Source organism: Eretmochelys imbricata, chromosome 13 (genome assembly GCF_965152235.1).
Source record: "Eretmochelys imbricata isolate rEreImb1 chromosome 13, rEreImb1.hap1, whole genome shotgun sequence".
Classification (NCBI taxonomy): domain Eukaryota; kingdom Metazoa; phylum Chordata; order Testudines; family Cheloniidae; genus Eretmochelys; species Eretmochelys imbricata.
Genome location: NC_135584.1, coordinates 19,580,301 through 19,637,634, shown reverse-complemented (window position 1 = coordinate 19,637,634; position 57,334 = coordinate 19,580,301). Strand labels below are relative to the sequence as shown.

Genomic DNA, 57,334 nt, shown 5'->3' with positions numbered 1-57,334 from the left:
TTAGTCTTTCCCAACACTCCAGCACCCTGGAATGAAAGCAAAGCTAGCTGCACGGTTTTGTGGATCCTTTGGAAGATTAGTCATCTTGGGGGCAGTGACTAGGCTGTTCAGGAATCTGTGCCTCTTGCCAGTACCTTGATGGCAGCCTCAGCAAAGAGGCCCAGGATATTATAGAAACAGAGTTTGCTCTGTTTTGACTCTTAGAGGAGAGCGTTCCAGTAAGAGGGGCAGAGTAAGGGGAAGCTTGCCCTGCTGATGCCCATACAGTAGCTGCTGGTTTGAAAAAGAGAGGCTTGAGGCTGTCAATCTGGCAGCTTTCACCAGCCCAAATTTCACTGGAAAGGAAAGGAGCAGCAGAGCCCTGCGAGAAACTTGCTGGGCTCTTTGTCATCTCAGCTAATTAATATCCCGGCCTGTTGCCTCTGCTCGGCAAACGGTCCGTGTTTCTCAGCGCCAAGAGAGAAGCCAACACTGGAATGAAGATCTCCCCTCTCACATGGCCTCAGGATTGCGGAATGCTCTGCCTGTGGGCTCCGCAGTACTGAGAGCATTGGGGCAAAGAGCTGCATTTCATACAGGAAATAATCACACTCGAATGCAAACCTGTAACCAGGTGCCCGGCCCTCCTCCAGGCCTGGAGCCTCTGGGAGTGCAGTGGACTACAACCCCAAGGGACTAAGAGTAACAGACTCACATACATCTGACTCCAGGGGTAATTCCTAAGTGACAGCTGAGGGTGATTTTTGTGGAGTGATGAGAACAGTATGGAACTGAGGGGCTCAAATAGGATGACCAGTTGTCCCAATTTTATAGGGACAGTCCTGATATTTGGGACTTTTTCTTATATAGGCACCTATTATCCCCCAGCCCCATGCCCCGATTTTTCACACTTACTCTCTGGTCACCCTAGGCTCAAATGCCCCTATTTATGTCTTGACACTCTCCAGAGAGAGCACATTATCTAATGGTTTAGAGCAGGGCGTGGTGTCCTGACTCTGCTGCCAACTTGCAGCAGTACCCTTAGGGCAAAGCCTCAGATCGTGCATCTGTGATGGCAGCCATTTTAGACAACACCCCAGGGAGTGAACCCAGGAGCTCCAGAAGGAAAAGCAGGAGCTGCTGCAGCTTGAACTAAAGAGTAACAGAGTGGGCAGGCAAACCCTGGAAGTTCAGTTCCCAACTTGCCTTCATTTCCAAGCTCAGAAGAGGCTTCTTTCAGAGCCAGATCCTCAGCTGGTGTAAAGTGACTTCAATGGGCCTGTAGTGCTTTACCCCAGCTGAGGAGCTGGCCTTGCTGAGTTAAAGGAAGTGAATGTGAAGCCTGACAGCACGGTGCTCGTCTGTTTATTCTGTACCTGCCAAGGCTGACAGAGTAGTGGTGTTTTATTGGTGATTTGCAGCTCTCTCACTGTGTTTACTACTGACAGGGTCCCACCTTTGCAGGCAGTTTATCATTAGGAACTGGGAGGCGGATTTGGAATGTCCGCGCACTAGCCTCCGGCCACAAGTGCCATCTCTTTGAATGGAAAGGGTCTTCGTGATGCAGAACAGAGGAGCTCGAAATCGAGCTGCAATTCTTGCCATCAGCCTTGAAGGGACTGTACAGCCTGGCACAAGGAAATGCCTGTCTCAGCAGTGCCACGTTGTCCCTGCAGGCTTCTGCTTTTATGGCTACCAGTGCTGTGTGTGTACTTGAGGGTTTAATAGCAGCAATAGTTACTTTTGTCAGGTGTGATCTATGGGCTGTAAAACTCAAGTTACCATTCCTATGTTCCACTGAGAGATGAAAGCATTTGGAAAAGGGAAAAGTTCCGAGGCCCATTAGCTATTTTGGAGCCGGCTGACATAACGAATGAATGAGATCCCATTTTACAGCACAACTAAAAATCCCACTTTCTCACAACGTGGCTTGACTGTCAGGGTAAACCCTCACTGCTGGAGATAATGCTGCTACTGTCCAGAAAATGCTTAAAATCCAAGGGCCAGTAAAGGGGAACAAAGCACACTCCTGGTCAGAGATAGTGTAAGAAAATGATCTTAGAGAGAACAAAATGAACCACGGCCATGGGAGCCATTTAGTGGCAAGAGCCTTAGAAAGGGTAAAACATTGTTCTGCTGGGCCTGGGACAGCCTGAAGCTTCCCTGGTTGTGTCTTGTCAGGGGTGAAAGAGGAGGGAGTGTTGTAACAGTGGAGTTGACTTGAGGCCAGAGTTGTTTCTGAGAGAGGTTGTGGTTTTTTCCAGCACAAACTGAAGGTAGCAAGGTAGGGACTACGCTGATTTAAAATAGATTAACTAGGCAAAGGGTAACCTCAGTGGAGCAATTTGTGGGCAGCAGTCCAGGAGAATTTATTGCTTCACAGATTTGATGTTGTCTATGGATTTACTGAACACATACCAAGGTAAAACAACGGCACCATTACACATTTGCTGGGCCAGATTGAGCGAGGCCTGGGCTTAGCTGCACATTATTAGAGGCAAGAAGCTGACCCCATTTGCTTGGACCAAAGCAGGCTAACCGCACAGGTGCCTGACGGGGAGATGGGAACTTGCCCTGCTACTTCCTTTGCTGAACCTGTTCTGTAACTGAACAGTGGAGTTCAGGTTCCAGGACTGTCTATTTTCCAGCTAAAGAAAAGCTTTGAAGATGTGACATGAACAACCCTAAAGTATGGGGAAGCTAGCTCTGAATTTGGGTCCTGGACTCATTCCTGCTGTCAACTTTCCACCTAAAACAGAATCAGGTTTGCAGGTGGCCTTACAACAGAAGCAGCTCCAGAGGTGAGGTGAGTGCCTGTCCCCATTGGGAAATAGACTGAGAACCCCCCAACTCATTTCACATAGGCCATTGAGCAGCCCTTTGTTGGGAATGGCTTGTGGTGACTATCTGAGGAAGCCTACAACTGAAAGCCTCAGTCACCCCTCACCAATGCATGATTGTCTTTCCTTTGGCAAAGTCTCAGTTATTACAGAAATCTAGGCCTCAATCTTTCAACCTCTATTATCTTGCCAAAACTCCCAACAGGGGCTTGCCAGACCTCCCGGATTTGGCCTCAATCTCCTGGTTGCTATTGAAAGCAATCTGGGAGATTTTAATAGGCCAAAAGTCTGGTTGAAGAGGAGGGCAGTGCAGCGGGCCTAAGGCAGGCTCCCTACCTGCCCTGGCTCCTCACAGCTCCTGGAAGCGGCAGCATGTCCCTGCGGCTCCTAGGTGCAGGCAGGAACGGCCACCTCTGTGCGCTGCCTCCACCCTGAGCGCCGACACTGCAGCTCCCATTGGCTGGGAACTGTGGGGGCGTTGCCTTCGGCACCCTAACCCCCTGTCCTAGCCCTGAGCCCCCTCCTGTAGCCAAACTCCCTCGCAGAGCCCGCACCCCCATCTCCACTCCAAATCCCTGCCCCAGACTGGTGAAAGTGAGTGAGGGTGGGGGAGAGTGAGCGACGGAGGGAGGGGGATGGAGTGAGTGGGGGCACAGCCTCAGAGAAGGGGCAGGGCCTTGGGGCAGGGCAAGGGTGTTTGGGTTTGTGCAATTAGACAGATGGCAACCCTAGCCCTGGGTTTCAAAGGACTGCTCCACTTTGCTCCCCCAAACCGCCTGGTCTGGTTGAGTGGCTCCTGTTCTGTGGGGCTGGTTGGGCTCAGCTCCCCACGTTAAGCATTGTGAGCTGGCCCCAGGAGCATGGGGTTGCAGTACCACGCAGGTTTGGCTCAGCCCCTCTGATGTTGCGACTTGGGGCATGCGGTTGCAGTGCCACTCACTCAAATTTGACCCAGTCACACCCCATCAGAGGGGCCAGGCCAACCTGAGCATTGCTGCAACCCCATGAGTCTGGGCCCAAGTCACACAGCTCGAACCAGGGAGCTGAGCCCAGCCTGCTCCATGGGACTGGAGCTGCAGGAGCTGCTGTTGCAGGGTGAGTGCAGAGGGGGCTCACTCTACAACTTCCCCCACCTCCAAGGGGCAGCATCTGATCCCCCCCAACCCCACGAACTGGGAGCAGGACTCATCCTACTTTAGCCATCGGAAATGTTGGGATGTATGTCTTACGGTGCACACTATAGCTTAGATTAAACTCATCTGATCAGAAGGGCAGGTCATTAACTGCCTTCCCTAATTGTCAGTGTATTTCTTCACCTTCACAACTATAGAATCATAGAATCGTAGGATTGGAAGGGACCTCGAGAGGTCATCTAGTCCAGTCCCCTGCATGCATGACAGGACTAAGTATTATCTAGACCATCCCTGACAGGTGTTTGTCCAACCTCCAATGATGGAGATTCCACAACCTCCCTAGGCAGTTTATTGCAGTGCTCAACCACCCTGACACTTAGGAAGTTTTTCCTTATGTCCAGCCTAAACCTCCCTTGCTGCAATTTAAGTCCATTGCTTCTTGTCCTATCCTCAGTGGTTAAGAAGAACAGTTTTTCTCCCCCATCCTTGTAACAGCCTTTTATGTACTTGAAAACTGTGATCATGTCCCCTCTCAGTCTTCTCTTCTCCAGACTAAACAAATCCAATTTTTTCAATCTTCCTTCATAGGTCATGTTTTCTAAACATGTGGCAGATTAATTCACTTTGTCGTCCTTTTGGGCATTGTAGGCCCAATTCTGCCTTCATTTACACCCCCCTGGAACTAGTGGGCGTGGGGTGTAGAACTAAAGCAGCATTCCCATCTCGAAACAGTCAAAAATCATGAGTCAACCCCCCCCAAGAATCATGTGATTTCCTTTAAAAAATCCTGGGATTTAAGAGAAATAGCTTTAGGCTTCTTTTCCTGTACTCTCTGGTTTCTGAGCCTTCACTGCGTAATTTTTAACTTACATGTGTTCAAGCTTTTCTCTACAACCACGATGTCTAGAAAGTTACTTTTTCAAATGAAATTCTCATGCAATCGTATGCTTCCAGCACCTGGGGCTTTAAGAAAAATACCAAATATTGAGAGACTTGTGATAAAATGAGAGTTGGCAACATTGTTGAAGACCCATTTGGTTTATGGGTCAAATTCAGCCCTGGTGTAATTGGGAAAACAAAGGTATGCACACTCCCTTTTGCCAGAATTAACTAGGGCCTGGGGGTTTAGAACTATGCTCCCAGAAGAAGAAAAAAATCCATCTGTCCAGGAAAAGTTAGAAAATATTTTTGCATTTATTTCTTTTCTTATTAATACAAACTCTAGTGAAGAAATATTCCTCTATTTCCATTGGAAGGCAGTAACCAGCAAAAAATTAGTGTACTGTACTGGGGATGTCTGATGCGAATGAAATGTGCACTGAGACATATTCCCCACACACTATCTCTACATACAGTTGGAAAAAGATGGTCTTGTTATTAAGTTGTTTGCATTTAATTTCCTGATCATAAATAATCAATGTGATTTACAAAATAATGTATAGAAAATGATTAGATTCATCATTGCAATAAATTACTCAGCAAAATGCTATCGGGTCTGACAGACAATACAATACTTTGATACCCGCAAAGAGGGGCGGGGTGTTGGTTTTTGCATTTGAAATCCAGGGGCCATATCCGCAGCAGGCGTAAATCAGAGGAGCTTTCATTTACACTAGCTGGGGATTTGTCCCAAGAGCTTCTGGCAGTTGTGACTCCACCACTTCTTGATGTTCCCACAAGGCCAAGACCTCGCAGAAATACAGTGTGTGATAAGGAAAAGCTAGTATTTCCCCAGGAGGTGATTTCAGTTCTTAGGGAGAGAGAAATCGCTAGCTTCATGGCCTTCTTTCCCTGTGGTGGGGGGAGCTGCAGGGAATAGCACCAATAGGCTTCAGTGAGCAAAAAAAAGACACAAGCAAAGTAAAACCCAGGAGCTTCTATGGCGAGGGTACAGGCCATGGGCTAGATGGGACATAATAAAACGTCTCTCCCTGACCCCTTGAGAACTTCACAGCAGAGTTTGAGGTTCCCTGGTTTTCTAATCGTCTTCATGCTTTGACAGTCTGTATCTTTTGGACTGTCACGACTAATCTCTGTCATGATATAAAACCCTATAAATCTGTGATCAACCAGTTGTACTGTTCTGTAGGAGAAGTCCACATGGCACCAGCCATGGCTCTAATTCATCATTTGGGATTAAAGATGGGCCTGGACCAAGCCGCTGGGTCCAGCTACTCCCAAGCCTTGAGGAACATGAGGTTCTGGTCTAACCTTTGTGTCTTGGGTCCATCTCTCATCTGTCTACCTCTGAATCCTCCCCACTCCCCTTCATGCCTCCTCCCACAATAATCTCCCATGAACAGGCTGCAGATAAGCTTTTGCTTATAGTTCACCTGTGTGAGTACCACTAGGAGGCACAGACATGCACAGGATCCCAGCAATCATCCTAGTGAGATCTGTGCAGTATTTCAGGGTGCTGAGCAAATATCGTCCCGCCCCTCCCCCCATCTCTGTACTTCCCAAGCCCATTAGCTGAATTCCACAACTCCACCATCATTCCATTGCAATTAGCAAAGATGCCGTGGTAGCGTAGTAGAAGAATTTGCTGTCTTTGCCTCCTTCAGTTTCTGCCATGGGGAGGGAATAATGGTGCTGGGATAAGGAACCCCAGCAGCACCCCAACATATGGAAAGTCTGAAATGGCAGGGAATCCAGAAGCACCAGTGATTTCCCAGCCCAACTCACTCACCATGTGGACCAGACTTTGGCTAAATATTATCCCAAGGGTTATGATACCCCCACCCCCGGAATGATGCTTTCCAGAGAATTTAACATCGGCTGAAACTTGGGACTATTCTGAGAAGCGTTAAAGACAGTAGCAGACATCTCCGCCCTTCCTTCAAATGCAACGTCTGTATTGGACAAGTCCTTTCTTTTCAGTAGTGTCTGGTTTGCTTTGAACCCACTCCGAGGCAGTAAAGAAATGGCCAGGCGCAACCTCACAGCCAGTCCATGCAAATCTCAAAAGAGTCACCAGCCGGCATGAGTTTCGGTTCTGGCCCTTCATATTAGGACTAATGATTTCACTATGTTTAACTCCCAGATATGTAACTCTCAGCTGGACCATGGCATGTGCTCTCCCTAGCTGCACAAAGACAGCCTTTGGTTTTATTCCAATAAACAAGCCGATGCGTTTGTGCCTGTGAATCCACCGATAGCGTCCGTCTTCACTGGGACAGTCTGTTTTCCTCTATACAGTCTTTCTAAAACAGGCTGGTTTCCTTCTGGGAGATGCTAGATGACTTCTTGTTTTGTGATGGTGGGTTGTGGGATTGAGGCTGGCTGTTTTGCTACAGTAGCGATGGCCCCAGGGAGTAGTTTGTATTGCTCAGATCCTGAGCCTGCAGGGGGGGAAGGCTGAGGTGTTTCCGGAGTGGCTGCAGAAAGAAACACTATGTTACAAAGGCAGAAGGAGCAGATGCTACCGTGCTATGAGGATTCAAGATGCAACATTCAGATCTGGATCCCAATTCCATATACCCCAGAGTTTGGGGGAGGGCTAAGGATCTGGGTATGGTTGGATCCTTCTAGTCCTGGCACAAGGGTTACAGATGCAAAAGAGAGGCCAGCTGCTCTTAAATGAAAACACGGTTTCCAGTGGGCTATACACATGCTGCTGTTTAGGCTGCACTACAGTCTCCAGTGCAGACAGCCGCAAGAAGCACAGGATCAGGGGTTCTGTGCCTGCCTTTTATTCTGTACTGAAGATTCATCTGGTAGGTAGGGTTGCTAACCCTCCTGGTTTCACTGGGAGTCTCCCGGAATAACGCTCTATCTCCTGGAGTCTACTGCAGCCAAACCGGGAGATTTTAGCTGTTAAAGGTCCAGCGCGGCAGTGGGGCTAAGGCAGGTTCCCTGCCTACTGTGGCCCTGGCCCTGTGCCACTCCCGGAAGTGGTTGGCACTGTCCCTGTGGCTCCTGGGGGAGGCAGGTGGGGCTCCGCACGCTGCCCCTGCCCTGAGCAGTGATTCCACAGCTCCCATTGGCTGGGAACTGCGGCCAACGGGCGCTGTGGGGGCGGTGCCTGTGGGCAGGGGCAGCGTGCAGGGACCCCCTGCCCACCCCCCACCTAGAAGCCGCTGTTGGAAGGATGTGCCAGTCGCTTTCGGGAGTCGCCCGAGGTAAGTGCCGAGCCCCTGACCACCTCCTGCACCCCAACCCTCTGCCCCAGCCCAGAGTCCGCACCCAAACTGCCTCCTAGAGCCCGACCCCTCACCCTCTCCTGCACCCAAGCGCCCTCCCAGAGCCCACACCCCCTCCTGCACCCAAACTCTCTTCCAGAGCCCCTGCACCCCAACCCCCTGCCCCAGGCTCAGTCCAGGGTCCCCTCCCGCACCCAAACTCCCTCCCAGAGCCCGCACCCCCTCCTGCACCCCAACCCCCTGCCTGAGGCTCAGCCTGTAGCCACCTCCTACACTCTTAACCCCTTGGCCCCACCCTCCCAGCCCAGAGGCTGCACCCCCTCCCGCATCTCAACCCCCTGCCCCACCCCGGTGAAAGTGAGTGAGGGTGAGGGAGGGATGGGGAATGGAGTGAGTGGGGGCGGGGCCTCGGAGAAGGGGCAGGGCAGGGGTGGGGCCTTGGGGAAGGGGTGGGGAATAGGGCAGGGCAAGGATGTTTGGGTTTGTGCCATTCGACAGCTGGCAACCCGACTGGTAGGTTGCGTTTGAATGTCATCTCCGAGATCTAGCTTTGTGCTGTGGCCAAGCATGATACCCTAGTGATCAACCCCCTCATGCTGGGTTCTTTGGACAGAAAGACAATGGGGAGGCCAAGACAGGGAAAACATTAACAGAAGTTTTACTGGTTTTCCCCCAGACATACCAGGCTAGTCTTTCAGGGCCTGATCTAATCAGCACTCAGGAGTCATGCATTGGATTGGAGCATTTGTCCCCAAATTAGAGCTACTGTAAAAACTACAATCTGCTAGGGAGTGTTCAGTTGAATCAAGCATTCAATCTAATCTCCTCTAACGTCCCCGCCCCCCTGTGTGTCTTTCTGCAGAGGAGTTTCTAGCACCATAATACCCATCTTGCATCACTGTGGCTTTGCAGTATAGAATATGCTGGGGTGGCCCTTGAGGCTCAGGGATGTCACTGGAATGCCAGCCTGATTCTTACACTTCTTACTCATTTCATTTAGCTTTATTCCAAACAAACAAGGTCTGTTTTGGCAGCTGTCAGTCCTGCTAGGGATACTTACACATCTGCCCATTGTGCATCTGAGCGGGCATCGTGTTCGCTACTATGACGTTCGTCCCCAGATTCTCCTGGATCAGATGCGGGTGCAGAGGGTGGTGAGCATGAGGCGTTTCACTTGACGAGCCTAGAACCATTTCAGTGTCAGTCATCATGAGCAGGACGGAAGGGGAAAGCACTCGACAGTCCAAAAGAGTATAGCCCAGGAGGGCCAAATGTTCACAGCCAGGCCAGGAGTTCCAGGTGCACTATTGTGCAAATGATCAGGACACGCTCCCTCCCTGTCTTCCACTGAGACCACACCTCTGCCACAGCAACACCGGCTGCAGTGTCACTCTCCTCTCCTCTTGGGCTTCAGGGGAAGAGCTAAGTGCAGGAGCAGCACAGGGGCAAACTGCTGCTCCACTGCATACATCACAGGAGGTTATCTGAGCTTTCAGCAGCTAGTGGTAAAGCTGGGCCATGCTTTACCAAACCTTTCCATTGCCCTTTAGTGCACGTATTGCTCCCATGACTCTCTTAGGGGGAAACAGGACATGGGTAAGTAGCTGACTCTGTCTTTTGGGAGATGCATCCTCTCAATGTGCATGGGGGTGATGTAAGGACAGAGGGGCAGCTTGTCATCCCTACAGCAGCTGCTTCTGTTGGGAAGCAGCACCTTTGCACCATGTAGCAACCTGCATGGAACCTGGGAGGAGCACAGGTTGCAGGAGGAAAGGGTTTGGAGGAGGCACAAGGAAGTCAGTCTGTGTGCTCATGGCTAGGAATACTAACCTGAAGCTCTGTAAATAGTTGCATAAACCAGAGGCGTCAACTTCCTGGTTTCCCCGGGAATGCTTGATCCCCACTCCGCCCCAGGCCCCGCCCCCACTCCACCCTTTCCCCCAAGGCTCCACCCCACCCTGCCTCTTCCCACCCTATTCTGCCCCCTCCCCTGAGCGTGCCCCACCCTTGCTCTGCCTCTTCCTGCCCCCCGCTCCTCCTGCACGCTGCTAAACAGCTGATCACCGGTGGGTGGGAGGCACTGGGGCAAGGGAGAAGAGCTGGTCAGTGGGGCCGCCGGGGGGTGCTGAGCACCCACTACTTTTTTCCCATGGATTCTCCAGCCCTGGAGTACCCACGGAATCGGCGCCTACAGCAGAAACAGCCAGTTTTGTGTAATAAGAGCACAGTGCTCTCCTGTTATTACCCAGCACATGGTACACGAAACACAATGCAAGCTGCAGGGGGAGGGAATTAATTACATCTCTCACAAGCTGCAGCTTCTGAATGAAGATAGATGATCTCCTTGGGTTGATGTGCTCAGCTCCCTGCATCAGGAGGTCTGAGCACAGGACTGGGAATCAAGGACACTCCCCATTCTGATCCCAGCTCTTTCCCTCCCAGTGACGAGAGGGTGATGAGGTTGTGCTGAGGATTAGGGTTACAGAGGCTGAGCACAGATACTCACCCCCTAGCAGCATCTCCTGCAGCAGGTTGTCAATCTTGGCCATGCCAAAGAGTTTGACAAACTGAATCTGCTCAATCATCTGCCAGGTGATGCTCTGCAGGGTGGGCAGCAGGAGCAGCAGCTCACCAAAGCGGCCCCGCGAGTCATACTGCCGGTCATTGATGTAATCCTCCAGGCTGACCTGCACCTGGTACCGCATCCGCTTGATCTTGGTGGGGTCGCTCAGCCCTTTGGCATCTGAAACAAACCATGGAACAAAAAATGGAGGGCTGTTTCCCCAAGGGAGAGCCCCTCTCCAGTGCCACTAGTCGTGGGCTCAGCCTGGCCTGGGTTGTCTTTCTGGCTCCCTGCAATCTGGTTTTATAGACATTCGTGGTTCTTTTTCTAGGGCTGAGTTCTCCCCTGCATCCAAACTTGGCTTGCCACAGAGGCGGGAGCCATCCATAAGCCAGTTATGCCTCCGTTGTTCTGCACCAACCTTGCCCCAGCATCCATAGGCGCTGCCTAAGGACTGTGCTAACTAACACCACCAGTGTAAGGACCCTAATGCACGTATCACCAACAGAGGTTCAGTGTAGCACAACTCTACTCTGTCACCTCCAGGCCTGCCTTGACATGTCCCCTTCCTTACCTGGCAGGCCCCTGCCATGAATGAGGAGGGGGTGAGCTGGCATAGGAGCCCCATTCTCCAGGTTTAGATGAGAAGAGAGGTCCCTTCCACAAGGGGAATTCTCTGCTGACTATTTAAGGCCTGGATCTAGTCTCTTTGTGCCACCTGAGGAGCACAAAGTGACAATACCATCCTGGAGAATCATAGAATCATAGGCCTGGAAGGGACCTCCAGAGGTCATCTAGTCCAGTCCTCTGCATTCATGGCAGGACTAAGTATTATCTAGACCAGGGGTCTCAAACACAAAGCACACGGGCTGCATAGGCGCCAACTCCACCATTAGCCAGGAATTAGCTTCACCAGTATATGTTGCATTTTGCACCAAGAAGCCCTGTATAGTAAAAGTCTACAAATGAAGGAAGCTAGGGATGTAGTCTGGCCATTGACCCCACAGGAACACTGTGGAACCAGCACCTTCCCAGAGCTCCCAGCTCTGCTAGTAACAATCCCATTGTCTTGACCGCCAGGGCCGCTGCCTTTTTAACTGTATTCAGGGGGTCAAATTCCTCTGTCATAATAGGCCCAGCACTATCTCACTGTATCCAAATGCCAGCACCCTGCAAGGAAACACAGGGTCCCAGAAGGGATTTGGGGATCTGTAGGGGCTCTGAAATCACTGAGGAAACCACCTTGAGAAAACCAGGTCCATCCCACCAACACTGTACCAAATTGCTGGGGCACTGGCTAATGTGAGAGCAGGGCGAAGCTCTTGTGTGGTTGCTACTCTGGGTTTTGTAAGAAGAGATCTTTTCCGGTGATTAATTGTTGAAGGTTTGGGCCTACCTGGGTCAAAAAAGATGATGGCTTTCAAGCAGGCATATTCATTGTCATCGATCTGCAGCTCCTGGAATGGCAGGACCAGCTCATCGAGGATTCGGACGGCCACACGGATCACCTCCACCAGCTCAGGGCAGTTCCGGGGGATTATGTGGTCATTTCCTTTAGGAACACAATAGAACTATATCACCAGCTGCTCATGATCAAACCAGGAACAAAGAGGCACCTGAGCGCCTCAGACTTTACTACATCCACCAAGACTTACAATGCTGACCAGGGGTTCACACATTCACTCCTCACCTCACATGACCAAGACTGGAATTAAGTGTGGTATGTGGGTGTGAGTGTAAGTGGAGACACATGACTCTGGCCTCCTGAATCAACAAGCACGCAGGATCGTTTGTAGACTTCAAGGACATCACAAAGCTGCTCCCCATGGGTAGGCCATGCATGGGACAGGTATCATTACTTTGGGACAGGATGCTGCAACATGCTAGTGGTTTCCTAATGAACACAACAGGCCTGGGCTTTAGCAACTGGGCTTTTTTCTATCTCAGAACAGGAGTAAACCTACCTGGGACAAGTGAAGTTTCCTCTTCCACTCATCCCCGAGCAGCAAATGGGCCTGACTCTATATACATCCACTGCCTTCCTCTCCTGTAGCAGAAGGGATGTGCTGGCCATAAATGCTGACCTATGTTATTCAAGCAGCCCCTTCTCACTCTATTACTGGGCAAAGGAAGATCATTGCAACAAGGAAAAGCTGAATGAAGATGGAGGCTTTGCTTCTCACTTACGCTAAGGCCTCTTTTCACCTCTCTGGCAGCGTGATGGGATCTTAATGGGGGGGTCAATGACCTGTAGACCCCTCTACCCTGCTGGAGCACTGTAATGGAGCTTTATGGTGGAAATGTGAACCGAGCCCTTAGATCTGACACACCAACCAAACCCCAGGGCAATGCTGGGCTCCCTGGATACATGAGAATTCCGACCCAACGCGCCATTCAGCAAAAATGACACAGGACAAAACAAAATGCCCATCCCCTTCCAATCCACAAATAGGATGCTCCTGTGTGAGTGTATCTGCTTTACTAGAGGAAGCAGCAGCATCCTGGCATAGAGGAGAAGTGGTTTACCTAATAGCAAGATGTCTTTGAACACCATGGACCTCTTAGCAGCTCCCAGGAGCAGGTGTTCTCCTGCATGTGCCCTCAGCAGTGCCACCTGCAAGGACAGAGACGTATTATCCGGGTGACTGGGAAAAGGGGGGCAAGTGCTTTGATTCCACATAAGTAGAATGTAGAGGAAGTGCCCACTCCTGCATTGCGCACATCAGGGCAGAGGAGTGGGGTCCTCACTCCTGTTATATGTGAGGGTTCAAACACAATGTACTCCTCCATCTCACTGCTCCTCAGGTGCAGCACCTCCAACCCCTTGGCCAGGGAGCCAACAATCTAAACCAAAAGATGCTCAAGATACTAGCCCAGCACCTGAAACACCCAATTACGAGCCACTGGGAAGAACAAATCAAAGCGAGCAGCAAGCTGGACTGGTCCAGATCCCTGCACAGAATTCTCACCCACCTCACTGTGCAGCACTAAGGCCGACTCTCACAACTGCTGATCACACACAAGAGGTGGAAATCGGGAGGCACAAAGCCCAGTCTGAGAAGCAACTGTGCACCCAGAATGGCAGCAGAGACTGAGAGAGACACACACACTTCCTGCTCCAGTGTCCCAAGTATAAGGAAGGGCAAGAAGTGATTAGGAGAAACTGTGACTGACCCTGGGAGAAAAGAGAGAGATGGCATCATCCCACAGAGCAGCCAGCCACTGGCTCAGGAACGGATAGTCGTGAAAAGCAGGGATCAAACCCCAAAGAGTCTGTGACCCAGCCTGGTGGGGGGCTTCCTGCCTCTGACAGACACCTGAGATGTTTGTCTTTTTCTCACAGAACCTGTCACACCAATAATATCACATTGACTGGAAAAGAATTGGACACTCACACCAGAGAGGCAGAGTGACTCCTGCATGATACGTGCCATGCTAGAGAGCTGGGGGAGCAGGGGTCACTCCTGCATAATGCATTCATGCCAGGGGAGAGGGCGGTCTCCATTTCACATTCTACATCATGACACTGAGTAGGATCATTTCCATGTCCCCCGTTTGTCCCACCACTGAGAGGGGTCACAATCTCACACGCTACATCCCACCAGGAGTGGGGTCACCATCTCATGCCTTACATCCCACCAAGAGGGCGGTCACCGTGTCACGCACTACATCCCACCAGCGGGTGGGGTCACCATGCCATGTGCTATGTCCCACCAGTGGGTGGGGTCATCTTCTGGTCATTTGCTCCCCCAGTGGCAATGGACCGTTTAGACCAATGAAGGCACAGAGATGTTTTTCTGCCCTGATGTTAATAATTGATGTTCTTCATGTTACACCCCTCAGTGGTTCCTGAGAATGTCCCGGATCTTTCGCCCCACTTCTGTTAACAATTTCAAAGCTTTGGTAGAAATAAAGGTTAACTATTGGACAATGTGGCCAAGCTGCTTCTTAATAGCCAGCCAGGGATGTTGGCCGAAGAAAACAACTATTAAACATTAATGGAGAGACTTGGAAAAGTGTGTCCTAATGAGGATGGTCCAGCCTATGTTCTATGTGTTTAACAAACAGAGGGAGAAAAGGAGAATGAAGCAACGGAGCAGGAACATATCAGTTTTCCAGGGTGTTATCTTTCAGTACCAGATGAAGCCAGGGAAAACCTCACTCTACCATAAGTGTCAAGAGAATGCAAATGGGCTAGAACAAAGCTCTGATTAGAAAAGATGCTGACACTTGAGGGGACAAAGGTATTATGCAAATAAATAGAACAGGGACTTCTTCAAAAAGGGTGAATGCTTCAAGGTGTTGTGAAATCCCCATTTGTGCAACACAATGTGAAGTGCATGTGCAGATGGCCAGATGTGTGCAGTCACCCAGTTTGTTGTGTAACTACAGCTATCTGTGTGTACTGGAGCTGGTCAAAACTGGAACCTGTCATTCCTCAGGGAATTCTGAACTTAAAAAATAAATAGTTCTGAATCAGAACGAAAAGCTGAAGTTTCACAATTTCCTGTGAAATGAAAATGCCAAAATGTTTTGATTCACAACTATCGAAACATTTTGTTTCAATAACTTTGAATTATGTTGTTAATGTTGAAATGTTTGGTTTTGATATTGTTGATTCATTGTGACTTTATATTTGATTAAAATATTATATATAACATATACCAATGTAATATTAAGATAAATATTTTAATTGAATATAAAAGTCTAAACAAAATGAATCAAAAATGAGAAAGCTGAAATGAAGTATTTTATCTTATCAGAACAAAGTGTTTCAACATTCATTTGTTTTGACATCTTTCTGTGGCAAGTTTCACTGAAACTGACGTTTTCACAATACATTTTGATTTCCACAAAACTGCATTTTCTGATGGAAAACTTCTCTATTGTCTCCCATGCAGCTGGCTCAGGGACTCACACACATTTTTGCTGCCATGTTTTTGTAGTTGTGGCTCCCACACTGTCATGTGGTTCATCTTCCTTTGAAAATGTGGGTCTAGTTATGGGTTTGTTTTTTAATGTGCATTTCAGAAAAAAAAATCTAATGTTTTCCTCCTGGATTCTTCCCTGACATATTGGGCCAGACTGTGAGCCCCTTACTCACACTGACGAGCAATTACTCAGACCAGGAGTAACACTGGGGCAGGGGGCATGTGAAAAACCTCTCTTCAGTGTGGCAGGCAATCTGCTCCTTGGTTATTTCCTTTCTAAAAAATTCCCGTGACTGAGCCAAAGACACTTGGTGAGGACGGTCCATGTGCAAACTGCTGTAGATCCTACAAAGCATTAACTGGGTTTTACAACATCCATTCCAAGTGGCAGTGAAAGACTTCATAGAACAATAGCTGCATCTAGTCCTCTATATGCTGCAGCCTGTTTGCTAGGTAAATATAATTTGCCGTTGGACACCATTTTTTTTTTTGTGATTTCTAAGTGTATTTGCTTTAGGAATTTAGCATGCTGTTTATCACTGTAAATAATTCAAAGCTAGCACCCAAATGGACAGAGATGGGAGCATTCCTAAAGGCTGTAAAATATGCAGACTTCCCAGTGATCTGCATTGTGAGATGACTGTGGATTTTCTTGACTAGCTGGGCACTCTCACTTTCTAAATATCCTAATCTTCTTATTCGGTAAAAACTACCTCCCGATCCGGAGGTCATTGGACTGGTCCCTGATCCTGAATGAAAATGATCCTTTTTAAGTTTGTGAACAAAAAACAATTAACTTGGAAACATCCTCCTGCCCCATCACAGGCACTGTGAGCCCTCCTCAGAAATGGACTCTCACTAGTTTTCCCTGCATACCCCCACTTTCATGTGTGTGAATTTTGAGGAAGAGTACCTATACATAGGTATTTGTGCATTTTCACCACTTCAGCAGTTGCACGCAACTTTGAAATGTAGCCCTTAACACTGAGCATTTCCTTGTGCCACTGTGGCTGCTTTAGGGCATGTCTAAAGTATGATTGCAGCTTGTGTAGACATGCCAAAGATAGCTTCAATCTAGCTAGTGGGGGACCAATAGCAGTATGCAAGTCTTCTTGGAACCCTGCGTTCTTACTTGAGTGGCCGGCCTGTGCTGAAGCCCGGGCTGCCACGGACCTGAGCTAGCTAGATTAAAACTAGCGAGGGTATGTCTGAAATCATACTCTGCTGGCAGGGTAGACATACCCTTAGATCTTATGGTTCAGTTCTTACAAAGGGAATGCAGAGCCCTCTATCCTGGTCTTGGTAAGTAAGCTACTTTAATATCTTGCTTTAAATACAAATATATTTGCAACTTTTTCAGTCTGCAGAGATGCTGCTGTTGGTTTGGGAGCTTAGACGCATTTTTATTATAATTTATAAATCACTATCAATAACAGTTACCACTGACACCATGAAACCACAGGCCCGGTGAATGAATTAAAGATAGATTTTTTTAATCTTAGGCAACAGAAAGGCCTTCAAAAGTTAGACCAATATACAGTACCTAATCAGTCTAATTATCCTGAGCATTTGTATAGTGCTTTAGGTTTTCAAAGTGCTGCAGTAGCATTAACCAATGATTCACCAACCATCTGCCATGCAAAATTTTGTTTGCAAAATGTGTGCATGATTATTTGTCTAGCTGAGCACATTGTTACAGCCATTGTGCAAACAGTCTGCTTAACTGCACGTGCAAATGGCCAGTGCTAATATTGTATGCGTGCAGTTATCTGAGCTGCTTGTGCAGTCATGATAATTGCATAAACAATGTACAACTTCTTTGCAGATCGGGCCATTCCTCTTGGCCACAGATTAATTTCCACTGGAAAGAGCCAGGAGAAGTCAAATGGCAGCACTAACCTGATCATCTAAGGGAAGCTCACAGAAGGCCGGGATGTACTTGGCCCACTCCACCAGCACCAGCAACTGCTGCTTCATGGATTCACACACATCTGTTATGTTCGCAATCTTCTTCCCTCGGATGTCTCCGTTGATCACAGAAATTGGGGATGATATCTGCAAGGATGAGAAGGGACCCATGTAGGATCTTCCTATTTCAGAGCTGCAAGAGCCAGAGATATGAAAGTCCCAGAAGCTGGGAAGACCCATGAAAGGTGGGGGCAGCATCTTTTCTGCCTTCTCTCATACTCCATGTAGGTTTGTGGCTCTACAGAGATTAATCAAAGAACAGATCAAAAGGCAGGCAGATATCAATGGAGTCAGGAGCTTTTTCCTCTTATGTATGGCTGAGACGTCAGGAATGATGCTCCGTACTAGCAACTGATCTATCTCTAAGATAGGCCTGAACGGGGAGCCTGGATCAGTACATATGCCCCCCTGAAACTTAGGAGTTGGATCGAGATTCGCTTTCTTTCTTTATCGCAGGAGGAAGGGAATGACAAACAGAGGCAAAGCCAAGATACCCCCATTATCAAAATGTCGTTCCCTGACCAGACTTGAGTGGTCTGTAAAGCATTTGAGAAACACGTCCAGTGTCAAGAGTTCTTCCTCCCATTGAGTAAGTCAGGTTTTGATGGATTTACACCAGAGCCCAATGTGGCCTATACACGAAGCTGTCATTCCTTCTTTCTCTGGCACGGTCACTGATATAAACCCAGTTTCCCTTCAGCAGAGGCTCATCAAGGCTAGTGCTGGTGCTAGAGAAAAAACTTCTCCTCACCAGCGAGGGTTCAGAGAACTACCCTACCTGCCACGCCAGCCATACCCTGCTCCCAACCAAACAGAGCCATCACTGCCTTTGCAGAGGTTTTTTCATTAATGTATTGAACATAGCACCTGATTCTCCTCTTACTCATGCTGAAATAAATCAGGAGTCTCTCCACTGAGGTCAGTTACCCAGCGGTAAAGCTGGCTTAAGTGAGATCAGAACATTTAAATTTAAAATCCCCATTTGAAATGCTGAAGCCCCAGTTTAAAGTCAGAAACATTTTGCCAAACTGTACATGTGCAAATATGCCCACGAAAATACACTGTGTGTCCAATTTGCATGCAGAATTACTGTTAATGCAAAGGCAAATGGTGCCATTTCACTTGCAAATGTCTGATCTGGCACTCCTTCATGTGCAGGGACCCTATTTGCATGCAAAGGTGCAGCAAACTTCCATGCCAATCAGATGCGCAAGTGCGTGCACATGTTGCATGCACAGTTGCACACTCGGCTTGTTTCAAAATCTGGCTTTAATCACCAGTTTTCCCTTATGACTTTGTGAGTGATTAACCAGACCCACCACTCTCTTCCTTCTGCCCTCTGGAATCCCGGACAGCACCAGCGCTTCCTGTCCTGTGCATTCCAGCACTTTCACCTCAGACCTGGTTCCCTCTTTCACGGCCTCACTGGTTTGAAAGGCACCAGCATTTTCCCCAGGTTGCATTTCTTGGAACCTCTCCAGCTCTAGAGCTGTTATTGAATAAATAAGATTGTAAAAATCTCACCAAGTATTACCCTAATCAGGGAGCTGGGAAGGCTTAGCAAATAAACACAGACCTCTGGGTGAGTGACCTGAGATCCCAGAGAAAGCGGCTCCTCAGCAGTATCTTGTTCTAATTAGCCAGGCATATATAAGTTACCGATTAGCATGCTAGGGTCCCCAGTGTTTAATGAGTCTGCGCGTGCTCTGCTGGAATGGAACAGCCTCGATGAGTTTCTTCAGGGCTGCTGGCTTTATCGGCAGACCTGACTCAACAGAGGATCATGCTGCTTCAGAACATCCAGTCTCATTGTAAAATGCTCTTCCCTTGCAAGCCTCGTGGCAAGAGGACCCTTATCTCACCTTGCAGCACAGTGCGATGTTATCTTTACAGGGCCCATAAATGTGCTAGGAGCCTCGCAGAATGAGCTAAGACGTGGGCCAAGATTTTCAGAAATGACTCATGATTTGGAGAGCGTTGGTTTTATGCTGAGAAAAATCAACTGGGCACCCGACTCTGAAAATCGTCTCCTGTTGGGCACCCGGAAGCTGAGACAGAGACACCCCAAATCACTAGTGGCTTTAGAAAATCTTGGCCAGACATTCTACCCAATGCATCGCTGAGAGTAGCACCAGACAGGAGGTGGTGGAAGGGGAAAGGAAGGACAAGGGGGACAATTAAAAAGATCACATGGTTACCCACTAGGCCTCGATCCTGTAGGCTACTGAGCACTCCTTTGGGATCCTGAATGCCCTCAACTCCCTTTGAAGACAGGAATGCTCAGCACTTCTCAGGATCAAGCCCTAGAGCTTGGACATGGAGCTGTGTAAATTAATGTGATTTTTCCGGTTTGCTGGCCGTTCCGAAAAGCAAAACAAAACACTGTTTCAAACTGTCCTGAAACAAAAAGTTTTCAAAATTTGTGGTAACCCAAAAAGTAAGGAAAAAAATAGTTTCAGGTCAAATTAAACATTTTGTTCATTTTAAAGCTTTTACAAAGTTTTTATATGTGTTTTAAATGAAATTGAAATACATTTCAAAACAAAAAGTCATTTCAAATTTTAAAAATTGAAATAAAATTTCAATTTTTTCAGAATTTTTTTTCTTTTTGGCAGGATTGGTTTTGTTTGTTGGTTTGACTGAAACCATATGGCAAATTTGACACAAATGTATGAAATATTTCAATACCCCAAATCTGCATTTATCAGCAAAAAAAGCTTTGGACAAAAATTGTCACCCTGCTGTGCTTGGAAATGCCTTAATGCTTCTGTTAACTTCCCTCTTTCTCCTTTCTTACCTATCCTCCCTCCGGCCCTTCTTAGGAGAGATTTGAATGAGGTGAGGGAGGTGGTTTGGCTTGGAGATTTGGGAAGATCATTTCAAGTATAAGCAGCAACATGGCACAAGACGTGGTGATGCCTATCAAAGGAGATAAAGACCCTGGATGGATTGAGGTTGGCATCATTGGCAGAGCAGAGAGGGCAGGAAGTGTGCTTAAGGCAAACAGGTCTGAGATGGGCTGGGTGATGCATGGTCTTGCAAGATGACCTTTCTTGCATTGTAGTGGTCATGGTTTGAATGACTTTTTTGCATTATGTCACTGGATTTAAGGCTGCACAGCTGGATATTGCCAGTGCTTTAGATTCAGGTTGTCTGATGGCGAGGAGATTGTTTGAAATGCTTTCTGACCTGGAGGCCTGATAAGAACATCCCTAGTGTTTGCCTTTCTTGGAATTCTGGGGCTCAGTTCTTCCCAGACAAAGTCAATTTTTTTAAGCCTGTGGCTATTCATTCAAATTCTTAAACAAATTTGCTTCCTCTTCCTGGGCCCCTTTCTGTGAATATTCTAGCAAATGAGTGTCCTGGCAGGAATGTTTACAGAAACAGAGAATTTTAAGCAAACATTGGCAAAAATATTTGCATAAAGCAAACCTTGAATTCATAAATCACAACTATTTGCACCGGAAGCCTGATTCCAAGATTTATTCTTGTCTAAACAGGGAATAGAAACATACCATATGACCTACAGGCCAGATGGTGTAAGAATATACGAATGGCCATACTGGGTCAGACCATCTAACCCAGTAGTCTGTGTCTGACAGTGGCCAGATACTTCAGAGGGCATGAACAGAATAGGGCAGTTTTGAATGATCCTTCCCCTTTTGTCCAGTCCTAGCTTCTCGCAGTTAGAGGTATGGACAGTTGAGCATGGGGTTGCGTCCCTGACAATCTTGACTAATAGCCACTGATGGAGCTATCTTCCATGAACTTCTCTAATTGTTTTTTGAACTCAGTTATATTTTTGGCTTGCACAACATCCCCTGGCAACGAGTTCCACAGGTTGACGGTGCCTTGTGTGAAGTGCTTCCTTCTATTTATTTTAAATCTGCTGCCTATTAATCTGATTGAGTGTAAGTCAGCATGGTTCCATTGACTTCAGTGACGCTACACCAGCTCACATCAGCTGAAGATGTGGCCTTTTGTGTCCGGTCAAAATAGCTGAAATGTCAAGTAGTTGCAGCAGCCTGTTCACAAATCAGCTTCAGACCAACCATTATACCGCGAATGGTTTCAAATAACAACCGCATCTGAGAACAATGGTGTTCAGTCTGCAGTTAAGTAACAACCTCCCACCCCGCCCCCGGTGGTAACCCTAGAAAGAGTGATGGGTTATTCACCTGGCGCTGCGGAATGTTTGGCACTGATGCTTTAGCAGTAGGCTAACAGGAAGGAAGGGGTACCTGTTGTGCAAGGACTTCTGCCTGCAGTAAGACGTTGATGGAAGGCAAGCTGCTGTCTTCATAACTGGATCGCCGGGTGCTGATTCGATCACGTTCGTTTTGTACAGCTGCAAGGAAGTATTTTTGCTCAGCCAAAGCTCAGTCAGGAATGTGTTTACCAAACGCCCTCACACTCTGTTGGTGTTACCTTTACACACTAAATCCTCAGCTTTCTTTAGCCAAGGTTTCACAGCTATTCAGTGTGGGAGGCAGGTCAGTGTGAGGCTGAATCAAGTTTTAAACACAGGGAGCCTGATTTTCACACATTGGTGACCAAAATGTAGTGCAAAATTCAACATTTGGGCTCTCCTTGGTGCCTAAAACATCTTGGTATTGAGCTATATCAGAGTGCAAGGGCTTGCTTGAACCAATGCTCATTGAGGTCAATGGAAAGCCCCCCCATGACCTCAGTGGGTAGTGGACCTGCTCCCAAGTGCAGAAATGGGTGTCTTCACTTGGCCCCATGCTACAGTGCCAGTTTTTTAAAGGAACCTCTTAAACCATGCATGAAAAATGTCCATGTACCTCATTAACACTCACAGCCCCCGCTCCCAGTGACTTGTGACAACAGGCTGTCATACACACAGCTATTCACTCTGTACACACAAAAGCTGGTGCAAATAGATTTTGTGGACATAATTTTGGAAGCCCGGAAAAATGTGGCCAGTACGGCTTTGCCTTGATGCAGCATAGAGATGTACAATAGTGCTGTGGGGAACCACCTGTATGCGTGAATGATAAAGGAAACAATGACGGTGTTACTGCAAATAGTTACTGTGCAGCTGAGCAGTGTATCTAAGCTCTCGGTTAGGTATGACACAGAATATCTGAGACTAAAGAGAGTCACAGTGACAGGAATGTTTCTCTCTCCTATATCCCCCCCGGTTGGTTTGTTCCTCTGAAGGGCTTAGGCTGTGAGTCTAAGGGGTGTCGGCAGGCTGCTGTTGGAGCAATAATGCTGAAGGGGTTAATTCCAGTATCTGTTGAAAGGCACTTGTGCCGATTGTGACCCATGGTAGGCAAACTACTCTGGAAGAGATACAGTCATCCGAGCAATATGCTGGAAGAGGCTATCGATCTACTGTATCATGAAAATCTCTGCACAATGCTTGTGGCTCCCTGGATTTATATTTTCTGAATGTATAATTCAGCCTGATAAAAAGCAATAACTAGGCTCGGCTGAAATAAAAGCCCTGCAGTCAGCAGCTGTAAATAGGAGCTCTCAAGGTTACGCTGCTCATTATCAGCGCCCGGGCCCTGGGTTCAGTCACACCAAGATGTTTTCTAAATGTTTGCTCAGTATTAGCTGGTCATGGACCTAATGTAACTTCTATTGAATATTAACAGACACAAGCAGAGCTTTGAGCACAAGATGAGTAGGCTCTGAAAAGAGAGGATTCCTCTGTCCTTCAGGCAAACTTAAGGCAAGCTCTTAGCAATGCCTAGTCCCTATTAGTGCTGAGGAAGTGTTCCTCATGGAAGGCAGGGTTAGGGTGTTCTCAAAGCCATGTTTTGGCTGCAGGAGCTTGAAGAGTCTGTGATCCTGGAAGGTCGTTTTATTCTACGGGCTGAGGGCAGAGAGGACACAAGCTGGAATCAGGAGAACTCTGGGTTTTAAGTTGTGCATTTGCAGAACCAAATTCATCTCTGATGTTACGCCACTGACCGGCCCATCGTGTCTGTGTTACAGATGCAGGAAACACTGCAGAGGTCCCAAAGATAGCTGTGCAGGGAGTGTGTGGAGCGAATTAAGGCCGTGGTGAGTAGCCACACCTGACAGTGGATATTTTGATGACCATTCACACATTTTACTGACGGTGAATTATAGGCACTTTCCACCAGGGTCTTTCTTGAAGGTGGAAATGCACCATTTTGAAGTGGACATTTTGCCATTGCCTGTGTATAGGGCAACACTGATCTCTGTGCAGAAGGCCAGCATGAGGTCTATGCACCATTTGGGATTAAGTGCGAGTTAAGTGGTACATGGGCCTTTTGCTGGGTCCCTCAGAATGCCCCACACTGTGGATAATTCTCTGGATACTAATGAAAATTTTGAGCAAAAATGAATAAAGTTTTGCTTTTTGGTAAACTTGTGAAAAGGCATTTCTTTGTGTGTGTAAAATGTCCCTGGTTATTTGTTCCTTATATAAAAGCCACGAGCACTTCCTCAGGATAAAAAAATATAGCAGGCAATTCATTCAAAAATGCTCTTTATTGAAAATAGCCCTTTGCACCAATCCCTATACAGGGAAGGAGGATCAAGAATTTTCTAACTTTGCCACGACATACAAATTGTTGGCCAGTGTTTTGAAACACAAAAATGTTCCCTCATCAGCCGAAAAGTTCAATGCCACAGAGCAAGGCCTAGTGACTCATCCCAGAAAGAAGCAGATACAAAACACTACTGAGGTCTTGTCTACACGGGAAAGTTTTACTGATTATACAGCTACACAAGTCTAACTCCCTTTGTGGATACTTTTATTCCACTACAGACGTACCCTTTTTCGGTTTAGCTTCCCAAGTGACATAAGCTAAACCAAAGACGACCCCTTTACACTGGAATAAGAGTGTCCACACAGGGATTTAGAGTAGTATAACTATATTGATTTATTTCAGGTTTCAGAGTAACAGCCGTGTTAGTCTGTATTCGCAAAAAGAAAAGGAGGACTTGTGGCACCTTAGAGACTAACCAATTTATTTGAGCATAAGCTTTCGTGAGCTACAGCTCACTTCAAGTCACACCTTAGGTTTGGTTTAAACTTAAAACTTATATTGGCATAACTGTCAGTCAGGGGTGTGAAAAAACCACACCCCCAAGCAACAAAACTCCTTCTGTTGGTGTACACTGTGTCTACACTAGGTGGTTATGCTGGTATAGGCTCTGTAGTGTTCTACTGAAACAATTCTCCATTGCAGAGAAGGCCTTAAGTAGTTGGAAATCAACTAGGTAACCTATCCTCTAGTTTAGGGCACAGGCCAAATGAGGAAAGGCCAAAAGTCTGCTGGGCCCTGTGGGACACACTGGTGGCTACTCAATTCCCAGTGACTAATCACCGGACTCCAGAATGATCAGATACTCCAGGGGGAGAGAACTTGCAGCCAACCCCAACCCCCTCAAAAATAATTAATATAAAGTGAGAGACACCTCATTTCACACTGAACAGACCTGATGTGCTTCATGCACTCAGGGTCTTAATTATGTGACGATCTTCTTGATATCCAAAGTAACTGGGGCTCTGAAGCTTGGCGCTTTTGCCAACATTATGAAGCTTTAAATGGTTCAGCGATATTGGTCCTATACATGTATATACAGCTACACTGGGTGTGCAAGTGCAAGGTATGTGTGTGTGTCAGAGGGAGGGAGGGAGGGAGGGAGTGCCTGCCTGTAAATATTTTGTATGTCTGTGAGTGTAAGTAGATGTTGGTGCGCAGGTGGGAGTCTGTAGCATCTTGGCGTATCTCTGGAAGTGTACATAATTGGGCTGGTATGTATTTGTGTGAAGTTGTATGTAGGTGTATGTAGGTGTCTGGTTGGCAGGGTAGAGGCAACCAAACCAGCTGTGTAATTGGTGTCACACCCAACCAGTGGCTGGCATTAGAACAGACAGAGCACGTGGTGACCTACCTTCTTTCTTCATCCCTGCTCGAAAGCACTTCTTTAGCCTGCAGTATCGACACTGGTTTCTTTTGTCCTTATCTACAACACACTGCCTGTTAAACCTGGGGAGGAGAAAGGGGGATGAGCAGCAGCAACAGCCTAGAGCCTAAGGAGAGATCCTTGTGGTCTGAGAGACAAAACCGGAGCAGAGTCCCTGATCCTGAGGAAAGAACACTGACACTTGGCCTTTCCAGGGCTGCTTTAATATGAGGCTCTCAATTAACCTACAGTTCCCCCAGGAATGGAGGAAGAATTATCGCAGGTAAGGCAGTGCAGGGAAATTCAGGAATTCGGACACACAACTCCCATTCATTTCTGTGGGAGCCAAGAAACCTGCCTAAGGTTGCAGAGCAAGGTAATGGCAGAGGTGGGAATAAGAGCCAGGAGTCCTGACTTCTAGCCCTTTGCTCTAACCACTAGACAAAGGTTGATCAAGATGGGGGTCACAACCTCCAGCAGGGTCACACACAGGTGAGTCAGAACCAACCTGCCCCCCTGTACTGCTAAATGAGTGGGAGGTCCCCAGCAGAACACAGCTAGATAGGAGAGAGATCCTGGAGGATGGGTGCTCTGGTATGGAATATGTTGAGAATCACTGCACTACACCACAGTCCCTCCCAGAGCTGGGCTTAGAATCCAGGCATCCTGACCCCCAGGTTCCCGTTCTTTGTCACCACACAACACTGCACTAAAGCCTGAACAGACCCATCTCCCAGTAAAACAACAAGGAGTCCGGTGGCACCTTAAAGACTAACAGACTTATTTGGGCATAAGCTTTTGTGGGTAAAAATCCACTTCTTCAGATGCCTGGAGTGAAAATTACAGATGCAGGCATTATATACTGAAGCAGCTTTGCCTCTCCTGGAATTGACACCTCCTCATCAATTATTGGGAGTGGACTACATCCACCCTGATCGAATTGGCCCTGTCAGCACTGGTTCTCCACTTGTGAGGTAAATCCCTTCTCTTTGTGTGTCAATATATAATGCCTGCATCTGTAATTTTCACTCCATGCATCTGAAGAAGTGGTGTTTTACCCACAAAAGCTTATGCCCAAAGAAATCTGTTAGTCTGTATCCACAAAAACAACGAGTCCAGTGGCACCTTAAAGACTAACACGGCTACCCCCTGATACTTGACATCATCTCCCAGTATAACCCCCAAAATTTACTGATCAGAACCAAAGCAACTTCTTCCTTCCCCACTGCTATATCCAAATCCATGACACTCCCTTGTTTATGGCTCTAGTGTGTAGCACAATGTCAACAGCCATTTGCAGTACAGATTTTATTGTCACGTCTCATGCTTGCTATATAGTTTTCAGCTGGCTGATCACGTCAGGTTACTAAACCTGTGAATATGGCGTGTAGGGACAAAGGGCCCCCGCCATGTCAATTGTTTAGCTTTTGAGAGTGCAGGTTTCGTTGTGTCTATTAAAGTCCATAGCCAATATTTTCCAGGATAGGTGCCTAGCAGTAGCCTTCTAAGTCCATGTTTAGGCACCCAAATAAGTGGCCTTGTTTTCCAAATTACTGAGAGAGTCACTGTGACCACTGGAGTCAGTCACAGCTGCTGGATGCTCATCCCTTTGGAAAATCAGGCCACTTATTCAGGCGTCTAAGTATGGATGCAGGAGTCTAACATTAGGCACGCAGTTTTGAAAAGCTTAGCCCTAGGCTCCAAGCTACACTTCAGATTACATCTCTGTCACACATCTGGGGTTCCTCTCTGGTCCTCGGGTACTGCATTCACACCGCCATGCACATTCCCCAGCCAGCTTCCCCGCGGTCTAGGGTACCATTTTCAAAAGGGACTTTGAGGCCTCACTGTCTTTCAGTGAAACTTAGGCACCCAACGGCCAGATTTGTAAAAGGATTTAGGTGCTTCCGGTCGCCACGGGGGCACCACTGACATTTTCAAAGCTGCCGGTCAGGTGGTACCTAAACCCCCACGGTGTCTACGTTTCTCCCTGTCGGCATTTTCAAGGTAGCCTAGTGCTGCTGCTGCCCCACAGCTAACAAGCTGCTCAGAGCCCCAGCTCAAACGGAAACCCCAGAGGCCCCAAAGCAGGATTCTCAAACTCGGTGCCCCATCCCATAGACATGCTCTGAGCATGCCTAAGACTTGATGCCTGCTACCTCCTAAAGCAGGAGGGCTGGCTGCAGATGGTGAGGGAAGCTCAGCGCCTGCTCACGAGACAGCCAGGGTCACAGATATACGCTGGGCGAGAGTGAGTGAGGTATTGAACGTGAACAGGAGCCAGAGCGAGGTGGTTCTGGCTGCTAGGCCATGGGCTATCTAGGCTTAGGTGCATAACTCCAGGAGAGGGTTCACAGCTGGGATTCCCAGGCGGAAGGAGGTGTTTATCTCTGGCCCATCAGCCAGGTGCACCAGCTCAGCCGCTTAGGCCCCTAAGTCCTGCTCCTCTCTCCAGCATTTCATTTCTGGCGTGGTTAGGCAGCTCCCTGCTCAGCAGGCCAACTTCTGCTTTCTTAGCTGCTCGACTATCCCCACGCACTCCATAGGGAGCCTAGGCGGCATGGAGCTACCTCACTCCAGGCTGAAAATTCCACCAGGAAGAGGGCTGCCGAGAGTTTAAGCGTAGCTCTGCTCAGCTGATGTCCCTTTAAAAATCTGGACTCCCCCCTCCCCAAGTGCCTAAGTCACTTTTGAAAATAGGCTTTAGGCTTCTAAAATTATTTCAGTACTTTTAGAAATTTTACCCCAGACCAGACTGCTGGGATCGATGCAGGAGTAATATCCCAATGGCCTGTTGCACTGCCCCGCATGGAGGGATGGGAGTTCAGCACCACGCCTGCCCCTCAGACTAGGAGTGTGGTGGAGGCAAGGTGCTCAGCCCCCGGCAGTAGGAACCATCCTATCTTGCTTTGCCGTCATTCCCTATTATTCTCAAGTGACCCCTGGCTTGAGGCTGGTGAGGAGCTCTGCTGGGAGATGTGTCCAGCCCTCCTCAGCTGGAGGCACAGGCCAGTACTGTGAGATTTGGGGTAAAGGGAGACAACAGGGAATAGTGACCCCAAATTCTGGGGGATTCTCAGTGCAGTTCCTGGTAGACTCGTTCCCCCTCTTGTCTATGGCACACGCCCTGCTGCAGCTGGAGCCTCGCACAGCACGATGCCCTGGTGCCCTCAGTTCATACCTGCAAGAGTACATGTGGTTCTTCCTGACGCTCCTCCTGAAGAAGCCTTTGCAGCCATCACAGCTGGAGGCCCCATAGTGCTTCCCCGTGGCACGGTCCCCGCAGATGGAGCACAGCGCGCTCACCCCAATGCTATTGGCGGCGTTGAGATTTGTCGCGTCTGATGGAGACGTGTCTACATCGGGAAGAACAAAGAGAAGGAGACAATGAAGAGTCAGAGAAGCCGCTCTTTACCCAAGGAGGCAGGAGGTAACCAGGGGGACCCTGTTGCATGCACGTACATGCACGCAGGGATGCTGGAACAATTTGTATCGTGTGGGTGCTGAGAGCCATTGAACCAAACTGTAAACCCTGTATACGATGGAAACCTCTTCCAGCCAGGGGATGCAGCAGCACCCCTAGTTCCAGTACCTATGCACGCACACACATGCGTGTACTTCAATATCTTGCTATGGATGTACCTAGCTGGGGGTGCTTGGCTCCTTGGAAAATCTGGCCCCGGTGTCAAAATGTTCCAGCTTGGATTCCTAAAGTTAGGCACCCAAATAAGTAGCCTGAGTTTCTGAGGAGCAGGACACTTACAGCTCCCGTGGACTTCAGTTAGGGGGTTGGGTGCTCAGTACCCCTTAAAATCAGGCCACCCAATGGCTCAGTTTAAGGGGGATAGTAAATACTTCATGTTTGCAAAGTGTATCGAGACCCTCTGGTGAGAGTCACTGTACACACACCGGGTGATTAGCATCCGAACAGTCTGGAATCCAGACACAGCCTCAAACTTTGTGGCAGCACGGCTCACAGCTAGCACTGCACAGAGCCGTTATTCATTGGGGATTTTCACATTTCAGTTTCTGTTTTGCGGTGCTGAGCACAACGCCTTGAATGCCCCTGGAAGCAGACAGCTAGTCAGGGCAGTGCTTGGAGCATAGGTGTCACGTGCTCAGTGTAGGCCACCCAATTTAATAGGGAAGCAGCTGCATTCTGCACTAGTTGGAGCCTTCAAAGAGTCCAGACTAGCCCTAAGTAGAATGTATTAGAGGAGTGTGGTGACCAACACAGGGATAGTTATTGTGAGGTTTGCATGACAGTCTTTTGGCCAACTGCTGATGGAAAAATACCTTATGGGTCACTGTTTCCAACCGGCAATCCAGGAGCAGCAATTAATCCAAAAGGTCTCTGAGGGCATCAGCCATCTTGGTGGAAAGTGTGGACAAACTCCCTCAAGTGCAGCCTGAGCCCACTGCTCTAAATGCTTCTTCCTGTCAACAGGCACCACACCTGGGTTGTCAGGATAGGCCGCAGACAGTTCATTTTCATGACGATCCCTAGCACAGTCAGATACAGATTGGGCTGTCCTTACTGAGGTGAGGGAGCCCTTCCCCACATGATGAGCCCCATTGACTTGTGTGAGTCAGTGCTCCCCCCATCTGAGCAAGGGTTGTGCAATCCAGCCCAGAAAGAGAGTGGTGAGACCGTAGAACTTGGGAGACATAGATCTGGGCATCCTCAAGTCTCTGAGAACATTACACTCCAAGCCACCATCTGGGAATAAGGACAACCCAGGGAATTACAGACCAGTCACCTTAGCTTCTGTACCCAGAAAGATAACGGAGCAAATAATCAAACAATCAATTTGTAAGCACCTAGAAGATAATAAGGTGATAAGTAACAGTCAACATGGGTTTGTCAAACCAACCTGATATCCTTCTTTGACAGGGTAACAAGCCCTGTGCACAGGGGGGACCAGCAGTAGATGTGATATATCTCGACTTTCGATATTATCTTACTTGACCTTCTCATAAACAAACTAGGAAGATATAATCTAGACAAACCTACTATAAAGTCAGTGCTTAACTGGTTGGAAAACCGTACTCAGAGTATCTATCACTGGTTCATAGATAAGCTGGAACGGCATATTGAGTGGGGTTCTGCTGGGAACTGTCCTGGATCTGGTTCTATTCAATATCATCCTAAATGGTTTGGATGGTAATATAGAGAGTACACTTAAAAAGTTTGCAGATGATACCAAGCTGGGAGGGTTTGCAAGTGCTTTGGAGGACAGGATTAAAATTCAAAATGATCTTGACAAATTGGGGAAATTGTCTGAAATAAACAGAATGAAATACGATAAGGACAAATGCAAAGTACTCCACTTAGGAAGGAACAATCAATTGCACACATACAAAATAGGAAACGACTGCGTAGGAAAAGGTATTGCAGAAAAGGATCTGGGGCATTATAATGGACACTATATGTGTCAACATTATAATGCCCCAGATCCATACATTATAATGGATACTAAATATGTGTCAACAATGTAACACTGTTGCAAAAAAATCAAACATCATTCTAGGATGTATTAGCAAGAGTGTTGTAAGCAAGACAAAAGAAGTAATTCTTCCACTCTGTTCAGCACTGATAAGACATGAACTGGAGCACTGTGTCCATGTGTACATGGCACATGAAAGCGTCAGTCATAGTTACAGAGTTAGCAGCATTCGATGCCATCAGCCTTAAGGTTTGGTTGGCTCCCATCCTTCCCAGTCAATGTTTATGCAAAGCCCCTGGGGGAGATGATATCATAGAAATGTCGGACTGGAAGGGACCTTGATAGGTCATCTAGTCCAGTCCCTTGCATTGAGGCAGGACTCAGTATTCCCTAGACCAGCCCTGACTAACCTGTTCACAAAAACTTCCAGTGAAGGAGATTCCACAACTAGAGCCCTGCGTGGATAAAAGTTATATCTGTTATCTGCGGATATAAATCGGTATCCATGGAACTGCAGGGCTCTCCCAGGAACCTCAGCAGCGAAAGGTGCAGAATGTGGGGCCACCGCTCCCAGAAGCCAGCTCTGACAGCTCCTCCCTTGTGGCCGTACTGCCCCCATCCCTGCCCCATCCCTGCTATGCAGCTGTCTGCGTGACTGCATCTCTTGTCTGTGGTCCATACAGTCACGCCGCAGGACAGAGCTGGGGGTGGGGTTGGGGGCAGTACAGCCGTGCTGCACAGACACCTTCGCCTTTCCCAATGGAAATTCCAGATTAAAATTATTTACTGATTCCGGATGGCCATAGAAACAGAGAAATGAGTCTGCTGGTCTTCTGATTTCTGCTGGTACCATCACTGTCCTACAGCTGACACTGATAGAGGCCAGTAGGAATTAGGAGAGACCATGAGAAAACCCTAGAAAGCTACCTGAAGGATACCAATGGAGACTGCTGGAATTTCTATTGCGGCTCTAGAAGGCCATCATCAACCATCCATGGTGATGCAGTCTCTGTTCCCTACCCAGGTGTGAAACTCAAAGCAAAAACTCAGGGAGCATAATCTAAAATTGAACTGGAATCCTAAAAAAGGTTTGAATGAACCTCTGCCTTGCACACTGCAGACACTGGATCTCATGGGACTTGGGGGGTCAAACCCATCCTTGGGGTAACTCCACTGGCTTCCTTGGGCTTACACTGTGAATGACTCTCTGCCCTAATCCCCACAAAGACTCTGTCTGCTCTGAGAGGAAGAAATCCATTATTCTACCCACCATCGAGGTCTACCCATGATTTCCTTTCCTGTTGTGAAGGGATGTATAGACCTCCCACAGGCTCTGGCAGGAAGAGGGTTAAGACTCTCTCAGGACAGGCCACAGCTGCCTTAGTGCAGAGATCCATGGGGAAGCAAGGCTGGGCAAATTAGGCCTTTCACCAGTACATGATAAGAGGGCTGTGCACGGAAGGGCTGGGGCTGGCAGCAGGAGCCAAAACCCTGGGGCGGAGAGAAGGGTACGACAATGCTGCTGGCAAGGCTTTGTTGCTGCAGAGTTCATTTAGAGGCCAGGCTGAAGGAGCCTCGTGAGCCCTTTGTCTAAAGCCCTGCTTGTGGGAAGTTTCTTTTGTTTGCCTGTTTGTTTAACCAGGCTCCTGGGAGGCTAGAGAACTGGACTGCTACAGCCGAGGAAACTGTTCCCCTGCCCCACTGCATAGAGATATATGGCACCAAAACTCCCAGCAAAACATCTCCTTGCTTACCTCTGAGTAAGGGCTTGTCTGTGTGGGGAAGTTATATACTGGTATAAGCTGGGGTGTGAATTTAAAGCACTGGAGTTCTACTTCCCAGATGGCCACCCTTATTCTGCTACCAGAGGGCCTTTTTCTGGTTTGCCTTATGTCACTCAAACTCAGCGGAAGTCTATTTCAGAATAAAAGTGTCTGCATGGGGGAGTTATACTGGTATAACCAGAGTGGTTTAGTTATATCACTAATAATTATACTGATATAACTGGGCAAATCTCCCATGCAGAGAAGCCCTAGGCTTTGGGTCTGCTCGATCCATCCCCTGCAGCAGCAGCAGCTGAGGCTGAAATGTTGTCCAGTCCAGCAGGCTGTCTTTGCATCTTGCCAGGAATGAGAGGACCATACTGAATTTACATGGAACATAATAAATTGCAGCCCCCCTCATCTCTAGTAGGGAAAGGTGATCATACGGAGCATGCAATGTCCCCTGCCCCCTGGATCAAGGTATATGCGGGGGGCTGTAGTATCAGCCTGCACTGCCATGTTAAATTTGGAGCTGGTATGATCTCTCCTGTGGTGGGCTAAGGAGGGTTATTTTTTACACTCCCTTCTTGTCCTTCCCTGCAGCCTTTGTCCCCTTTACAGGCTTCCATCTCTGATTCTAATTCCAGATCACCCTCTGGATTTTCGATATCATCCATGAACTTGCTCCTTCTCTGAGCTCATATCTACCTGTCCCCATGCATTCTACCCTTCTGAGGTTTGTTCCCTCTCATTGGTACTCTGGATTTTAGGGGTCGCTTTCACAGTTGTGCTGCCCCATCTGGCACTTGCCCCCTGAGCGAGTGAGTCCCGTCTCGTTAGCTTTCGGCTAGTAGCCTATATGATGCTTTGCAGCAAGGCTGCGGCCTATAAACATGCCTCCTCTTGGTGTGACAGTTCACAGGGTCTCAGACAGTCAGAGAGAAAATCATGTCAGAAAAATTAGTATATGTCAATTTCCTCCAAACACATATGACATAAAACAAAGACATGGCAACAGAGAAGAAAAACATCAGAAAGTGCTGCACACAATCACCTCATTATTTATTACATGAATGACAGTAATCCCCAAAGACCCCAATCAGGGATCAGGGCCCCTTTGTGCTGGGCCTGTACCCACACATTACAAAAAGAAAAGGAGGACTTGTGGCACCTTAGAGACTAAAATTTATTTGAGCATAAGCTTTCGTGAGCTACAGCTCACTTCATCGGATGCATTCAGTGGAAAATACAGTGCGGAGATTTATGTACATAGAGAACATGAAACAATGGGTGTTACCATACACACTGTAACCAGAGTGATCAGTTAAGGTGAGCTATTACCAGCAGGAGAGCGAGGGGGGGGGACACAACCTTTTGTAGTGATAATCAAGGTGGGCCATTTCCAGCAGTTGACAAGAAAGTCTGAGGAACGGGCGGGGGGTCGGGGGGGTGGAATAGTTTTACTTTGTGTAATGACCCATCCACTCCCAGTCTCTATTCAAACCTAAGTTAATTGTATCCAGTTTGCAAATTAATTCCAATTCAGCAGTCTCTGGTTGGAGTCTGTTTTTGAAGTTGGAGAACACTTCAATCTCTCTGGTCACTGGATTACAGACCTAAAAGTGACAATTCTTCAAAAAAAAAAACTTCAAAAACAGACTCCAATGAGAGACTGCTGAATTGGAATTAATTTGCAAACTGGATGCAATTAACTTAGGCTTGAATAGAGACCGGGAGTGGATGGGTCATTACACAAAGTAAAACTATCTCCCCATGTTTACCCCCCCCACACACACACACACGCTGTGCCTCAGACGTTCTTGTCAACTGCTAGAAATGGCCCACCTTGATTGTCACTTTAAAAAAGCCCCCCCACCCGCTCTCCTGCTGATAATAGCTCACCTTAAGTGATCACTCTGGTTACAGTGTGTATGGTAACACCCATTGTTTCATGTTCTCTATGTACATAAATCTCCCCACTGTATTTTCCACTGAATGCATCCGATGAAGTGAGCTGTAGCTCACGAAAGCTTATGCTCAAATAAATTGGTTAGTCTCTAAGGTGCCACAAGTCCTCCTTTTCTTTTTGCGAATACAGACTAACACAGCTGCTACTCTGAAACATAACAAAAAGACAGTCTCTACCCCAAAAAGCTTACAGTCTACCGGTCTCCTATTCTTATTGGCTGGAAACGGAAACAGAATTATTTGCTAATGGATAATTTTCAAACTATTATTATTTGTATAGTGTCAGAAACTTAAATGACTGTCCTCTATCCCTGGCTGTCCCAACAATGCCTGTTTAATGGGAATTAGTCCGAAGTTAGGAAAAACAAGATGAAAAAGTTAATTCCCTTTTAAAGCCAGGGAACTAATCAAACTGAAAGTAATCTAACACTTATGTAGCAATTTTTATCCTGACCAATCCCAAAGCATTTTCCAAAACTAGAAGCATCAAAACTATAAAAGGAGGTATGAACTGCATCCACCATTGAAATGCAGCCACCTCTGGAATAGAACATAATGTCTGTTTAACAGTACACAGCAGCACTTCACAGAGACCCAGTTGTGGTTGCCTGAGTGGGAATTTTGTCAGAATGTGGAGTTAACCCTCATGTCCCCATCCTTTCTAAAGATGTAGACCAGTGGTTCTCAACCAGGGGTACAGGTACTCCTGGGGGTCCACAGAGGTCTGCCAAGAGTACATCAACTCATCTAGATATTTGCCTAGTTTTACAGCAGGCTAGTGAAGTCAGCACTAGTGAAGTCAGTGCAAACTAAAATTTCATACAATGACTTATTTATACTGCTCTATAAACTATACACTGAAATGTAAGTACAGTATTTATATTCCAGGTGATTTATTTAATAATTATATGGTAAAAATGAGAAAGTCAGCAATTTTTCAGTAATAGTGTGCTGTATTTTGTATTTTTATGTCTGATTTCATAAGCAAGTAGTTTTTAAATGAGGTGAAATTTGGGGGTACACAACATAACTCAGACTCCTGAAAGGGGTACAGTAGTCTGGAAAGGTTGAAAGCCACTGATGTAGACTTTTACTAAAATCTTCTCCATTATAGCTCAAAGACCCCGAAGTATCACATATCAAGAAGAGGGAAGCTGTTCAGATGAATTGGCTGGGTTACTAGCAGACTGTTTCTAGGGCATTTTTCCTACTCGGCCTGAACACACAAACTTCTTGGAAGAGAAAAGTTGTAGGAAATGAAGCTGATACCCTCTTCCTCTCCCCACAGGGTCTGTGGCATGGTGATCACCTTTGCTACAGCTTATAAAATCAGGGCTATCCCTGTAGAATTTGTCAGCCATTTCCATTAAAATGTATTTAAGCAAACTCGGTACAGAGAGTGTCTGCTCTGGCCCTACAAAGCTTCAACAGGCTTTCTAGGCCTTAGAGGTTGTGATGACTCCCCACAGATGAGAAGGTTCAATACATTAGATAGATGGTACAAGGGCCACATGGGGGGCCTAAGCTTAGTAGTAAAGCTTAGGCCCAGCTGTAAGAATAAATACTGGCATCTCTGCAAGTCAACTGGTTCCATGCAATTCAAGGTGATGGAGTGTGAAGGCAGCTGCCTCTCTGTGCATCCCGCCACCTTGTATCTCCTGAACTCTCCAAGGCAAATCGCTCAGCCTGCCAAGGTGCAAATGTGGGACCAAGACCCAAAACAAGGGCTGGAGGAGTTACAGCAGATGAGGGATGTTTCAGGGCTGTGGAATTAGTTCCCATAGCATAACCCATTATGTTCTCTCTCTCACCCATTCTGCCCCTAACTAGCCCCTTGGCAGAGGCTGGAGATTTAATAAGTCTTTCCCACCTCTAGCTGTAAGATTTTCTGACAGCATTCTTAGCCAAGCTGCATGAGACAGCACTGGAGAGGGGAGCTCTGCCTGCTGGGGCTTGATGCACTGAACAGCCTTGATGCAGTTAATGGGAGTTACAGTTCATGCCCCACTTCAGGCAGATTATACCCACCGCTCAGGTCTGCTCCCTCTGGATTCCCATGCTCTGGAGATGCTGACCCCATGGAGTACTGAGCAGAGGAACAATATACAGGGGGAGCCCAACTCTGTATAGATGGTTTATGGCAGGAGAAGTTCTCTCTTGCAGCCACAGTGAGACGAGATCAGTGACAGGATTCGGTAAGTAAAAGCTGTTTGTGTCTTCAGAGCAGGCTCGTGTTCAGGGAGCTGACCAGGGAGCGGGACGTCATTCTGGTAGCCCTGAGAGCGAGTTAGTTGCTTTCTGCAGCATACTTAGCTTAGCGATTAACCCAGTATTTAGAGAGGACTTGGGGGGGACTGAGAGAGGAATTTTCATTGACTGTGTCTCTGAGTGTCTAATAAAAAGAAATCCTCACAAGTCCCAAAATATAATCAGTGGGACAATGTTGCAAATCCTGATAGAACTGTGATTCTCTCCAGGGTGTGTGGGTGAAAGTGCCCCTTTATCACCACTATAAGATACGCTGATACTATTTCCAGTTAAAGGACTGAACCTGCTCCTCAGAGCCCCACATGTTTCAATTCATACCAATTATGCCATACAACGGGGTTCAAGCTAGCTGCGGTCAGGCTGTTGTAAAGAGAAATGTCATACCACCTGTGCACATGAGCAGCTTGTCTCTGTGTAGAGGTATTACAATCTGTATGGTGCGATGCACTTTGAAACCTTCTGGGGCTTTCATTCTACTTCACTGCTAGAGGGGCTGCTCTCTGTCCAGGTTCACTATCCCAACTTTGGGCTTCACAGTACCTCTGTCAAGCCATGGCAAGCTCCTTACTCAGAAGCCCTGCCTAGCAGGGAGGTAAAGAATAATAACACACTTCACTCTGCAGTCTCCTTTCCTTTGGGTTAGGGACTTGTGAGAGACAGTCGCTGTCAGCTCGGGCTCGCAGTCCCTCTGCTGTGTCTGCCGGGGCCAGATGTTGAGCAGGAAAATTCTGTTCTATTCAGGTTCTTGTACTACACCCATTGCCTTGGTATCTGAGTTAATGTCATTCGGTCAGTTCACGTGGCGTGTTAGTTAAACAGAAATACTTCTTTACAGGAGCAGGAAAAGTCCCCCTCTGACTTGGTGCTTCAGCTCCCCCGTGCCCTCTGCACCAGCTACATGCCTGTTGCCAGATGACCTGTGCTCCCAAAGGCACTGGCTGGCTCTACCACCGATCCCACCTTTGACTGGCGAAAGCAAACCCGGAGGCAGACTTACCGTTGCCCATGGCCAGCACCTGCATGTTCTCAAACTCCAGAGTGGTGTAAGCTGGGTCCAAAGCTGCGCTATAATCTGCCATCTCCATGTCTATCAGGGCTTTGGAGAGACGCATTATCATCAGCAAACACGGGCCAGATTGCAGCAATTCCCTCGTTGGAGGTTATTGGCCCTTCAGCCTCCCGCTGCCTTCACTGCGTCCCCTATCTGTTGTCTTTTATTTCAAATATTTCTCTGAAAGGATTTGCTGAGCTTCAAGGCCTATACTCCCCAGAGGGGTGGAGGCAAGAGGCGGGGGGGTTAATCTTTAATCATCTCACCCACTGGTGAACGCTAAGCTGGATGGTTGGTTTTTTTTTTTTTGGTGGGGCAGCAGTGATTTTGTTGACTGTTTATTATTGAATCTACATGCACTTTGCTGATTTCAGCTTCTGGGCACATGCCGGGGTGGCAGCACTTAGAGGAGCATTCTCCATGAGTGAAGTACATTTGTTGGGCTATTGATCTTGATGCTTAATTGTTATCATGGGTCTTAATTTTAGCTGAAGTGTAAGAACTTGGAAAAACCCTTCCTGGAGAAAGAAGTTCTTGCCCTGTTCCCTCCCCTTCAATATTCTCCGGCTTTCTCTCTCTCTCGTCCCACACACCCTTTTCTCTCTCTCGCTTTCCTTTCACAGAAGGTCACTTTAACCGGAATTGCCATTTACACATGGTAACAATGGGGACTTTCATTTTACTTCCCTATAAACTGAGTTTTACAGGGCCAGAGCTCACTATAAACACTTCTCACTCACAGCCATTCCCAACAACTTTCAGGGACAGATTTTCAGAAGAGCCTGGCATGCAAAGGTACGTGTCAAATGTGAGCACGAGTGTGACTCTGTGCATTTTGAGCGCACGGTGGATTAGACATAAAATTGCACTGACATTTTTTTTGTGTGTCTAACATTTTTGAAAAATCTCACCCCGGAAGAGCAGCTCATTTTCCTGTAATTGATTTTCAAGGGCCAGTCTGAAAAATCTGCCCTGTGTGTTTGTATTTTAAAAATTCCACCAGGCATTTTACAATCCAACAGAACTTTATTCTGCAGGGTGTCTTTCTTATATACTATAGCACGCAACACATGCTGTAGAGTTAAGTCCTGATCCAAAGCCCATTGAACTCAATGGGAGATTTTCTATTAACTTCCATGGGCTTTGGATCAGACCTTCGAATAATACAGGACAGTAAGAATGTATGTTACAAATGTCAGAAAACAGAGGTGCTCTTTTTCTGAGCTCCTGGCTTCATCTGGGGGTTTTATGGGATGCCAGTTTATCCAGTGTGTGGCAGTGGTTTGCATTGGGAAGGTTTTGTACAATCCACTGTAATTTCCATTGCACAACAACACAAGATCAACAAGTGAAAATCAATTTATCACTTAACAGCATCAGCTGAAATTGCATAGAAGGGCCAGTAATTAACGATTAGTGTCAGCTCTCTGTGTAATCAAAACATCCCAGTTTATTTCTCAATCAATGCAGGGCGATTTAATCTACACACTGCGAGTTAATGGCCCTGAACTAGTTTTAATCACTCTTCACAGGCACACAGGACAGGCTGAGCCACGTTGAGTCAAAAAGACTTGACTGATAGGAATGGCTTCCCTATGACAGCTCAACACTGAAATCCGGGGCCCTCGGATTCCGAAATGGTACATGCCACTGGGCTGTGACATTCGACACATGAACGGAAAATCATGGTGATGTCCTCCGCATGGTGTTTTGCAAAGTCTGTGCCCCAAGACACTGACAGTCTATATCTGAAGGCACAGACACCACCCATAACCTGAGGCTACTGCAGTATGCTCCATAGGGTACCTTGCTTCAGCTTGGTTGCTGGAGGTATGGGAAAGCCCCACATTCCTTTCTTGGGATTGATGTCTAGTGTTTTTCCCTGGGGTGGTTGCAGAAGGATCATTAAAGATACAAAGGACCCCCACTCTGAACTCACATGGCTGGTATATCACTTCCCCTTCAGCAAGGAGGATTCTGAGCCAGGAATTCATTTGTTTGAAACAATGTGTGTGAGGTGAGGGTGGTAGAATACAGCCCCTTAACAGCCTCATTCCTGGGACCTCAGTCCCAATCCAGGCTTGGCCAGAGTGATCCCTTTGATTAGATAAATGGTTCAGACACTAAGTCAAATATGTGCAGGATTTGCCATAGTGTCTAGTAAAATATCATAAAAGCATGGCCCATTTTGCTTAGTTCAGCAAAACAAGTCTTTGTTCAGCTAGGCTGCTGACTAAATAAGACTGAAATACTTGCTCGCTCCCATTAGGTCTGGAGGACATATGGCAGGGAGGGTTCAGAATGCTAGGAATAGAAAACGAAGAGATGTATGCGAAACGGGAACGGGGGAGCTTGAGGAAAATTAGATGGCACAGGAGGCTGGGAACTGTCAACAGGACATAGGAGCCTTTCACCTCTAGGTTGATGGTGACTGCAATTCACCATTACTGGTGTTTTCAGTTCAGTTCCTAGTGTACAAGGCCCAGGTCTTCAAAGATACCTAACTCCCATATCACAAAACCCTTATCTCAGCAGAGAAGTCAAAGACTGACTGGGACAAGGAGACTACACACTTCCTGCATCCTTGAGGATGGTCACACCAAAGCAGGGATGGGGTACACGACTGGCAATGCTTGATTTTGCTCCCATCAACAATAGACCATCCTACTCATTAGTCAAGTTACCCAAGCTCCAGTCTAGTATGAGAGGATTCCCCTCTCCCTGAGAGACTGACAACTTCTCTATTGAGAGTTTAGGAGAGACTCCCTTGATGAATCAGTGGTAAATTGGTCCCTGCATGATGGCATCTTTGAATGACACACCGACCCATCCTGGGCTAAGCACATAGACCAGGACCGGCGAATGGGTGGCCTGAGAGGGGACCCCTTAAAACATTATTTAATGGACAAATCTTCTCTTCCTTTTTAGGCTGATTTGAATTTTTCTGCCCCACTTAGCAGATGTTTCCCTTTTAGTACAGTCAGAGGGAGGGACAAATTCTGATCTCACTAGTAACAATCCAGAGCAAATCCACTGACTTCAGAGGAGTAAACCCACACTGGGGCTGACAAAATGGCCTTTGAAGTCACAGGAAATATTCTCATCAACTTCAGTGGGTCCAAGATCAGGCTCATTGACACCAGTGCAGCTGAGAGGAGAATTTGGCCCAGTTTCAGCAAGTAGCAGCAGCTGGAGGAAAGAAGGCAGAAGCTATGGAGGGTTTAAGGGTGGAATCTGGGCTGGACGATGGGTCTCTCCATGTTCTGTCCTGGCGAAGAGAGTCCCGGTGGATGGCAGCTCCACATGCGCCGAGCAGAGCCCCAGACAGAATCCAGTTGGTTTGGGAAACTTCCTCCTACCACCCCACCAATCTTTCTCCCCACCTGCCTTCCCAGGACTTCATAATACATGAGACAGCTGTAATAGGAAACTGTTAGAATTCCAGGAACCAGAGTACCCGGCATATGGGGCAATCGTTCAGTTTTATCAGAGAGCAGTAAATTCTCCTGTGTTTTTCCTCATACAAGGCTGATATGAGACTAATCCTGGCCCATATACAGACTGACAGGCTTGGCAATTTCACTAAGAGGAAAGGGGATTCCCAGCAAATAAAATACGCGCCTCATTAAATGAGCAGGATACAGGGCAATTAATAAACAGGCATGGGAAGGATATCATCATCCACCACTCCTGTGTGCATAGAGACAGAGAGAGACGCACTCAGAGAGACACAGGAGCGGTCTGTCGGTACTACCTGCACAGAGCCACTGAAGTTATAACGTGCCTCTCTGCTGATCCAGTTACAGTTTATACTGTGAACACGACAAGATTCCAACATAGATGGTGCCTGTCCACGCTGCTGATTGTAACTGGGTCTCTTGGCCTGCTTATATGTGTGGTGTGGCTGAGCCCAAAATCTATAACAGGCATATACTGATAATTTTAGATTGTTAATTCTATTACAAATAAATGTAACAACCCCCTTCTAAATAGCAAGGAAGAATAAATTTGGAAGAAGGGAAAGGGATGCACAACTAGCTTCACAGTCGGTGGAAGTGGCAACCCATTGAATTCGATGGAGCTATACCAGCAGAGAACATGACACCGGCCGCATAACCCCCTCTGCCCTATGACTAAAGTGGGACCCCTTTCTATGTGCAGATATTTAGGGATGTGACCTTTGGCAGCACTTCCATACCTTGTCCTGTCAATGGAGTTATTGAAAGTGGATTGAAAAATCATTGTTGTTCTTTAGGGAGAAAGGAAAACCCCAGTGACTTCTTAAAACACAATCTGTCATGATTCAGAAGCCACAGCAAGATGGGAGGCATGAGAAGCAGTGTTCCTAGTGGTGAGAGCAGCAGACTGGGCGTTAGGATTCCCGTTCTGCTGGCTTACTCTGTGACTTTGAGCAAGTCACTTCGCCTCTGTGCTTTGATTTATCATCTGTAAAACAGACAAAGGCTGAAGTAATTAATGTTTGTAAAGTCCTTGAGACCATTGGCTGATTGAAGGTATTAGCTGATAGACACTCAAGGCATTTTATTATCCAGTAAGTGCTATCTGTGACAGTGAAGGAAGCAGGGGAAGCAATTCTTCAGGCCTCTCCTTCCATTCAGCATGGAGATGGCCTTCCTCACATCCAGGAAGCCTGAGGCCTGTAGTAAGCAGAAGCCATTGGAAGCAGAAAATGATATGGCAGAATAATTTTGTGAGGAGTATTGCCTCAAAAGCACTGCATTGAGGCTCCATAATCTGTTGAAAATAGGATTCCAAAGGTGAGCTTTGATTCCCCCAGAACCAAAGACAGATGCTCTGTCCTGCACTCCCTACGGACCCCAATGGCCATCCCAAGGCCCCCTGTTCACTTGCAAGGTTTCCATGCAGAGTCAGATTAGCAGACCAGAAAAAGTGAAGTTTTGCGCTGCTGCAGGAGAGCTAGCTGAAGAGGCATCAGAAAAGGACTAAGGCAAGAGTTACAGCTCTGGGCTGCTGGAAGGAGTGGGAGATGGCATGATGAGTAGTGAGTGTTTGCATCCCCAGTCCCACAACTGGAGAGGGAGATGGGTGAGCCATGAAAATCAGAATAGGACCAGGGAGCCCTCAGAAAAGTGTGTCCTCAAGTGGTCAGTTGCATTGTTGTCCCTAAAGCAGACCCTGGATCAGAAAGACCTAGAATAAACATTCTTAAGGTCCCTGGTGAACTTTTGCCAAAGCAGCAGTTAGGGCTGCAGCCACATGGTTTGGAGTGAGCAGTACCTGGAGCATGGAATCTCAAACACATACAAGTTTACAGTAACCATCCAGGCTTCACCTTCAAGATCTGTTTTTCAGCTGGGCCTCCCCCTAGCCTCTAGTTTTTCATGCACAAGGTTGTACCCACAACAAATTTCAAGCCCAAATGGCAATAACTGGATATCTAAGATCCTGCATTACACCTTCAGGCCTAGAGCTAGATGTCCAGTTGCTACAATTCGCAGGAATAATCCACAGCTGGTGCAAATGTAGAGGCCATTTCTAAACATTTCGGCCTACATTCTCCAGGCCTCCACTGTGACCAAAGTGGCTTTGCCATGAGTGTATGTAAACCAGAGCTGGGTTCAAACCCAAAATACTAGGTCTGAACCCACCCCAAATTTTGGAAAAGTTTTGTACTGGATTCCCGGCTTCACAGCTGGGACGTGTGTTTATTGCCACATTGAATGTCATCAACAAACATCTCTCTCTCTCTGTCTGATCTTTCAGTCTCTCATTCACCAAATAAGCTGAGGGAGAAGCGCAAACCGCCTGAGTTACAAGCTAAAGAACAAAAGTCCTGGGGAAATGACATCAGCATAGTCATCTCCACACCCGGAAAGGTCTCTTCTGCTTTTCTCCCTTTGAAATTTCAAATTCCAGTTTGTGGACAAAGTCCTGTCTATCTGAGAATATAGATCTCCGACCACTGACCAAACTCCATTCCAAGCAACTACCTAGTTATGCTTTTTCCCTGCCTCGCAGTCTCTTCTGTTCACTCGCTGGATCTGCTGGGATCATACTGAAACTCTCACCAGAACGGTCGCGCACATACAAAGTGGATTTCCACATTTTCGTCTTAATCTAACAGCTTCCTTTCGAAGTTGGGAATGGGGAAGAAGATGCTGATCATCTGTAATAACCCAGGTAGGACCCTTACCACCTGCAATTCCTGTGCACAGCCATTATAAACAGAAAAAGAGAAGAGAAAACAAGGGTTCCCATTGTGCTTATACTAGCCATTTTAGGTCATTACTTTAATTTTAAAAAAGGCAATTTAAAAGGGTACAGAAAGCAACAGGCAGAATTAGCTCTTGGAAGCAGAGGCACTTCATGTGGTTAACTGATAACTCCAGCTAGCCTCCTCACTCTCTCATTTCCCCAATTCGGCTGAACTTGCTTGCATGCTAATCATTTCTTGGCCTGTTTATTTTGCATTAAAAAATTAACAGAGAATAGTTTACTGCATGACTTGCTCACACACAAACCCTGCAAGCTAGCAGGCAGGCTTTAAACCCTTATGCAAGACTTTGGGGTCCAGCACTGCATCTGGGCATCTAGAGAGATTATTTTTTTAAAGAACAGTTTTTCTAAAGTCAATATCAATTTCCCCCCCTTCTGTGCCCTGAGTATATTTGCTCTGTGGCTGTTTCCAAATGGGAAAGATAAAGCCAAGGGCTTGTATTTTGTCATACTTTTTGTAAACAGGGATATTTTGGCCACATTGTCAAATCCCATTTGCCTTTTGCCGGAATTTGTCCCATGAACAATTACAGAGCAGAGTTTTCTGTGTGTTAATAAGCAGCTCTGAGGAATTTGACTGGAGTCAGTCTGGGGCGCAGGGAGCTATGGTTCTCTAGCCAATTGAAACAAGCATCAGGTAAAGAGCTGGTGTCGATCAGCTGACATACAGCAGCTGAAGCTCTGGCCCAGTAACACTTCCTGGAAATATTCTTGACATGTGGGAGAAGCCTCCAGGGAGCTGTAAGGTTCAGCAGAATTAATTAGGGGTCTATTTTCCCCTTGATCTGCACATATAACTCTCACTAGGACATATATATGGCATCGTGAGGGGGATGAACTGACCCCTAAGGCATAATCCGAAAGCTACATAGTCTGTGAAGTGGTGAAAGTGACGAGTAAGAAGCACAACAGACTCAGACTCCTAGGGTAGACCCAGTATTTAAATTCCTAGGAATTATCTGTAGATCTGGTCTTGGCACCTGGGCCAGTTGTTTCTGGGGGCTGGTGTTTACAGGAGATGATGATGCCATGCCTGCATCGCCTGGGGCTGGCATATGGCACGTTAAGGCAGCCAAGTCAGACTGGTTGCTGGGCCCCAGGGGGGCCCACACACTGTGACAGATATGCCATTACTTGCGCATTTTGTAACATATTGCCTGCTAACAGGAATTGGGGCTTGATCAGGGCACAACAAACTAAACACACTGCAAGGTGCTTAAATTAACCTCAGGCTAGTTCACCACTGCAGACAAGAGGAGTTCTCTGAAAATGTCCAAGCCCAGGAAAAATCAGTCACTTGTCCATAAAATGTGCTCTGCTGCCAAGGATCCACTGGGAATGGTTTAGGGTATCGAGTATTCCAAAGCACTTGGAACATGTGGAATAAGGCATGCTTGGGAGTAGGGAAAAGATTCCACTAAATCTCCATCCACGTATTTGAACTGGAAGCTGCAAAGGACATTCTCAGAGAGCCTGAGCTAATTAAAGGAACGATAATAAACAGCTGCCATGCAAAAGGGATAGGGAAAGAGAACTGTCAACACTTAGACACTCAGACCGTTTAAACATATCCCATAGTAAGATTAGCCCACACAGCGCCTTTCATCCCAGGATCTCAAAGGGCTTTATTAATGCTGACAAAGCCTCTAAACACCCCCAGGAAGTAATTATTGTTACTGCCATTTTTTTGTTTGGTTGGTTGGTTTGGATTTTTTAATAAGACAGTTAACCCAGAGAGCTAAGGCCCAGGTTTTCAGAATTGCATACAACTGCACTCACAGATATGTCAGTGCAATTGCACATCTAATCTGTATGCACAGTCACTGAGTCTGCACTATAGTCATGGTAACTGCATGTGCAAATGGTCAGTTATATGTGTTGGTGCACACAATTCCATGTGTGCCGCTTTGAATATCTGGGCTGAAATGACTCAGTCAAGATCATGCAGTGGGTCACTGGCACAGCTGGGAAGAGAACTGAAAAGTTCCATGTAGTTACTTTTATACAGCGCCCCCCCAGCTTGGCTAAAAACTACAGACTCCATTTCTTGTTTTATTTTAATATTGCAAATGGACCTATTTTTGCCCCCAAATGCACCACAGATTTGTGAATAGTTCATTACAAACTTGATTCCAGTGAAAATTAGCCTATTCTGGAGCAAAGCAAGAGCCAATCTTGAGGGGAAAGGTGGTTTCAAAGGGAAATGTTCAAAATACAGTGTATACATTTTGGCAGATTTTCAGTTTCAAAATGACCATTTAGTGGAAAAGAAAATTCGAGGAGAACAAAAGGGCCAGAATGAAGTGATGCAAGTCTGGAGCCTGTGGGAGATAAATGCCACCCATTCTGACTCAGGGAATCCCTGCAGCTCTGCAATGCAGGGATCCCTGCTCAGCATACAGCTCAGCAGACACAGCGAGCGCCTTGCCACTAGTCCCTGCAGGCCATTTGCAGTTCATTTAGGTTTCATTTGCTTCTACTTCATGTTCATTATACACACATGAAAAAGCTCCTGGATAATTCCAGCCAGTGGAGCGATACCCAGAATCGCTGTTGTCAGAGGAGGAGAATTGCCAAAATCAACAAAGGTTACAAAGCAATTTTTTTTTTTTTTTTTTTGCAAAACAATTCCTTGGAACGACCTGCCTGCTGGAAAGGGCCCTGATTCACTGTTTGTACCATTTGCATCATCCACTGCCAGGACTGGGAAATGGACAAATGGGGCTAATTGCAAGGGACCATAAGAGATGGTACACTGCTCCGAAGCCCAAATGGATTAGGAGCTGGGGCTGTGTAGGAAAGTAGGGGATCCACTGACCACTGTGTCCTGCTGAGAATCTCAGTCCTAGCATAGATAAGGAAAGAGGAGATAAAGTCACTGCTTAGATAGGAGATTTCCCAAAGGACAAAAAGCATCTTCCTGAAACAAAAGCCTTCCTGATGGATGTCCTGCACAGGATAGCATGGCAGACCTCTTCTGGGCATTGGGCTGTTCACTCTAGACCTGTCAAATGGAGTTAATCAATTAGTGGAGTCCCTCATCTGAGGCCCAGAAATGCTCTGGATGCATCCTACATGTTCACACACTGAGACTAAAAAATGAGACCTCCATGGTTCATAGGCAGCGGCCGCAGTAGCAGCTTGCCCAGTTGAACTAAACATTAGCCTCTCTCTGTCTGAGCCAGTAAGGAGCTGTAATGAATGAAGAGCTGGAAGAGCCTCTTTGCTCATGCAAGAGTAAGGTTGGTCTTATGGTGGTGGTGGTGGGAGTTCTGGACAGGGATTCAGGAGAGCTAGGTTCAATTCCTGGCACTGCATGGCTTCCCGGTGTAACTATGGGAAAGTCACTTCATCTCTCTGTGCCTCAGTTACCCATCTGTAAGACTTCATTTAAAATGCGTGGGGTACTCAGGTACTGCAGGGGTGGGGCCACTCAGAAGGACAGATCGATCTGACACATTCCACCACATGACTCCATGGGGACACAACCACAAACATCTTTCTTAAACTACAGTTTCTGCCTTGTACTATAATTTATCCTGGTAGTGTAATGCCATGCCCTGGTGGTTGTTGGCAATGTGGATCAAACTTGTGACTTCTGGGTCATAAGTATGAACTTCTCTGCCTGAGCTAAAAGACCCAGCTCTAGTCCATTGAAGGCCTCCCAGTAGTGGGTAACATCTGCCATGTGTTTGTTTTCACGTTGCTACTTGTTTATGTGAGAGAAGGCAAGGTCAAAGAAATGTGCCTTGCGCTTGGAATGGAAGGTAGGGAGGTGTGGGATGGTCCTTAGTTCCTGTGGGAGTTCATTCCACAGTCTGGGACCAGCTCTGAGAAGTTCTGTCTCCCACACAGACGAATTTTCCACTTTCTGAAGAAAGTTCCATTGTGCCAGAGGAGCAAAGTTGTTGACCATGGGTGTCCATCCCACCGTTTTAGACAATCTTTTAGATATACTGGGCCCAGGCCATGGAGCGCCTTGAAGATAGGCACCAAGACCTGGAACTTGATGTGGTATTCTGTGGGAAGCCAGTGTAAGGAGGAGAGGACAGGGAGGTTTTATATGCTGTGGTAGCCTGTGTCTATGATAAGATGTGTACGGCGTTCTGTACTGCTCTTTCTATTATCCAAGATGGTAGCAGGCTCGTCAAACTCTGGCAGTGGCCCAGCCACCTCTAGAGGGGAACAGAGCCCCACACTGAGTGAGCCTACGTTACACTAGCACCATGATACTGAACAATATTTCATCTCTTGACACCGCATCCATCTTCTCCAACCATTGCAGCAGAAATGACATTGTGCTATTTGCTGTTCAAAGCCTCTTTGTATTAGGTTGACACCAAAAACACCTGAAGATTTCATGTGCAGTTTGGGGCATCCCAATACAAAAAACAGGGATGGGGAAATTGTAAAGGATCCAGAAAAGAGCAAGAAAGGGTCTGATGGGAAGTGAGAACTGTTCAGAGATATTTCAAGGGTATCAGTATCAAGGAGGGAGCAGAACTGTGTAGGTGGAGGAATAGATCAACAGAACTAGAGCAAAAGGAAATATCAAGCTGGACATTAAAAAAAAAAGTCTCAAAAGTGAGATTCTGGGATAATCCTGGTTTCTGGAGTTGGTCAAAAATAGGCAACGCCCCAGGCACTCATCCACACAGGCAAATACACTGGATGACCTCATATTCCTGCCCCTAATATTTCTGATTCTCTCATTGAAGAAAGATGTCATCTATGTAATGTTAGGGCACAAGAATCACCAGTAACTCCGTAGCAGGAGAGGTTTATAATCCAAACAGTCACATTAACAACACAGACATGGATGCTGTAGCGCCATCTGGCTAACTTCCAAGATAACGCACGTCACTGCAAATCATAGTTCCCCTTTAAGCTGAACCCGGAACTCAAAGGCAGAATAACATTATTATTTATCACAATTGGTTCCCCCAGCACCCTGGGCTAATGGCCTCTTCTGTCATAAAAGCTTTAAAATATATTATGACCATAAACTGCATACATTGAGTCAACTAAATGTTTCAAACACCGAAGTCATGAACTTTTCTAAATCAATCATCAACTGATAAAGGATGCAATGATTAACTGGGTATAACTCCCAGTACAAGTGCCCCCAAAGCAGGTTTAATCAAAACATGCTGGCAGAGGATGACTTTATCTAGAGAGATGGCTGACAGGGCATGGACCGGGCTGCTTCTCGGAAGCAACAGCATGTGTCAGAAGCAGAAACAAGATGGGAACGTTTTACAAAAACACATCCCTCCATAATTTCTTTCTCTCTTGTTTGATTCAAATGGATTTTAGTGCCAATGAAAAGGGAGAAACTGCTAGCTCTGCAGATGGGAACCCTTTAGCCAAAGGACAGGCGCAAAACTGAACACGAGAGTCTGTTTCTATGGAGAGTGGGGAGTTCAATCTCCATGCCCCATTCAGTCCTTGGCCTCTCTCCTGAGGGGGGCCAACAAACCAGGAATTGCACTGCAGACTACCAACCCATCTCACAAAAGGTATCAGCAAATTGTTCAATGGCAGTGACTACAGAACCAATATCTTTATCAGGTGTTGTGGAGGTCGATCTGTCTATCCTAATCTAAGAACATATACCATGTGCGTTGGCATAGTGTCAGTCTTGGGTTCATGTGCCTTGCGGTCTACAAAATGTCAGAATTAAGTTCAGGGATGTTGCTAGAAAGTGTTGTAGGCAGGAGGAGGGCAGAGCCCCAGTCTGGGATTTCCCTAGCACTGTCTGGGGAAATCTAATTTTTCCCTAGTGAGCTATGAGAGAAAACACAGGGAGTCCCAGGCTAGTTAGTTCAGACTTGGCTAGCTAGGAATTTGCATATGTGGCACTCACCAGGCTTCCTGACTGTAGGACTGTCCCTGTGAAGCTTGCATAGGGGGTAAGGGCTAGTAAAAAATAATCCCATCATCATCTACTTTGTCTCTGACTTTCAGAAGGGATTTGGCCAGTTTCAGCCTACGAAGTTTGCATCTGGAGAGTCTGATATTCCCTAGACTAGGAGCGCCCTATTCAGTTCCTAAAAAGTCTGTCTCCGCTCCATATGGACAGAGCTAGAGGGGATTTTAGTGCACGTGGTGGTAGTGGCAGGGCTCAGCAGAGCAGAGAGACCCTGAGAATGTAGCAGCAATTCATACTGATGTCAGAGTATAGAGAGAGTTAGACACCACCCAGTGACTTGCAGGCGAAGGGTTGAAGCTTTGTCTCTCAGCACATGATGCCAGGCTTCATTAAAGGTACATCAGCCAGGAGCACAGGGCTGGGCTCTGCTGAGGGAGTTTCCCAGTAGCTTCAGTGAGAGTTTGTTTGGGCCCTAAATGTGGACTGAGCCCTAGAGCTCTTCTCTGTCTCGGCTGGAACTGGGTGCCAGCTGCTTTCCATCCTGGGCCTATAGGGGTAGGTCTACGCTGCAGCTCAGAGTGAGCCTCCCAGCCCAGGTAGACAGACTCATGCTAGCGAGGCTCGAGGCATCATGCTAAACTTAGCAGCATGTATGTTGCAGCTCAGGCTGCAGCTTGGGCTCTCAACCTCCCCAGCTTCCTAGGCTTGGGGGCCCACGTTCCTGCCCAAGCCACAACAGCCACCCAGCTATTTTTAGTGACCTAGCTCAAGCCCTGCTAGCGCACGTTTATCCATCCAGTGCTCGTATCATGGGAGACGGGCTAGAGGTAACCCCTTTGACTGCATTTATTTGACCCTCCCCCATAGTCCTGTGGGTTGTTTGCCTTCCTCCGCCCACCAGCTTCTGGGCCTGGCATTCTGCGTAGGGTGTAGCGCAGAGTGAGTGCGGGACCCTGAACGGCAAGGTTCCTGACCCCGAGTCGTCGGCAGACAGGAAGAATGCTCTGGTGACAAGAGGAGGTGCGTAGGTAAGGAGAGCTGAGCAAACGACCGGGAGGATTGCCAAGTCTCAGTTCAAAAGTGAGTTTCAAACACATTCCCGTCCTCTTCTCTTTCAGCGAACATCCCAGCCCATGGGTGTTATAGAGGGAGTGTAATGGAGCCTCTCAGGCCTTCTGCGCCCCCTGATAGAGATGTTCACACCCTAACAACACTCTGCTCAAGGCAAGCCCACTGTCTCAGGCTGGGCTACCAATAAGACTTAGTCGTTTCGTGGCCTAGAAGGGCCAGGAGGAGATGCTGACCAATCAGGAGCCAGCAGGCCAGTTAAGAAGGCTTGCCTGCTGCCTCTCAGGACAAGCGTGGGGTGAGAGTGGGGCAGAGGAGGAGCACCCAGTGCTAACCCAGAATGCCAGGGCCAGGTCAGATCCTTGCTTTCAAGCGCTGCAACCAAGCATATGCCTTTGATGTTTGATTGTTGAATATACAGGCAGCCAAATTCTGTGTTTGTAACTGCACAGAGCCTGACGCTGAAATTACAGCCCAGGCTGCCCTGCTCTGAGCAGGCAGCCATAACTTGTGGGGTAAGGCAGGGAGAGTCTGCAGTACCAGGCCTGGTCCAATGACGCATGCTATGGAGCAGCCCCACTGTGACAAGGAGCTAGTCCCAGCTCGCAGGTACATTTTCCACTCGGTGAGCTGGGGTTGAATTCTGCAGCCTTGGGGTGGTTGAAGAGTGAGCAGCTTCCCGTTTACACTGTGTTCCTGCGACTTCTGTGCCCCTCGGGTTGGTCTGAGGCTGTTTTCCCATGCACCCAGGGGAGAAGAGGCCCCTTGTTACTCAAACACATTCTCCTAACAAAGCCCCACCTTATGTGAGGAGATGCTGTGACTATACGCATCACGGTATGTCACCTTGAAATGATACATGTTCATCTGAAATGGGAGACCCACTTGGCAGGACTTGTGATGTCCAAGCAGAGACCCTGATTTCCGCTATGCAGAAATGGAATCCTAAGTCCCTTTTGGCTGACCAGAGTGCCTGGTGGTTTGTATTGCTATTCGAGCAGTCCCATCGTTCCCGAGGAGCAGAGACATCACGGTCACCACAATTCAGGCCATGATCTCACTACATAGTTCACTCTCAAGAAGGCAAAATGCATCGCAGAGTAATCAGGGATTTCTTTGCCTACACTGCAACTGCCAGTGAATCGCCAAGCCTGGCCAGACAGACTCGCACTAGTGGGGTTTGAGATAGCAGGCTAAAAATAGCTGTGTGTGCAGCGACTTGGGCTAGAGACCAGAGCTCAAGCCTAGGGGGTCAGGTGGCTAGTCCGAATCACTGCCAGAGTGGTTACAGCCACACAGCTATTCTTAGCATGCTAGCTCGAACCCTGCTAGCATGAGTCTGTCTACGTGGGCTGGCAGGTTCGCACCCAGCTGCAGTGTAGACATACCCTTGCAGGCCTGAGATAGGATCAGTAACATGGGGGTGAATCCTCTGAGGGTCCTAAACCTATTTTTCAATCACTGTAAATAAGGGAGAATGCATTAGTCCCAGGTACTCCAGACTAGTAGGAAATGCAGACTACTTCTGGCCAGTGGCAGGGGGACCTCCAGGGGACAGACAATTCAATACAGGTTCCAGGCAGTAGCCTAGTGACTGGGATAAGAGGACTGTGGCACTAGATTCAGGCCCTGCCCCAGAGACTTCAGGGTAACAGAGAATTCAGTGCTGGCTGCAGAAATTCTGGTCACCCATAAACAGCTGGCAAAATATAAGGGGCAGATGGGGGCTGAGGAGAAATGTTGGTTTGGGAGATTCTTAAACCAGACGAGTGCCATGGTGGTTACACACGAGGTACCTCAGAGGCAGGCAGAACCCCCCATGCCTAGCCCTGAAGGATCCCTTAATGCACTGACCCCGAGGGATGTTTTCCCAAAGCCACTGCCCAGGAGCTTTCTCAGTGCTCTCCTGTTCTCTCCGGTGGGGGTTTCAGAGCAGTCCGGCATGTGGACAGCAGATGTGGGGGAGGGTCATTAGCACAGCTCTGCTGAATTCATCTGGATGAACTTTCACAACGCTTGCTATGAAAATACCATTCTTTCCCCACTAGGCTGACTGTAAAGTTAAAGACCTACTACCAGTACCTGGCATCTCCTGGAGCAAGTTATAGCTGCTGCCATTCATTTTCCAGAGGATCCGTTGGGCCCCAGGAAGAAGCTAGAGCAGTGTCACCCCCAGACAGGGATTTCTACCCAGCAAGTACCACAAGGGCTGTGAACAAGGAGCCATGTTCAGCGCAAGTAACCGGGAAGCCAGCTGGAGTAAGGGCTGCAGGGATAAGCTAATCTCTTAATGCTGGTCACAATGAGATTTGATTGGAAGCCGGAGTTTATACAATGGAGTTACGGCTTTTAAAGAGTTCTGACAAATGCTTGAACATGAATTATAAGGTGGCCCGAGCTCTGCACCCTGCGACCATGCCCCTAGGGGTGTCCTGTGCCTTCTGGGCCACCTTTTCAAAGGGTCCTAACCCTGGCCTCTGATCTGGCATCCACATATCTGCACACACACACAGCTGCAGCTTTTGGGGGTTCACAACTGCGTGTGCAAATGCAGAGGCTGCTTTTGAAAACATGCCATGCTGGGTTTAGCAAAACGACTCTGTGTGAGTCCGTCTCTGCAAGGTAAGGGGGAAGCAAAAGTCCTTTATTTGAAAATGTTTCTGTACAAACCTCCATAATAAAATACCTTGGTACAACAGCCTGCGCTTGAGTCTCCTGTGCTACACAGTGGGGCACATGTTCCACAGTCCCCATTACGAAAGGATAGGGAGTGATGTAATAATCGAATGCACTGGGCTGCCCTATATATACGGGCAGTGTTACTAGCACTGTTACTGTCAGTGCATTAGAGCACGCTTGATATGTAGCTTTCCATCTTTGGATGTACCCCTGGGAATAAGCTCACCTTTGGGACCTCCTGTGGGCTATACAGTCCTGGTCTCGTTATCGCGGCAGTGCGCTCTATATGGGGCTATTACTGAAAGCTACACAAGCTGCAGCTCAGTGCTGCTAGCCAGATGGGGAATGTTTTGCTGAACGGGTTTCCTCTTGTTCACTCCCAAGTGTCATACGAGGCGCTGATATTGACCTACAAAGCCATACGTGGCTGTGGCTACCTGCACTATTGTAACAGGTGAAATCAGCAGGGGCACCTCGGCTAAGAATCCCTGCATCCAAACATCTTGGGGAGGGGGGGTGTCAGGGAGCTCTTGGTCTGGAATTAGCCCTTTGTTCCAGCAGAACATGCCAGGTGCGCAGAATAAGGCTCCTTTATTTACCCAGGCTGCTGGCTGACGGGGTGTATTTATTGTGGGCTAGGACTCTTATCAGGTTGACATTTGTCAGCAAGTTCCGTGCATTGGTTTAACCGCCAGTCCCTTCCCTAGTGAATCTATCAGAGGTGATGGTAGAGCTGAAATCCAGGTCCTTCAACATGCAACACAATCAAGAGCTTTCAGCTGGAGTGATCTCAGGCTGTTCCTGCCCCGGGGGCCCTTTGTGGTGTGGCGTGCAGGAGGGACAGGCATGGTCAGGCCTGGTAGCAAATAAAGGGATTTTTTGGCTGGCAAAGTAGAACGAGACCTTGAGAGAGCCATTGCCAGCCTTATCCCAGGAACTGGGATGCTATGGCCTCTATTGATCTTTCTATTCCTGTTTGGTGGCAGTGCTGCTATGACCTTTCCATGCTGGCGGCCTGGCGCAGCAGTACAGGGCAGAAAATGCTGCAATCTGACACTTCACCGCCTAAGCTGTTTGTGTGGTGGGAGGATCCTGACCCACTCCTGGAGGAAGGAGAGATGATGCAAGAGAGGCAGGCAACAGGGCAGCTCTTCAGTGAAGTCACCCAGACCCCTGGCGGGCGGGCGAAGGTGTTTCAGGGCAATGGATTTAATGCTCATACCCAAAAGCTGTTGTAATGTCCCTGTATTCAGCATGATCCTGGGGCTGGGGCTGCTGGAAATCTCCCACTCCGGGACAAGCCTAGACCATGCTTCCTTCTCAGGAGGTCTCCAGGGATGCTCCCTTCTACACTTGCTGAACCTGCTAATCTCCTCCTAGTGGTCAGTCACTGAATATGAGAAGTCACGTTCTTGTGCACGGGGATTTCAGAGCCCAGGTAAAGAGGCTTCCCTGTTACTAGAAACCACTGAAACTCAGTCTGCAGGCTCAGGAGCTCCAGACCTCTCTCTTCTCCACTAGGCCCCCACCCCACAGGAATCTCACCAGCTCCCCTGGATTTCATCACAAACGCCAAACTAAGAGCAGCTTCCCAGAGAGGATCCCTGAGATTCACAGACCCGGGGCTGTTTGACAGTTCTGTGCCCTGATCAGACAGAATCCACAGTATCAGTGTGAAACCAGATCAATTTTGAGTTGGGCTCTGAGATCTGGAAGGTACAAGAAACACAGGGCAAGGAGGGGCCAAATGTACCCCTCGGGACAGAAGTCAAAGGAAACGCTCGTCGCACCAACCTCTGGGGAGTGACAGACCTACTCTGCTCCTGACACCTGTATTAGGACCAGAAGAGGACCCGGAGCGACCTCACCCCCATGACTCAGCCTAAAGCTGAGCAGAGACGTGCTGGCTTCCCATGGCTCTTGCATCACTGTTCCTGGAGGACAGCCCATTGCTGTGACCTTCTGCAGCAATATAAGCTGGGCCTTCCTTTGCAAGTCTTTAAATGCCTCACAGGAGTGCCCCGCTCATTCCCACAGAGCAAATGCAATGGTCTTTGGCGGGGGTGATGTGTAAGAGACATGGGGGTCACTCTCCTAATGGAGGGCCCCATCGGGCTAGGCCTGGCCAGTCCCTGCCCCAAGGAGCTCCCTAGGTTCTGTGATAAATACAGATTTTGTGATCCAGAAAGAGAGGCAATATCAGGGGAATGGTATAGGGGCTAAGGTGCCTGGGGAGTTGGGGCTGAACAAAGTATTTCCTTCGTGTGCCTATGGAATGTGCTCCATCCTCATACTCAGCATAGTTGAGGGGGAAAACAGAGGTGGATCTTGGAGCCAGTCAGAGCAGCAGTAAAGATTCTCTACTTTAAAGCAGCTGGAACAGTCCCCTTGGAGCCAGTCTGTCCCCCAGGATCCCTGGAGCAGTATGCACTCCTGCTTTACTCCCCTGCTCACCCCAGATCATGACCTGCGCAAAGGAGAGGAAAAGCAGCTGGCATAGAGCTGTCCTGGAGCACCCTTGGGTTTGTCTACCATCTCCCCTATCTCCTGCCTCTGCTTTGTGTTCCCTCATCTTGTCTCTCTGGTTGGACCAGAAGCTCTTTGAGGCAGGGTCCATGGCTTTGTCCAGCTCTGCAATGTCTAGCAGCACTTTGGGATAAATAACAAAGAGCCATGATAAATCTCAGCCCAGCCCTGTGGTCAGTCCCCAGAACTGTTCTCTCCTGCAGCCCCCTACCCCCACCTGAGCCTCTGAGCCCATCCTCTGTGCTGTGTACCCTGAGGGGGCATGGATATGCAGGAGCCCTGCTCGGCTCAGGGACTCATCATGCCACGCCCTACTCTGTTACACTCCCTTGTCCTGGTGGGGTGGATTCCTGTATGGCATGGAGGAGGGGCCCAGATGTGAACTCCACTTGACTTTGTGAAAGCGCCTTCCCCCTTGTGTTCTGCACTGAAATGTAGTGCTTTGCCACCTAGATCAACAGAGAGTTCTCCAGACAGGCTTGAATGCTGCACACCCACAGGCCGATCTCGAGCCAGTGGAACTGCTCCCAGGTGCACAGACAGCGCAGAGCAGGCAGTTGGGAATTATGGGGCTCCACCGAGAGCTTACAGTGACCTCAGAAACGATGAGAGTGGAGCCTGAGGCACCATCTGGAGATGAATTAGAGCCCCATGATTCAGTGTGTGTTGCGGGGTATCTGTGCCGGGGGTTCATGCTGTCACTTCCTCTCCCAGCTTCATCTTCCACTCCTGCCCTGACACTGCCTCTGTCTCCAGCACCCACCGCTCCCCTCCTTGCTCTCACTATGCCACTGATCTTTTCAGACTGCTCGCTGTTGTTCCTGGGGGGAGGGATAGCTCAGTGGTTTCAGCATTGGCCTGCTAAACCCAGGGTTGTGAGTTCAATCCTTGAGGGGGCCAGTTAGGGATCTGGGGTAAAAATTGGGGATTGGTCCTGCTTTGAGCAGGGGGTTGGACTAGA

At 47.8% G+C, this 57,334-nt stretch overlaps 1 protein-coding gene across 2 annotated transcripts; it reads right to left on the bottom strand.

Moving 5' to 3' along the window:
* Nucleotides 1-7,186: 7,186 nt before the first annotated feature.
* On the bottom strand, nucleotides 7,187-38,037 carry HNF4A (hepatocyte nuclear factor 4 alpha). 2 transcript variants are annotated; one of them, XM_077832084.1, is made up of 11 exons: nucleotides 37,917-38,031; nucleotides 37,811-37,813; nucleotides 28,655-28,829; nucleotides 25,462-25,556; nucleotides 21,798-21,904; nucleotides 17,488-17,643; nucleotides 13,184-13,271; nucleotides 12,054-12,209; nucleotides 10,601-10,837; nucleotides 9,155-9,277; nucleotides 7,187-7,329 (listed from the first exon to the last, which is right to left on the bottom strand). In XM_077832084.1, the coding sequence occupies exons 1-11, from the start codon at nucleotides 38,029-38,031 to the stop codon at nucleotides 7,187-7,189; spliced, it is 1,398 nt and encodes a 465-aa protein (XP_077688210.1). The 2 variants fall into 2 exon arrangements, with proteins under 2 accessions (XP_077688210.1, XP_077688209.1); XM_077832083.1 differs by lacking the exon at nucleotides 37,811-37,813 and having other exon boundaries at nucleotides 37,917-38,037.
* Nucleotides 38,038-57,334: the final 19,297 nt, after the last annotated feature.

What these genes read in the sequence shown, in the direction of transcription:
- HNF4A (XM_077832083.1), bottom strand. Translation starts at nt 38,037, where the DNA reads ATGATAATGCGTCTCTCCAAAGCCCTGATAGACATGGAGATGGCAGAT. An exon ending in GGTGCTGGCCATGGGCAACG is followed by an intron (nt 28,830 to 37,916) that starts GTAAGTCTGCCT and finishes TTCCCGATGTAG; the next exon opens with ACACGTCTCCATCAGACGCG. An exon ending in CATCATCTTTTTTGACCCAG is followed by an intron (nt 10,838 to 12,053) that starts GTAGGCCCAAAC and finishes GGTTTGTTTCAG; the next exon opens with ATGCCAAAGGGCTGAGCGAC.